This window comes from Azolla caroliniana, unplaced genomic scaffold (genome assembly GCF_043228905.1).
Source record: "Azolla caroliniana isolate FFs.n. ecotype wild unplaced genomic scaffold, voAzoCaro1.0.p SCAF_14, whole genome shotgun sequence".
NCBI lineage: Eukaryota > Viridiplantae > Streptophyta > Polypodiopsida > Salviniales > Salviniaceae > Azolla > Azolla caroliniana.
This window is the reverse complement of record NW_028230449.1, coordinates 16,625,243-16,697,331: the sequence shown is the minus strand read 5'-3', so window position 1 is coordinate 16,697,331 and position 72,089 is coordinate 16,625,243. Positions and strand designations below refer to the sequence as shown.

At 48.5% G+C, this 72,089-nt stretch overlaps 2 protein-coding genes across 2 annotated transcripts; both read left to right on the top strand.

The window, feature by feature from the left end:
* The first annotated feature begins 60,211 nt into the window (after positions 1-60,211).
* On the top strand, positions 60,212-60,814 carry LOC147855641 (uncharacterized). The gene has a single exon (XM_087330095.1). The coding sequence runs from the start codon at positions 60,212-60,214 to the stop codon at positions 60,812-60,814; it is 603 nt and encodes a 200-aa protein (XP_087186221.1).
* Positions 60,815-66,636: 5,822 nt separating this feature from the next.
* LOC147855640 (uncharacterized) lies at positions 66,637-67,308 on the top strand. Its single transcript, XM_087330094.1, has one exon. The coding sequence runs from the start codon at positions 66,637-66,639 to the stop codon at positions 67,306-67,308; it is 672 nt and encodes a 223-aa protein (XP_087186220.1).
* The last annotated feature ends 4,781 nt before the right edge of the window (positions 67,309-72,089 follow it).

Sequence of the window (72,089 nt, the reverse complement as noted above, 5' to 3'; positions counted from 1 at the left end):
GAATCCGGCAAGACGCTGTCGTGAAGATCTGTCACTATGGTTCATGCTATCGCACCATGTGGTTCATGCTATTGCACCACACGCATCTAAAGGGTTCTTTTCCTTTAGGGCCCCGACGATTCATGTTGGCTAGAGTGAAGATCCGTCACTATGCGCTGATCGTGAGGCGGAACCGCCGGGGTTCTGGACCAGAAGGATTTAGAGTCAATACAAGCTTTGGCGAGAAAGTACTTAAGATAGATTGGGAAAGAGAGAAGTTGAGATTACACGATCAATTTGATAACGAATTTCTTCCTCTTAATTTTCATAAAAAAAACCGTGTTTTTTCTCCTCCCCCTTCCCTCTTTTATAGATGCTCTCATGCATATGATGCATGTGAGGGTACAAGACATGCATAAATTGCATGTTTTCCATTTGGCGCTTAAGTATTACATGTGGTGCATGATAACCATGTCACTCATTTTAGCTCTCATGTATGAGAATTTACATGTAAAAGTACAATGATAGAAATATAATTTCAACTAAATAGCATGGCTTAATGGTAATCCAATTGACTCCTAACTTGGAGGTGCAAGGTTCGAATCTTTACTTGCCCTCCTTGTATATGTAAATATGTATATATATTTATATATTTATTTATCTAGTCGTCGGACGCCGGTTCGCCGGTTGCCGTCGCCGGATGCCGTCGGTTACCGGTGCCTTGCTAGATGCCGTCGCCGGATTGCCGTCGGTTACCGGTGCCTCGCCGGATTGCCACCGGATCACCGGCTCCATCGCCGGTCCGGTTTTGGTTGGCCAAAACCTTTTACGAGTAGCTAGCCCACCTCCACTCTTAGTTCAAGTTACCTTGAACTCTCTATGCTCCACACATAGACAGAAAGATAATATCTTTTGCTCCACCTTATATATGATGAGAGTTGTATTTGTCGTGCCTATGTGGGATATCTCACAATTTTCTCTTTTCCTTTCACAAACTTTATACCCTCATATCTTGACATTTAGTTGTCTGTTTCTCGTGTAATAAAGTGCATTCGAAACCTCTATCATTTTGTACTTAGATATTAAATCTATTTAAAATGTTATCTTCACAATTATTGTACTATGTGATTCATACTCGATTTCGTACGTTTTATGGGATTCTCACACTATTGCCGAAAATCTTCACGACAATGCCTCTCTTCCGGAATATCCCTCATCAACATCTCCGCCCGGTAGGATGCCAAATAACTCGTGGCATCCTTTCCACTGAACCGGCCGATCTTACTAACGATCGCCTCAATAGCCCTGGCAAGGGCGCCGGTGCCCTCGCGCGCGCTCACTATCCGGTCCACGACCGAAGCCATGGCCTCTACAAGATCCGACCCCCTCATCTTCTGCTCCTTTGCCGCTTGTTTCACGTCGGGTTCACCAAATATGTCGCATTACTACACGCGCGCGTGGAGAAACGAGGCGGGACCACCGGGGTCTTGAACCGAAGAGCAGGTGATAGGAGGGGAAAGAGAAAGAGAGAGACGATCGGTTACTTATGAGCAAAGAAACACAGGGACACAGCCCGTCAACGCAGAAAACACGAATGGACAGAGAAACAGAGAGACAAGAATGTTTGTATATTAACAGATGACACCCAAAACAATAGAGCACGCGAGCGGTTACAACCGAACAGGCCGGCGAACAGATGTCGATGCCTATTCGTCTGCGCATGAAAGGGGGTAGGATGGAGGTGCTGCCGGAAGCAGACGGGCGTTCCTCGAAGTAGCGCGAGCCTCCCGAAAACCTGCACAGAAGAGCAATAGAGAACAAACAAAGGAGAAGCGTTCGGTTACGATCCGACAACACTTCGTCCTCCTCAATGCGCGATCCCTTTCTCCCCGCGTCTCCCTCTCTTATATAGCTTCAAGAAGGGAGCCGTTTTTCTCATTAACTTCCTACCTACCGAATCTAACTACCTACGATCTACCTTTGTACCCAATCCTCTATTATATACATTAAAGGGCGCACACGCGTGAAGAGCCGGTTCGCGCGTGCTATACACCGATTGCGCTAAGGGACGGTTTTCTTCACGACAGCGGTCAAGTAGATACTCGGGTACTTGAAAGGCACCTCAAGTATGTGCCTCCAGTTTGGTTCTAGTAAGCCCAACTTGACAGATTCACCGATTCGGATATGTCGGCTAATGCGGATACCAATTGGTCTACATTCGGATATGTCATGACTTATGCAGGGGGAGCTGTATCATGGCAATCGAGGCTACAGAAGACGGTTGCGTTGTCAACCACGAAGGCAGAGTACATGGCAGCGGTGGAAGCCGGCAAGGAGATAATCTGGATGAAGGACTTCATTGGAGAGCTAGGGATCCAAGAGGAGGAATATCGGCTCTACTGCGACAGTCAAAGTGTCATCCACCTTGCAAAGAACACGGCCTACCATTCCCGGATGAAACATATCCAGCGGAGGTAACACTGGATCCGGGAGAGAGTAGAAGATCAAGAGTTCGTGCTGATGAAGATCCACACGGAGGAGAACAGGTCAGATATGCAGACCAAGTTGTTGATGACCGACAAGCTGGACGCTTGCCGAAAGCGGATCAGGCTGACAAGACATCCCATGCCGAAGTGGAGTGGGAGATTGTTGGGAAATCGGTCCCTCCGGATGGGATTCGGTTATGAATGAAGAGATCCGGAAACCGGATCGGATCATCGGATGGACCCGATGAGAACCGGAAGTGAAGATATATTTACATAAATATGTTTTGAGTAAGCCTATTGAGGCTATATTTGTAAATAGACCTAACTTCATATAAGTATAAATATGACTTAGGGCAAGCACTTTAGAGGTGAGTTGTTGTTGTATGGTTGTTGCCATATTGATGTATGTGTATAACCGTTGTATAGAGTGAGTGACAAAGAGAGCGAGAGAGAAGATATAGAGCTCGAGGTCATTGCCTCTGAGGCTCTGATTGTACCTTTCTCCCATAGTGATAGTTGGAGTTTGTGGGCTCCCGTGGTTTTTCCCATTTAGCGTTTTCCACGTAAACATCCTGTGTACTTTCTCTTGGTGTACGAGCACTCACTCTACTTCCCATTTCTGTGTTTCATTCCCATTTCTGTGTTTCATTCCCATTTCTGTGATTCAAGACTCGGTTGTGGCCAAGCAATATTTTACACTATTCTTATCAGATCCCCAATCGATGGCTCCGACTTGATAGGCCATAATGATCAGTCCTGCGTTTTTCTTAGACATATTGTAGGGGTTGGCGTGGACACAAGCTAACTCCAAGAGGATGTGGGCCAGGTTCCCAAAAAACTCGTTGGGTCCTCCATGGGTGCAGTGGGCTTTAGCTGAGACGAATACTCGTTGAAATGCTGCTCCAAGATGTGCTTGGGCGGTGTGTCGATGACGTGCTCGACCCCTTGCTGTAAACGAAGCGCCGAGCGAATCATGTTGTTCGTAATGGTTTCGGGGTGTAGTTTCTTTGCTATGGCCTGCGCTTCGGGGTGAGGAGCTGTGTCGAGAACATTGAGATAATGTCCTAGGCCGTGCCTAGTGAGCCAAGTGCAGAGCTCCTGTGATATGTCGATCGGCATGTTGGATTCAGAAGAGTAAGAGAGTGCGCTGGATGGAGATGGAGAGTGAGAAAGAGCTTGGTTGTGGAGAGGGTGTGAGTGAGAGAGAGTTTGAGCAGGAGAAGCGAGACCTTGATTGTTTCCGTGGCTACACCGTTCTCGATTACGCAAGCCTCCTCGTTCGATTTTTCAGGCAACCGTGTCCCGAAACTTCCACCCACTCTCGAAGTGACGCTCATTGCTCTGTAGTCCCCGACATTATCGCTCGCTCTGCACCCACTCCCGTGTCACCATTGTATGCTCCTCCGGCCTCCACATAGGTCCCGTCCTCCGTGCGTATGGAGGCGTCTTCCTCCCCGTCCTCCGATCCTCTCGAACCCGACTCCATAATAAACCCCTCTTCGGCTTCGACCTTTTTCTTCAAGATCTTCGGCTTCTAGATCAAACTCCTCCGAACCATTACACGTTGAGCTCTCTTCTGGCGGTAGTGCGTAGTCACTGTGGCCGACCACTTCTCATCATGTTGCCGACATACCCACTCCACCTCGGTCCAATCCTAGGTGAGGTTGTGTGCTCCATAATCATCTTCGAGATTGAATAGAATATCCATCTTTTCCTCCCGATGGACCGACTTAAAAAATAAAAGGACTTTGTTCGCCCCCGCCCCCGCCGATCTCCAATCCCGCTCCGAGAGTTGAGCAAAACGATGCTCGAACTCTTGGAATGCTTCCATTGCGCTTTGATGGGCCTTCACGGATGCTACCCATCGATCTAACTCATGCCGACCTTGCCCCTCCGGTTTCTCATGCCCGTATGCCTCCATTAGAGCTCCCTTCTTCGTCCTCCCTTGCCGCCCTTTTACGTCGGGTTCACCAAATATGTCGCGGAAATCCGCGTGTGCGTGTCGGAAATGGTGGGAGCACGAGGGTCTTGGACTCAGGAGTAAGAGAAGGGAGAGAAGCTTGGGATTTCAACCAAGAAGGACGAGAAAGATTAAGACTCGAGAGATTAAGATCTAAACAAGACAAGATACATCAAACAATTACATTATGGAAAGCACTACACCAATTACAACCCTGGCCGTGTAGGCCGAACATAAGCACCACTAGACGAAACCCTAAAAACCGAAATCCTAGAACTGAAACCCTAAAACAAAATAGGGTTGAGAAATACTAAAAAAAACCCTAACGGTCTACCCCAAAATGACAAAATGGCGGTCCCCTCAAAATTGACCCCTCACTCCCTTTTTGTCACGGACACACCAAACGCGGACAAGGACGGAGCACAAATGATGGGAGTATGAGCGACGGATGAACTTGGAGCTAGATGTGACAAGGCTAGGAACTCTAGATGTTGTGAGCGACGTGGGCATGAACACAGAAATAGATGTCAAGGAGACAAAGATAAGGCGAAGCGAGAATACTAGATTGATGTATCAATGACTGGTGTTGAATCCCTTGGAAGGGACCAAGGATGTCACAAGTATTTATACAATTTTCGAGATTGAATATCGCTAGAATATACTCGAGAAATATCTTGAGAATATACCCGTTTAGAATATATCACAGAATAATTCTAGAATATACTAACAACTAGAATATTCTCGAATGTAGTATACACAACACTCTACAACATATACAAGTTCACAATCGAATATGGATAGGTCACAAGAGTTTCCATATGCCTAAGAAAACACAATGTATTGTGTGTGTTAAAAGCCAAAGGTTCGAGTCTAGAATGTGACATTATCTCCCCTCTTATGCCGCCTTGCCAAGCTGGTCCTTGGCTTAAGGGGATACTGTTGATGAAAATCTTAAACGACCTCCAAAGTATTTTGTAAATCCTAGACAAGGAGTAACGCTTCCAGAAGACGAGGTATTGAACAACAATGGGCATGACGAACCATGTGCGGTCCTCGCCCAGGACTAGAACACGAATACCAACAGGTGTAAGTGACCATGTGCGGTCCTCACGGGGAGCACGAACACCAACAGGCATGAGTGACCATGTGCGGTCCTCGTCGGGAACTGGAACACGAATACCAACGGGGCGTGAGTGACCATGTGTGGTCCTCACGGGGAACATGAACACCAATGGGCATGAGAGACCATGTCGGTCCTCGCCGAGAGTTGGAACACGAACACCAACGGGTGTGAGCGACCATGCGGCTCTCACCAAGAACTGGAACACGAATGGACGTGAGCGACCATGTGTGGCCCTCATTGGGAACTGGATCATGAGCGACCATGTGCGGTTCTCATCGAAAACACGAACAGACATGAGCGACCATGCAACCCTCACCGAGAACTGGAACACGAACGGACGTGAGTGACCATGCGGCCCTCACTGAGAACTGAACATTAACGGATGTGAGCGACCATGCGGCCCTCACCGAGAATTGAACACGAATGGACGTGAGCAACCATGTGGCCCTCACCGATGTCATGTCAAAGCACACTGCGTATAAGAGCTGGGCGTGTATGGGTGGAACTGCTGGAGTTCTGAACCAGGAGAGTGGAAATAAGAAGATGGAAGAGAAGAGTGGGAAGTCGAGCCGGAAGTATTTTAATAGTCACGAGTGGTTTGCAACCCTACCCGTGAAAAGAAAAAACCTTATATCGTTCCACCTACGTAACCAAATATAGTGCGGAAACACAGATTGGAAAGCTCTTTGATTGCTAGAGAGCTTTCCAATGAGCTATAGAACGTTGAAAACAGACGTCAGAATTAAGAATTATAAGGAAAATACCATACAACACTACTCAAACGTAGACGAAGAAGAAATGCCAAAATAGGAAATTCACTATTTCTTCGAGAGAAAAACCCTTTACAGAATAGGACTCTTTGATTATTCCCCCCCTCCATGACAATAATCCTCCCCACTTATACTAAATCTATGTCATTACATGTAGGCCACGTGGCACACATCTAGAGAAGCTTGTGCATGTGCGCGATATAAAGCATGTGGGTCATGTGGCACACATGTAGAGAAACTTTGCATGTGCGTTATATGGTGCACATGAAATACATTACATGGTTTTGACTACACAACATTTGTTCCAAAATAATGCAAATAAATCCCTAAGAACAATAATACCAAAGAACTTTTGACACTAGAATGTAAATAAACTCCAATGAGTTGAATCAGGTGGATCTCCAAGGAGTGTTGGGTCACCGAACCAAGTCGAGATGCGTGGTTGTAGTTGAGGCAAGTGTGGAATCGCGGTGGTACCAATCGGTCGTATCCCTTTACGACATGCACCCCCTCCTAACATGCACATCCTCCAGTATGTGCCAAGTGGAGAAAATTCAACCAAAGTCTTCTTTCCTTTTATTTGAACATTTGATGTGCATGTGCGCGATATAAAGCATGTGGGTCATGTGGCACACATGTAGAGAAACTTTGCATGTGCGTTATATGGTGCACATGAAATACATTACATGGTTTTGACTACACAACATTTGTTCCAAAATAATGCAAATAAATCCCTAAGAACAATAATACCAAAGAACTTTTGACACTAGAATGTAAATAAACTCCAATGAGTTGAATCAGGTGGATCTCCAAGGAGTGTTGGGTCACCGAACCAAGTCGAGATGCGTGGTTGTAGTTGAGGCAAGTGTGGAATCGCGGTGGTACCAATCGGTCGTATCCCTTTACGACATGCACCCCCTCCTAACATGCACATCCTCCAGTATGTGCCAAGTGGAGAAAATTCAACCAAAGTTTTCTTTCCTTTTATTTGAACATTTGATACATGCCAATCATCTTCATTCAATTCCAGAATCGACATGAGAGACATCTTCTCCCCTTCAAACTTCTTGTTTACTTTCACTTCTAGACGAGTATCATGTGATGAAACTATCATTACCGCTTCTGATTGGAGACTTGTAGTTGCCATGTCATGGACCACCTCTTCTTCAACATCTTCTTCCCAATTCGAATTAGCTTCCACAGATCGTTCATCCTGCAAAATGTCAAGAACAAGAGAGGCTCTTTGTTTAAAGAGTTTAATTCATTTACCAGAAATCGGAATTCAATGTTCCATTTTGTCGGACTTCTACCATTCGATACGACCCAAACCATCAATGAGAGAATTTTCGAATAGATTTGTGTTGATGCTCAAGGCTACTATCAAACACCAAAACCCAATCTCCTTTTTCAATGGGAATATTCCGAACTCGATGTCTCTTGTCAAATCAATCCTTATTCTTCAATTAAACTTCTTGTTGTTTCCTGGCAGCTTTAGCTATATCCTCCGGCCTATTCTCTAATTGCCAAATTCGAATAGCCAACAAATATTCACATTCCATCTGATCTTCCCAACGTAAAACTCCCCAAGTGGGAATCATCCGCTCCGTAGGCATAATAGGCTTCTAACCAAAATGTAGTTTCGATGGCATAAATCCCGTAACAGAGTTGTGAGTGCATCTATAAGCCTAGAGAGCATAAGGAAGCATGCCAGGCCACATAGAAATTCGGCCATCACATGCTTTGACCAAAACTTTCACAATTGGACCATGGCCCCTTTCCACTTTACCATTTCCCTCCGGATTATATGCAGTAGTCAAAGTCAATCGGATCCTGAATCTTTGGAAGAACATTCGAGCCTCATCTGAATCAAGCTCCCCTCGATTTGTTACAATCTGCCCAACATTGCCATATCTACAAGTTACATCCTCTAGTAAAAACTTTAGAACGGCTGATGCAGACTTGTTTTAGAGAGGTTTTCCTTCCACCTGGTTGGACAAATGCTCTCGAGCAAGAACCAAGTATTTCATTTGATTTCGACGAGAGGGCATATGAACTATATCCACCATCCACTTATAATGCAACATAGGTGAGTACGTTGGATGTAGCTCATCTCTCACCCTATAATCAGAATACATTTGACATTCAATGCATGATTCCACATACCTTTGGATATCTGCATACATTCCCTTCCACCAATATTGATCCATAATCTTCGAAAATGTGTTGACAAATCCTTTATGTCCCGCCCAATGACTATCATGAAAATCGGAAATAATCTTATCTTTTTGAACCTATAAACCGATAGCTCGAGTTGGAGGATCCTTAACTTTCTTTGTAAGTCTCCAAAGATATCCATCCTTCAAGAGAAACCTATAAGCCTTCTTCCTGAATAGCCAAAAATCCTTTGGTGTCCAATCAGGGCTTCCTTCTTGTGCTTGTAGGAATTTCCCGATTTGCAATAGCTCTCCTTCATATTCCTCCTCTCTAAATTCAGGCACCTGAAAACCAATCTCATTACAAAAGAATTCATTATCAAAATCATCCTCTTCCTACAGAGAAGATGGCTCTAGAATAGTCCGTGCTCGGGACAACATATCAGCCATAACATTGGTTTTTCCTGTAATGTGTCGGATCTCTGGGTTAAATGTTTTAATATAGGCAATCCATCTCAGCATGGATATATCTGTAGAAGAGCATCTTGAAATCATTCCAAGGATTGGCAGACAATCCGTATGTCGTGTTGCTACGCGCGTGCGTGGAGAACGAGGTGGGACCACGGGGGCCTCGGACCGAGGAATAGCCGAGTGAGGGGAGGGGAAGGGACTTGACTATGTAATTCTCAAGCGCTCAGACCCACGGAATCACAGGAATTGCAACCAACTACAGAACGCGAGATGGAGACAGAATGAATGCTTATGTATATATAAATCAAGGTGCTACAACCGGCAAGCCGGTGAGTGATAGGCTCCGTCGCCTGCACACACACACGCGCACACACACATAGAACGCGAGATGGAGACTCTGTCGGTAGCACTCGGGCGTCCCGCGGAGCAGAGTCAACCTCCCAAAACCTGCACAGAACAATTAAAGGGGCGATGGAGGAGAGGAGAAGGGCTTGATCCCAGTCCAGCAGCACTTCGTCCTCTGCTAAAACGCGATATCATTTCCATACCTCTCCCTCTCTTTTATAGCCTAAGGAGAGAGGCCATTACCATCTGTCACATCATGTTTATTCCCTGTCCTTTCGGACAGGGATACGCCTGATTCTCTCCCTACTGAATGCGTGCTACTTAGGATTTCGCCTCAGGTGACTTGTACCTACCTACGTATTATACAACAAAACTTGTGCCCACGTGTAAGGGCCGGTTTACGCACGTTATACTCGGTTTCCGCGTAGGGACGGTTTTCTCCACGACATCCGCTCCCACCTAACCGCGCATCCATCGGTATGCGCCAAAATGAGACTCTTGCCGGAGAAGACTGGCCCACGCTTAGCCCCGCCACTGGTACCGCCATCCTTACCCCGTTGAGCTCCACGAGATGGTAGGTCCCATTGTCGTTGGCGCTTGTCACCACATAAGGCCCGAACCACCTCCTTGCAAACTTCTGGATTGCCCGGTGCTGGTTGTCGAGGTTGCTGTCATACACTAGAACCCAATCGCCTTCCTCGATCTTCTTCGGTCTTAGTCGGTGAGTCCGGTCGAACCGTTCTTTGTTCTTTACCCTTGCCACCCGTAGCTTCTCCGCGGCTTGGTCTACGTCCTCCAGTCTTCGCTCCAGTTGCCGAATCCGTGCTGCTAACAGCTCCTCCTGGCTCATCTCGTTGTTCCAACCCACCGTGGCCCACGAGGAGATTGTCTGCTCCGTTGGCATGATCGGCTTCTGCCCGTACATTAGCTCTGCCGGCATGAACCCGGTTATCGAACTATGCATAGTTCGGTCTGCCCACAACGCGTAGGGTAGGAGCCGCGGCCAGTTCCCGACTTGGCCTCCACATGCCCGTACTAACGCTTTGGCGATCGACCTGTGTCTACGCTCCACCTTCTCGTTGGCCTCCGGATTGTACGCCATGGTGAGCGAGAGTTTAATTCCTAGTTGTCCAAACAGCTCTTCCGCCTCTTGCACGTCCAATTCCTCACAGTCGGCCACGATCTTCCCTACGCACCAGTACCAACATACCACTTCTTCGATCAGAAATCGGCACACGGCCGCGGTCTTTTTGCTCTGCAACGCTCGACCTTCCACCTGGTTTGTCAGGTCCTACCGAGCCAACACCAGAACCGCATCTGCCTTACCCCCATCGACATCGTCACCAGATACACCATCCACTTGAAGTAGACGGTCGGAGGGTAGGTCGGGTGGAGCTCATCCGGATGTCAGACTATGGAGTGCACCTAACAACTTTCGCAAGTCATCACGAACCGATGCACGTCCCACTATAGTCCCGGCCACCAGTACTTCCCCTTTAGCTTCTCGAAAGTGGCCCACGTCCCGCGGTGTCTGGCCCAGGGACTCTTGTGGTATGCTGTCAGCAATTCTTCCTGCTCTTTTTTCCTCGCCACCACCCGGAGCGGGATGTCGTTTCTCTTCTTCGGGTGCTTCCATATGTTCCCGTCCCGTAGGAAGAATCGATACGCTTTCTTCCGAATCCGGTTGGCCTCTTCCTTCGTCCACGCCGCATCCGATGTCATTGCCTTCAGGAAGTCGCCGATCTAGAGCCACTCCTCGTCATACTTGCTTTCGTCGAATTCATTAAGCGCCGGAGTGCTCCCCTTTCTCGTTGTTACATAAGCAGCCTCGAAGAAGTCCACGCTGACTTCCTCGTCCTCCGAAACCATGCCCACCTCGTCATCGAACCTCGCCCTCGAAAGCATGTCGGCCATAGCATTGTCCTTTCCGGAAATGTGTCGTATTTCCGGATTTAGGGACTTGATGTACGCTATCCACTTGAGCATTGCCAGGTCTGGCGTTGCGTATCCAGAAACCATGCCGAGAATCGGCAGGCAGTACGTCTCGATTATCACCTCGGTCCCGATTAGGTAGTATTTATCGACCTTGACCGCCGAAACGATACCCCCAGAGTTCGCGTTTAACCTGGGTGTAACTTCGCTGTCGCTCACTGAAGACCTTCATGCCGAACCGGATGGGGAACCTTACGCCATCGTCATCCTCTTGGTTGATCACCCACCCGATCCCAGTCAGACTTGTGTCCACGGTCACGTAGATCGGGACCTCCTTGCTGTAAACCGCTTTTCGGAGAGCTGGTGCCGCAGCAAGCGCCTCCTTCATCCTTCAGACCGACTCCGTGTGCTCCGTCCTCCACTGAACCTACGCCCTTTCTTCAATAGCCTGTAGAGCGGCTCCATGACATGCGCATAGTGCGGAATCCAGATGTGGTAGAATGCGCACGTCCCCAAGAATCTACGGACCTCCGTAACCAACCCGCAGTCGTCCTTCATCGCGGAGATGGCTTCTACCTTTGCCGGGGACAGTTTCCGGCCATAGGGCCCACACAGGTGTTCGACTACTAGGATCTCCGGCTGTCCGAAGGCTGATTTTTCTCGGGAGAAGGTGAGCCGCGCGCTCTCGAGTCTTTGTAGCACCTTCTCGCAGTCACGGATGTGATCCGTCACGAACCTCCGGCGACCGTCGGGCCTGACAGACTCATCCTTGTCCTCCACCGGACATCCTTTGATTGGTATGTCATCCAGAAACAGCATGGTGATGTCCGGGATGCAGACCCTCAACACCTTGTTCATCGCATTCACCATGTGCACCACCGAGTTCGTTGCTCCTTGCGACAGGGTACACATTCGAACTAGGCCGAGAGGAGTCCGCATCGTCGTGACATCCCTACTCTCTACAGCTAGTTGGAATTGATCGTACCCTGAGTACAGATCCCTGACCGAGTAGATTGACCTCCCTGCAAAGGCCTCCGCGAACTCATCGATGGTCAATACGATACTTGTGTTTCGAATGGTCATCTTGTTGACCGGCTGCAGGTCCTGTATGAAGCGTAGTGTGTCGTTCTTCTTTAGCACGGTAAACCACCGATTCGAATATGGGGCACTCGACGGTTCGAGGATGCCCATCTTGATAGGAATACGGTTCCCTAAGCTATGCTCGGCCACAACCGAGACGTCGGATCAATCACAGAAAACAGGGATGTGGTGAGATGTATCTACACACGAAATAGTAAAGAAGAGAGTGCATTGGATGTTAACGTGGAAAACCCAAATCAGGGAAAAACCACGGCAGCCCTCAGATTGCAAAATATCACTATATCAAGATTACAACAATGGGGCATAGAGGCAACGACCTCTTGCTCCCTCGCTTCGCCACCAGGCGGTTACAACAGAGGCAACAACCTCTTCCTCTCTCTCTCTTCTCTGTACGCAGTTGTGCTCTGAATTATCGCCACAACGATAATAACACAACCAATTCTACACATCTATCTATTAAGTTTGCCCTAGGTCATATTTATACTAATATGACTTTTGGGCTATTTACAAATATAGCCCCGGTGGGCTCTATGGAACATATTTATATATATGTCCCTTCCATCTGATGAGAGGTTTTCACTAGGCCTACAACATCCGGTTCTCACCGGGTCTTCCGTTGCCGGGTACTCCTCATATGGTTCTCACCGGGTCTTCCGTTGCTCATCAACACTCTTCTTCTCACTTCTCATCCGGAGGGACCTGTGTCCTAACAAACTCCCCCTTCACTCCGGCATGGGATGTCTTACTAGTCCGATCCGCTTCCGACATGCATCCAGCTTGTCGGGTATCAGTACTTTGGTCAGCATATCTAACCTGTTCTCGGCCATGTGGATCTTCGTCAGCACGAGCTCTTGATCTTCTACTCGCTCTCGTATCCAGTGATACCTACACTGGATGTGCTTCGTCGTGGAATGGTACGCTGCGTTCTTAGCAAGGTGGATGGCACTTTGACTGTCGCAATAGAGCCGGTATTCATCTTGCCGGATACCGAGCTCTCCGATGAAGTCCTTCATCCATAGTATTTCCTTTCCGGCTTCCACAGATGCCATGTACTCCGTCTCCGTGGTTGACAATGCAACTGTCTTCTGTAGCCTCGACTGCCACGAAACAGCTCCCCCTGCATATGTCATTACATACCCGGATGTAGACCGGCTGGTATCCACATCAGCCGACATATCCAAATCGGTAAAACTGTCAAGTTGAGGCTTACCAGAGCCGAATTGGAGGCACATATTCGAAGTGCCCTTCAAGTACCGGAGTATCCATTTGACCGCGTTCCAGTGCTCCTTGCCGGGATTGCTCATAAATAGGCTCGCCACTCCAACTGCGTATCCAATATCCGGTCGAGTACACACCATTGCGTACATTAAGCTCCCGACGGCAGAGGCATATGGAACCTTCATCATATCCGCCTTCTCTGCTTTCGTCTTCGGGCTTTGCTTACCGAATAGTCTGCAGTTTGCCGAGAGTGTCCATTTTACTGCGTTCCAGTGCTCCTTGCCGGGATTGCTCATAAATAGGCTCGCCACTCCGACTACGTATCCAATATCCGGTCAAGTACACACCATTGCGTACATTAAGGTCCCGATGGCAGAGGCATATGGAACCTTCATCATATCCGCCTTCTCTGCTTTCTTCTTCGGGCTTTGCTTACCGGATAGTCTGTAGTTTGTCGGGAGTGTCGATCCGACCGGTTTCGCTTCTAACATGTTGAACCGCTAAAGCACCTTTGTCACGTTGTCACGTTGTTATGCGCGTGCGTGTAGAAGGGGCGGGACCACGGGGGTCTTGAACCAAGGAGCGAGAGAGAGAGAGAGATTTGTAGATACGCTGAGCGAGAAGGAGAGATATAGAACGTAATACTTGATTTCAATAACAAGAGATTACAATAACAAGAGAATACGACTCTGACAGTTACAACCGAGAAGGCGGCGATGGACCTGACCCGGGGATTCTACTCACACACACAGACACCACTCGCTCGACTCCTAGAAACAAAACAAAGGGGGAGAGACTCTGCTGGAAGCACACGGGCTGTCCACGAAGCAGAGGAAGCGAGCTCCCGACCCACAGAGACCGACGGCCGGAGGAGGAGAAGAGAGAGCTCGGCCCTCAGATCTGCACTAGCATTTCGTCCTCCCTAGCCCGCGATCCGTGTTCCTTCCTTCTCTCCCTCCTTAAATAGTTCCCCCAAAGGGGTGCCCCTTTTCCTCACCCAAACTGCTTTATTCCCTGTCCCTGTCGACAGAGATATGCACAAAATCCCTTAATAAATGTGCACTACCTAGTATTTACACCAGTCGCCCTAATGTACAATATATCAATCCTCGCGTCCACCTGTGTAAGAGCCGGTTCATGTGCCTTTTTCTTCGATTCCGCCTATGGCCGGTTTGCTTCACTACATCCACCCCCACCAAACCGCGCATCCACCGGCATGCGCCAGAGACAGGTAGACACCAAAGGAAACCGGCTTCACTCGTCGTTCTCTGATTCTCCGCCGGACCCAAACTGATCGTCGTCGTTACTCTCGCTCGCCGGCTCCGGCTCGTCTTTGAACCGCTTCTTGAACTCTTTGATCCGCTTCCCGGCCACCGGCACCGCTAACCGTGCACCGTCGAGTTCCGCGAGGTGGTACTTGCCGTTGTCGTTCGCGTTCATCATCGTGTAGGGCCCGAACCATCTCCTAACAAACTTTCGCATCGCCTTGTGCTGATTGTCGAGGCTGCTGTCGTATACCAAGACCCAGTCGCCTTCCTCGATCTTCTTTGGTCGCAACCGGTGCGTCCGGTTGAACCGGGTCTTGTTCCGCTCCCTTGCCGCTCGCAGCTTTTCCTTCGCCTGTATCACATCCTCCGGCCTCCGCTCGAGTTGCCGAATCCGCGCTGCCAGCAACTCCTCCCGGCTCATTTCGTCCTTCCAATCTACCGCCACCCATGAAGAAACTGTCCGTTCCACCGCCATGATCGGCTTCTGTCCGTACATCAACTCTGCCGGCATAAACCCTGTCACCGAACTGTGCGTACTTCGGTCCGCCCATACTGCGTAAGGAAGAAGTCGCAGCCAATTCCCGACCTTCCCTCCGCATGCACGCACCAATGCCTTTACGATCGGCCCGTGCCCACGTTCCACCTTTCCGTTCACCTCCGGATTGTACGCCGTAGTGAGGGAGAGTTTGACGCCTAGCCGGTCGAACAGCTCCTCAGCTTCTCGCGCATCCAGCTCTCCTCGGTCCGCCACAATCCTCCTGACGCACCCGTACCGACACACTACTTCTTCAATCAGGAACCGGCATACCGCCGCGGTTGTCTTGCTTTGCAGTGCACGGCCTCCCACCTGGTTCGTTAAGTCTTCCCGTGCAAGCACCAGGTATCACATCTGTCCTACCCCCATTGGCATCATCACCAAGTTCACCATCCACTTGAAATGGACCGTAGGCGGGTAGGTCGGGTGTAGCTCGTCCCGGTGTCGGACTACGGAGTGCATCTGATAGCTTTCGCAAGTCGTTATGAACCGATGCACGTCCTGGTACAACCCCAACCACCATTACGTCTCCTTCAGCTTCTCGAACGTGGCCCACGTTCCGCAGTGTCCGGCCCAGGGGCTCTCGTGAAATGCCGCCAGTAGTTTCCCCTTTTCTTCTTTCTTTGCCACTACTCGGAGTGGTGTTGCCTTTTAGGAACACGGTCCGTGGTCAGTCCTTCGACCTAGACCCCAAGCTGGGTGTGGAACAATGAACAGGGTTTAAGCGTAATGCGTAAGGGGAGAACCTCTGTAATTCCTCCGTGTATAAGGGAAGACGGCTACAACCGAATCCCTATCACAGGTTACACTTACGTACTACTACGCTTAAGTATCCGAGACACCGCCACTGAATTAGCCGCAATTATACACAGAAACTTAGAGAAGATAGAATTCTATTATCAGGCGTTCTTTACATTTCAAAAATTACACGCACCTCCATAAGAGGTTTTCTGCCATTTATATATGCAGGGTCTAATTAGCCGTTCACGCTTCCTGCGTGAACCGTTACATGCGTTATGCTCTTATATAGTTTCTTATTCCTACGCTTTTGGCCGTCGGTTACTATTCCGGCGGACAACACTTGGCAGGCCTGTGGGACAGTGCCTTTGCACGTCGTACCCATCCCGTTAATCTTCTTCCAAAATGGCCCGGATGTTCGGCTCTATTGTGGTGTCCTCGTCCGGAGTTGATGTAGGGCCCGTAGGTGCATCGTGGTGCGGCTCCTCTGCTTGGTCAGCCTTGTTTCTCCCGAAGTCGCCTTCGTCGTGTGCGGGTGGTCCTGGTACAGTGGGCTCTTCTTGAGTTAGTGGGCTGGGTTCCGCCATTGGCGTGCTTGCAGTCGGCTGCAACTCAGCCTCTATTGTTACGTCCTTCGCGGTGTTGGCCGTTTTTGTGTGTCCCTGGGTGTGGGGCGGGGATTCCGCCTGGTCCTCACTATTTTCCGCGTGTTCTGAAGATGGTGTGGGCTGGTGCGGCTGGACCTCTTGTTGGGTAATGGTTTCGCTATCTGGTCCTGTGGGGAACTCCGCTCGTTGGTCCCCGCTACTCTCCTCCGTTGTCATCTCTGGTGATCGGGCCTGAGGTTCCTCTTCTTCGGGTGTGACCGGAATTGGTGTCATGCTGGGTTCCTCGTTTGTGCGCATGTTGCCGGCTTGTGTGATTTGGTGAAATAGCTCCTCCTGACTTTCACCAAAATCATCTAAGAGTTGTGCGAGTTCTTTGGAGTGTTGGTCTACTAGCGCACGATAGTCTTGCGCTAGGTCCTCCCATATGGCCGCAATGCTCTCCTCGTTTAGCTTATAAAACCCTCGGTCGTCTTTCCGCCGGTTCTCCCAGTCCGCACGATACGCGTGCAATTCCGCTGCTTGGGTTGCCCACGCCATCCATCCTTTGTCCAGCGCCGTTTTCAATTGCGCTATGAACCTTTCCCGGTTTGTTTGGAGAAGGATGCGCACGTTATCCGTGATGGCCTGGCAGCGGTTACGTGCGTCTTCCATCGACTTCTGGAGATTTGCGATTTCCTGCTGTTTAACGGTTGTCGCTTCCTCATACGTGGCCTTCAGGCCCTCCCATAGCTGGGATTCCTTTGCATGATGTTCTTCTAATTTTCCCATTTCATTGTGTAGGCGGATTTCGAGTTGATGCCTTCTGTCTTGTTCGACCACCAACTGCTCATCGAACCATACCTTCTTTTTTCTAATAAGGCCCGAAGTCCCGCTATTGCCGCCTCTAATTTCTTCGCGTCCTCTCGTAATTGGGCGTAGTCGTCTTTTGTCCGGACATGCTGAGCTACCTCCGTATCTCCTTTTCTCTATCGGAGGATTGGCGTAGTTCTGCTCGAAGACGGTCAATTTCGGATTCCACTAGCTGCACAACCCTTTTTGCTTTTGAGGAGATGGCGGTTTGAGCCTCGATTTCTTCTTTTAGAGCGTCGATGACGTGGTTCGGTGGCAGGGTTGCGTGTTGCGCCGTAGTCGCGTGAGCTTCCAACTCCGTGATGCGTGCGTTGGCCTTTTGTAGTTCGGCTTCAGTCAGTTTAACCTTCTTCCAGACACTCTTATTTTTTATGGCCATCTCCTTGGCGCCCGTGCTGACCTTTGCCAGTTCCCGATGGACTTCGACTAGGGCCGTGTTTAAGGGTGGTATCTCCATCCCTACTCGTCGTACCCCGACGTTCCTCTGTCTGCCGACCCTGGCTAGCCGATCCTCATCATCGCTCTCCGTTGTTTGTGTTAGGGCGCGCTCGATCATCTGACGTTCCGCATGCTCCTCGGCCATTCGTTGGGCGGCTTTGACCTGTTGTGTTGCTAGGAACTCCATGAGCTCAAAAGAGGTACCGAACTGCAAGAGGGCGCTGAATTCGTGGGCCGTATCCGGGATATCCGGATATGCCAAAACCTCGCTTTCTGCCATCAATACGGCTTTCCCTCGTTGGGACTGAGTCGTAATAATCGGCCATTGCTCCCGGATGATTTCGACGGTGGCATTTGGTTCTGCTGCTGCGGAGCTTGAGCCTTCGGTCGGTGCCTCTAAAGCCGTGGGGGCGTCTTTTACCAACCCCTGCCCATCTTTCCTATCCAATCTGCGCCGTTTTGGTCTAGGGCTTTCCCACCGTGTTTCGGTGTCTGGTCCTGGGGCTGCTTCCATGGGGCGTCTCGGTTGTTCCTCCTGCGTCGCCCGTGTGTCCGGCTGGTCGGTAGGAGGTGTTGTCCTTGGGTCTGGCTGGGCCGGTTGGGGTTCCTCCTCCCACTCTAGGGCCGCTAACTCCGCTAACCTGCATTTCGCAGATCGGGGCGGGGCCGTGGGTTGGCTGGGCTGCGGTGCTGGCAGGCCTCGGGGTGGAAACAGTACTGTAAGGTATTGTTGGATGATTGGCCTGAGCTTTTTGCCTGCTTGGTACGCATGCAAGCCTTCTCGTAACGCCGACCTTGTGATTACCCCCCAGTTGACTGCACGCCCTTCAAAGGTGTCGATAATGATGCCCGCCTTCTGCTTAGGCATCCCGTATGCGTTGACATGGACGCAACCGACTTCCAGTAGGAACTTGGCAACTTCACGGAAGAAGGGATCCGGAATTTTTTTTGTTCTATAGGTCTTGGCGGAGGATGAATATGGTCCAAAATACCGTTGCAGCGCCTCTGTAGGAGGTATTTCGAAATGTCTTTCACCTAGTGAGGATAGGTCCAACTTCTTCCGAATGGAAGAGTTGGTGACCATGTCTATGTTAAGCTTCCTGGCGATGTTCATGGCGTCCGGGTGCATAGGTGCTTCTGCAACCCGGATGTAGCCATCCAGGCATTTCTCTACGAGCCATCGGCGTAGGGCAGTAGAGTGTTGGCCGGTCAAAAGAGCAAGGACAAGTGGGAAGGCGGATCGGATAATAGGAAGTAAGATTAGAATTATTATTCGGAGGGACGGATTCGGTACAGTTGTACTGATCCGGATCCGAACCGATTCGGATGTCAGTTGCCTAAGCGCACCGATTGTAACCTTGCCGGATGCCTATAAAAGGATCCGATGATTTGTAAAGTGTTTTGACGGAAGTAATACAATACTAATCATTGTGTATTTATCTGTATCTCGTATTGTTTGCCGTCCGTGCTTAATTATAATTATCTTATGCGTGTAACCTAGCATCCAATCCTTACCACCCCTTTGGAGAAGTGTCGGGTAGACACCTGTGTTGAGGCTAGTCCGGCCAGACAGACAACACTATTTTGGCGACCACGATTCCTGCAAAGTGCAGAGGACAACCGGGGGATGGATGTCTAGACCAAACGACGACCACATCATCGAACGAGGGAGACGATACACCGAATGCGAGCAACGACGGGAAGCCCTGCAGCAAGCCGTCGACGAGATCCGGCGGGATCGGTCATTCTCCAAAACTCTTCGGAGAGTCGCAGAAGAAGCACTACAGTTCCGGGTTCTGCAAATCCCCGACGAAGGCAGTAGCATAACAAGCCTGCAAGAGGCGGAAACGATACTGCAGACGCTCGGCGCGGGCGACGGGGACTCGGAAGCATTCGCAACACTTGAGGCGGAGTCGGAAAGCGACGGAAGCGTTGCATCCCGGTATAAAAGCAGCCACGACACACCAAACGACCGGGAGGACGAGGGGTCGGAAGACTCAGTAACACCGGCGCCAGAGGAAGAAATAACCCTGGAATTCGGTGACCGGCAACCGCCGAGGAAGGCTGACCAGATACCGACAACAACCGCGAGGGAACCGAAGGAGCGGATACCGACAACACCCGCGGAGGAACCAACGGACCGGACACCGGCAACACCCGCGGAGGAACCAAAGGTTCTCACACCAACGCCAACAGCGAATAGGGAACAGGAGAGTCAATTGGACGACACGATGCCGTACCCATACCCAAAGTACCGGGATGAGGCCGACGTGGAGGCACACGTGTACGCATTCCTCCAAACATGGGAAGCCAACCATATCTCCCAAAGACTGACGGAACCCGAAGCCGAACGATCCAAAATCGCCGAATTCGGCATAACCTTAGAAGAACCGGCGGCCCAATGGCACACAAAGCACTTACCAGGCACCTTTGCCACATTCGATGCCTTGAAGGCTAGATTCCTCAAGTTTTTTCACAGACAATTTGAGCAAAGGGAATTGGTCGGGCAGTTCTACACCACCCGGCAGGAAGAAAACGAGACTATGCCACAATTCATCATTCGGTTCCAGACCCTGCACAGCCAACTGACAAGAGCACCACCCGAAGACGAAGCCAAAGCAGTCTTTCTGGCTGCACTGAAAGAGCCACTTCGAACAATGTGCGGAGTCCTTGATTTCCAAACCAGCACAATGGACCAAGTTATTGATCAGGTTTTAGAAATGGACAAGACTAGCCCCTTCTTGTCGATGGGGATGTTACACCGGGCACTCCCAAAAGAGGAAGACCTGAGGTTCCGCCAGGCCTTACAATGTACAACATGCCTAAATTCGGGGCACTCAACAGTAGACTGCACCCTGCGGACACAATGTGTGATCTGCAACTCTCGAGCCCATACAACGGACCGATGCGAATACAACCTGTTAAATCGGCAGGCAGCACCGGTTCGACACATAGAACTGCGCAATCAGAACCCGGACGAGGATCGATTCCAGAGAGACGACCGCTACCAACGCGAACGCGGTAACAGATACGCTGATAGAAGACGCGACAACTATGACTGAGAGAAGAGACGCAGAGATAGCTACCCCCGGGACCGGTATGACAGAGACGAATCCCCGGAAGACGACAAACGCGGAGAAGAGAGGCGACAAGGATACGCTGATAAAAGACGCGACAACTATGACCGAGAGGAGAGACGCAAAGAAAGCTACCCCTGGGACCGGTACGACCGAGACGGAGCCCCGGAATAAGACCGACGCGGAGGAGAGAGGCGACAAGGGAACCGAAATTTCCGACGGAATCAGAAGCGTGGATTTTTCCGAAGAGAGGAACGTCGGGAGGCAGCAAGGAATGACAACCCGGTATCCGTACCGGATAACCGAAAAACCGAAGACGACCGCCGGAGCATACCCACCCTCCAAACCGGGGACAAAGGAGAAACGAGCAACAGTCACAAGGTGTACTGTTATTACTGCCGCAAGGAAGGCCACTATAGTAACCAATGCCCAAGCAAAAGCTATGACAAGCAGCCGGAAGTCAACATGGTTACAGCCGAAATAACAGAAGTACAGCAGGTCACAACCCGGTCAAAGGGAAAGACCGCCGAGTGGGAGGCCCAGGAGGCAATCAGAAAACAAGCGACACAATGGATCAAGGAGGCCAATGAACAGAATGCGGCAGAAGTAAGAGACCAAAATATGCCAAAAGACGAAGAAATCATACAGCCAGGAGAAAACCCGACGTGGCAAGCGCTACAGGACTGTCAAATCGTGCTGCCGTTAGCACGACTACTACAGTTAGTGCCACGATTTACGGCAGATCTACAGGTATCCGTCAGCAAACCGAAGCCGACGCCAGCACCGGCATTCTTCTCCAACCCGGAGGAAGGACCAGCGGTGGTCGATACAAGTAGCTCGGCGATCACGACAATCGTGAAAGGAAAGGAAATTGCTGGAACGATTATTGACGGAGGCTCCGGGGTAAATGTCATCAGCCAACAGACATGCAACGACCTGGGCATCCGGGAATGGGAACCATGCCCCTTCTGGTTACGCATGGCGGATACTAGCTCAGTCCGACCGACCGGGCTTATCCGGGATTTGGAAATCACGATCGGAGGCCACGTATTCCGGATATCGGCCGTGGTGCTGCAGCTGAATGTACAAGGCGCGTACCCCCTACTGCTAGGACGACCATGGCTACGAACGGCGCATATCAAGCAGAACTCGCAAAAGAACATGATCACATTCCGGCGAGGGAAAACAAAGGTACGAGTAACGACGCAACCACGGGTGATCACCAGTAAGGAAGCAACTCCATTGTATGCGGAAAGCATTAACATGTTGGAGGGATTACCGGACGAGGAAGTCGAGCGGTACCTCGAGGAACACCCACGAATCGTCCCACTATTTGAGGTGGATATCACGGCGGCAGTAGAACCGTACATTACGACGCCGGAAGAACCGGACCAAGCGGCGATCCGGGAACTACGACAAGCGCAGGAATCCCTAGAGAGGGAAATGACGATATCCCAGAGGGTAAAAGCATCCCAACTCGAGGAGGTGGACCTCGGCACAGCAGACAAGCCCCGACCGGTAAATGTTGCAAAGGAATTGCCGAAGGAAGAAAAGAAGGCAACATTATGGTAGCATTGTTAACAGACTTCAAGGATGTGTTCGCGTGGTCGTACGAAGACATGCGAGGGCTGGACCCCCAGCTCTATCAGCACCAAATTCACCTAAGTATGGACGCGAAACCGATTGCTCAACGCAGGTACCGGATGAATCCGAATTATGCGGCAAAGGTGAAGGAGGAAATTGATAAGCTCCTCCGGGTCGGATTTATCCGACCGGTCAAGCAGGCAACCTGGCTGAGTCCGATAGTGGTAGTCCCGAAAAAGAACGGAAAAATCCGGGTATGCGTGGACTACCGAAAACTAAATGCCGCAACAGTGACCGATGCGTTTCCACTACCATTTACGGATGGGGTGTTAGATGCGGTAGCCGGCCACGAAGTTTACAGCTTCCTGGATGGATTTAGCGGCTACAACCAAATACGAATGAACCCGGCCGACCAAGAGAAGACAGCGTTCGTGACGGAATGGGGAGTGTTCGTCGCGGTCGTAATGATGTTCGGACTAAAGACGGCTCCAGCGACCTTTCAAAGGATAATAATGGAAATTTTCGGGGAATATATCCCTGGTTTTATGCAGGTCTTCCTTGACGATTTCGCGGTCTACAGCCGGCACGGAGAGCATCTCGATCACCTCCGACTGTGCTTGGAGAAGTGCCGCAAGTACCGATTGAGCCTGAATCCGGCCAAGTGCGTCTTTGGAGTGGCAAGCGGCAACTTGTTAGGGCACGTGGTGAGTAAGGAAGGAATCGCGGTAGATCCGGATAAAGTCAAGGCGATTCTCGATGCACCAACACCAAGTAACGCAAAGGCTTTAAGCCGGTTCCTAGGCCAAATAAGGTGGCATAGCCGGATGATACGGCACCTCGCGGACTTCGCTACACCGTTACATACCGCCATAGATAGGGTACCCTTCCTATGGGCAGAGACGGAGGAGGAAGCCTACAAAGCGTTGAAGGTCATGCTGTCGCAAGCTCCGGTGGTGCAACCGCCGGATTGGAGTAAAAGCTTTCACGTCTTCGTCGACGCGTCGGACGTAGCAATCGGCAGCGTTCTGATGCAACTCACAGAGCCGAAATGGTACCGACCGGTGTACTACGCAAGCCGGAAACTCTCAAAAGCCGAACGGAATTACTCTACGACGGAACGCGAGGCATTGGGAATGGTGTACAGTGTCACAAAGTACAGGCACTATCTGCTCGGAAGGAAGTTTTCCTTCCATGTCGACCATTCGGCACTACTCTACCTGGTCTCGAAGGCATCCCTGACGGGAAAAATTGCACGGTGGACACTGCTACTACAGGAATTTGAATTCGACATTTTCCACCGACCCGGGGCGCAGCATGCGGTAGCGGACTATCTAAGCAGACTTGAATCCGGAGAAGCAGGTGACGGCGTCCAGGATGAGTTTCCCGACGCCGAATTGTTCCGGATCACGACGAAACCGGCAACGGATACAACGGTAGCCGACGAAGACACATGGCTAACTGAGATGCACCAGTTCCTGAGCACCGGAGTTCCCCTGGATAACATGGACCGCGATGAAAGGAAAAGGGTAGCAGTAAGAAGTAGACATTTCTGCTTGGTTGGAGACACCCTCTATCACAAGGGGGCAGATGGCATCTGGAGGCGAGCAGTGCGGAGCGATGAGAAGGATCTAATCCTCAGGGAAGCCCACTGTGGAATTGCCGGCGGGCATTATGCCGGCGACGCAACTGCTCGGAAAATATGGCAGAGCGGACTGTGGTGGCCGACCACCCTAAAAGATGCCGTGAAGTATAGCAGAGAATGCGATTTGTGTCAACGACTGGGCCAACCCACAGAGCAGGCCCGGATGCCACACCACCCGGTCTTGCCCTTAGAACCGTTTCAAAAGTGGGGGTTGGATTTTGTCGGTCCCTTCAAACCACCGGCAATGCGAACCGGAAATCGGTATGTCATAGTGGCGACCGACTATTGCACCAAATGGGTAGAAGCAAAGGCCTTACGGGACAACACGGCCGCGTCCACGGCAAAGTTTCTGTACGAATGCATATGGTGCCGGTATGGATGCCCGATCGAGCTTATAAGTGACCAAGGAGGACATTTTCTCGGGCAGGTAGTAGAAAGCCTGACGTCATTTTACGCGGTGGTACATAAAAAGAGTACACCCTACTACCCTCAAGCCAATGGACTAGCGGAATCAACGAACAAAACTCTGCAGAACATCCTACGAAAAATCGTCAACGAGAACCGGACCGACTGGGATACGAAATTGCAAAGCGCGCTATGGGCGTACCGAACAATGTACAAAACCAGCATCCGGACAACCCCGTTCCGACTAGCATTCGGGTTAGAAGCGGTCATGCCGGTAGAGTTCCAGATCCCCAGCTTACGGATTCAGGTAAAGGAGCGCTTAAGTGAGGACGAGTCTGAACGAATCCGACTGGCAACGTTGTTGGAATTAGAGGAAAACCGAATAGCCAGCTTACTACAACTCGAACTGGAGCAAAGGAGGAGAAAAGCCTTTGTGGACCGACACCGGCGTGGCAATGAAAAGGAGTTCGAAGTCGGGAAACCGGTGCTACTATTCCAGACAAGGATGGGGAACATGCCGGGAAAGTTGCGGTTTCGATGGACCGGACCGTTCTAGATCACCAAGGAGTACAATGGGTCGTATCAGCTCGGCACGTTGTCTGGAGATGTCATCGGCAAGTGGGCAAATGGATTTCGGTTAAAGCCGTATAAAGGAAATATGCCAGCCAACCCGTTCAAGCGAAACCCGGAAATCCGGCAAGAGGAAGAACCGACACCGACAGACGCTGCTGAAGACATTCGGACCGAGGAAGAACCGACACCGATACTGACGAGGACCATCCCGAAAAACCGACAGAAGGATCCGGTATCCGCACGAACCGACCCGAACAAAGCAGGGGGGACCAGCAAATGACGTGGTCCAGGCAAAAGAAAAAAAAAAAAAAAAATGACGTGGGCATAATCGACGCGAATCATCGTAATGATGGGGAGATCACAAGAGGTGGGAGCGCCACCATGCAACGAAGAGGCGCCATGCATTAAAGAAGGACGTGTGCGGAGTTGCTATTTAAAGCAGGGAACGTGGGCACTCACACGCGGCAAACAAGAAAGGACATACTAATTATGGCGGGAGAGGAACATGCGCGGGAAACGAAAAAGGACGGCTCGAGGCACAACCCACTATATAAGACACAGGCCTGCGAAGGGCTCACGTTTTACGAATTTTCCTACATACAGGCGCAGAAGCACAGAAGAGCGACCCGACGCACAGAGCACACACAGCGCGATCCCGAACACCAGGCAGCAGACGAAGAATTCGAAGCAATGGTACTGTCGGAAGAGGCACGCCAATGGATGAGGGAGAACGGGTTAAAAGGCTTGCTGCGGAAAAGAAAAGAAAAGAGGTGGAACTAACAACCGGTACTCCCCATCACACAAAAGAAAAGAGGTCGGCAGGAGACGATGCCGAAAAAGGTCACAAAGCGCCGACAGATCTTGGAGAAACACACCCCCGGATGGACCCCGCAAGAAGCAGAACAACAGGGGGAAGGACCATCCCGACAGCAACAGGAACCGGCCACAAAGGCAAAACCGGCAGGTAAAGGCAAAGGGAAAGCGGCTGAGGAGGAACCGGTAGCGCGCAAACCAATCCATATAACGCTGCGACGGCCGGAACCGGAACCAGAGGTTTCTAGACAAAAGGTCCGTCTGGTACCCGCACCGGAGGAGGAAACTGAAACAGAAGACTCATCCGAACCACTGGTAAGACTCTCAGCAAGACAAGGTCGGGAGAAACGGGCGAAAGGACCGGCTCCACCAGTGGACAGAACTCAGTAGAGGGCGCAAGGACCATCTCCAGTAGCCGAGGAGGAAATAGCACCGGAACCTGTACCTAGGGAAGCAGCACCGACACCGGTTGGGCCGGACTTCAGAAAACCGGTCATCCCAGAGAAGAAGAAGGAACGAGCGCCGGAGGTGGAGCCAGAGAAGAGGCCGGAAAATCAGCCGGGCTTAAGTGAGCAAGGCCACCCCAAAATCGGAAGAACAAAGCCACAATGGCTGAGATGGCTTTCGGAGCAGTTATCGGGAGTAGCGGACCAGTTAGAGAAAGAAGAAACGTGTCGGCAACAGCTGACGCATACAACAACGCAGGAGTTGGTCGCACTCCGAACACAGATCGAGGAAATGCAAGGGGAGCTATTGCAGGCAAGGGAAGGAATTCAACAAGCACAAGCTGTCACCGAGCCGGTCGGGACAACAAGGAAGCAACCAGAACCGGAACCGGAACCGGTAGCCTTGCAAACCGGCCCTGAGACCGAAAAAATAATAGAAACCTTACGAGAGGAGTTACAAGCTCAGGAGGCATTAAGGGAAAGAGAAAGGGAGCAGCGGAAAGCGGTGGAGGATGACAGACGAAAATTGGAAGAAGGCCTCCGGAAAGGTCGAGCCACTAATGACCGACTGCAAGAAGAAAAAGAGAAGCTGCAGAAGGAGAAGGACCGACTACGTCGACATGCCGAACAAGAGATAGAACGACTGCAGGAAGAACTCCGACAACAGAAGGACCGGGACGATCGGTTAAGAGCTCAGGCAACCCGACGCCTGAAGCAGAAGATGGAGGACTTCGACCGTCTCTACAGAGATCACATGCAGGCCGAGTCGGACAACAAAAAACGAGCAGCAGACTACGACCGGCAAATAGAGAAGCTGAAAGAGCAGCTCAAAGAGACCCGATTAGACCTGGCTAAGGCGATGGATGAGGTCAGTGCCAACAAGGAAGCATTGTCGGCGGAAATAGCCCAAGCAACGGAGAGAAGGAAGGAATTAGAGGCGCTAAGGCGGGAAAAGCTGGACCTGACCAAGATCAGGAATGAAGAAAAGGAAAAATCGACCTTCACGATCAGCAAACTGCAGAGTACCTATGAAAAGCAGAAAGCAGATTACGAGGCCCAGGCTCAGATAATGGCTGACATTATAAAACGGGCAAGGAAGGAAAAGCAGGAAGCTTATGCGCATGCTAAGGCAGGAGTTGACCGGATCAAGCTCATCATGTCAGGATGGAGTACCCGAGCTCAGGCAAGTATCAACGAAAGTACGGAAAAGCTATGGAAGGAGTGGTCACAACAGGCAGCCGAGCTGCAGACACTCCGAGCGGATGCCGAGAATCGGAAGAAGACCGGCGACAGGTTCTACAAGATGGATGAAGAAAGTATCGTCACCATTCGGGAGGAATTGTCGGAGGATTTCTACACTTTAGCAGAAGAACACCTCAAAGAAATCCGAGGGTTGGTAGAGAGGTTGGATGACGGGCAGCTCGCAACTCAGTTGGAGTTGGAGAGATACGAGCAGGACCGGGTACGACAGGAAGCTAAGGGAAGAACGACGCCAACCACTATTGGTGAGGGAACGCGACCAGATGAAGATGAACCAACCGACACCGAACAACCCCGACAAGGAATACCTGAAGACGAACTTGAAGAAGAGCAGGAGCGGACCGATGCCGGAGAAGAAGAAGAGCAGGAGCGGACCAATGCCGGAGAAGAAGAAGAGCTGAGACCAGAAGACACCAGAGCAGAGGAAGGAGGCATATCAAGTCGACCAGTCGAGACCGGAGAAAGCGACACTGGTAACAGAACAGAGCCAGGAATGGAGGGAGAACAGGAAGAACCCGGACGAAGCGGTGAGGAAGCACCGGCACCATGGAATCAAGCAGAGCCGGAGCAGAAAATTTTTACGGAACAGCCTACCCAACAGGAGGTCGGAGACCAGGCAGGCAAGGAACAGGAACAGGAGGAAGAAGCACCACTTGACACTATCGAGCAAAGTGTGCTCAACATTTTGGAGGAAGACTGAGGCCGGGTGTGGATTCGAAGTGCAAGGCACTTTCCCACGGGCGTGCCATGTGTTGGCCGGTCCAAAGAGCAAGGACAAGTGGGAAGGCGGATCGGATAATAGGAAGTAAGAGTAGAATTATTATTCGGAGGGACGGATTCGGTATAGTTGTACCGATCCGGATCCGAACCGATTCGGATGTCGGTTGCCTAAGCGCACCGATTGTAACCTTGCTGGATGCCTATAAAAGGATCCGATGATTTGTAAAGTGTTTTGACGGAAGTAATACAATAGTAATCATTGTGTATTTATCTGTATCTCGTATTGTTTGCCGTCCGTGCTTAATTATAATTATCTTATGCGTGTAACCTAGCATCCAATCCTTACCACCCCTTTGGAGAAGTGTCGGGTAGACACCTGTGTTGAGGCTAGTCCGGCCAGACAGACAACATAGAGATGAAAATCGGCATCGCCAGAGTAGGTTCGTGGGGGGGAGACGGGAGGTTGTGGTGGGTTGGAGCTCTGAGATAGGATGGGGAAGAAGGTGAGGAGGACGAGCGATGGGAGCGCTGATAGCTAGAAGATGGGTTTTTGCTTTGTGTAGAAGATCTTTTGTTTCCTTCTTTTTGTGTCTTAGGGTTCATTGGGCGGTGAGCCATCGTGGTGCCACGTGTTCTTGAACTAGGAGTTTGTGCATGCCTTTAGTCATTTTAATAGTCGCTATCTTCTCTTTCTTTTCTTTTTTTCTTTTTTTTCGTAACGGTTATTTACAACCTATTTTTACATTATAGTACAAATGGGCCTATCCATTTTACGTTGCAGGTTCTCCGGCTTTGTCCCGTTCGGCGGTGAATGGGTTAGGTGGCGTAGGGCCCAAGTAAGGTTTGAGCCATTCACTTTTTGCCGTACTATTTCTCTAGCCAGCGTTCCTAGTTGGAACGTGCCCTGTTCCGCTCCAATTATCCAGTATGGGCCAGTCCAACGCAAATGTAACTTCCCTGGCATGTGGCCCATGCGCGTTTGAAAAACTAGCACCGCTCGGCCCACGACGAACTCCTTTTCCCGTGCGCTCCGATGTCGATCGACAAACGCTTTACGTCGTCATTGTTCCTGTTCCAACACAGCCATGCTGTGGACGCGTTTTTCCCCTAGTTCGAGGAGTTGATAGATCCGTTCCTCCTCCGACTTGGCTTCTGATAATCGGTTCCGTACTTGAATGCGCAAACTAGGTACCCGAAATTCGACTGGCATCACAGCCTCTAGTCCAAACGCTAGCCGGAACGGTGTTGACTGTATGCTTGTTTTGTAACTAGTTCTATACACCCATAACGCACTCTGGAGATTGGTATCCCAGTCCGTCCTATTTTCATTGACGGTTTTCTTCAAAATGGTATGTAATGTTTTGTTCGTGGATTCCGCTAATCCACTCGCCTGCGGGTAATATGGCATGCTCTTCTTGTGGACTATTGCGTAATGTTGTGTCAGTTCCCGAACCACCATATTGAGGAAGTGGCTCCCTTGGTCACTGATGAGCTCAATCGGATAGCCGAACCGGCACCATATGTGCTCGTAAAGAAATTTGGTTGTGACGGCTGCCGTATTTTCACGTAGTGCCTTTGCTTCTACCCATTTGGTGCAGTAATCCGTGGCTACCAATATGTATTTGTTGCCCGTACGAGACGCTGCTGGTGTGAAGGGCCTTACAAAATCCAATCCCCACTTTTGGAAGGGGTCTAGCGGTAATACGGGCTGGTGTGGCATCCTTGCGTCCTCTGCGGGCTGACCCATCCGCTGGCACAAATTACACTTTCTACAATACTCGGATGCGTTGTCGTGCCTTTCGGCTCCGGATCGTTGCGTGAGTCGGGTGGGAACCGCCGAGGTTTTGGACTAGGAGAAAGAAGAATATGAGATGAGGCTAGTAATGAATAGATTATTAGAAAGAGAGATAGAAATTTCGTGAATCCCACGAGTGTATTGTATTCGATTAATCAATATTTAGATAAGAATATGTATTTAGATTGAAAGAAATATATAAGAAACTTGTGAATCCCACAAGTATAGATTATATTATTTTCGGTTGGTGTTTTCGGAAATATATCCAATTTCCAAATATTTCACACACCTATTACATTGTGCTCCCCATCCTTATGTAGTGATGGGAGAGACTAAGCATAGCTACATGTTTTTTTTTTCTAATATGTTCATGCACACTAAATGTGCATGTGATGCTTTTCTAATCCTTGCTTTTATTTGCTAAATATAGTGCTCATGCACGCTAGATGTGCATGAGTCACTTTTTAGTCGCTTGCGTTTTTCTATAAAATATTCACGCACTCTAAAAATACATGATTTACCTTTTAATAAAGGTAGGCGCAAATAAAGCACTTATAGTTATTAAATCTATTTATAGAACACTAAAGATAAGGTAGTATAATGGTAAAGTTGAGGTTTGGCTACGTGGAGGTACAGGGTTTGAATCCTGCCCTATGCACGTGATAAATATCTTGATATTCTTATTTTATTTATTTATATGTAATTAAATCAGTTATATTATTTTTACTTTTTCACGTAGTGTACGAAATACACTACGACACTCGCCCCCTCCGAACCCGCACATCCTCCGGTATGTGCCGAAGTTGCCGATGCTCGTTGTCTCCCCTTCATCCTCCGTTTGTCCCGCTATGTCAACTTTGTCTCTCCATTTTGAGTAGACCCATTCTTTCCACCCGAACCATTGTCGCCATCCGATCCACCATATTCTTTGTTCATTCGTGGTAGTGTCTTTTACTGGGCTCTTTCTTGTCTTCATCAACCTTGACTTTTTTCCGGATCGCTCTCGTCCGATCGGCTTTCGGCTAGGTCGGCTTCCATCCATATTCGCGTTCGGCCAAGTCAGACTCGGTCGATCGGTTTTGACCGATTCGACCCCTTTTCGGGTCGGCTTTCTTTCGGGTCGTCTTTTGGCCGAATCCTCATTCGCCCGGTTCGGCTTTCGTTTGTGTCGTCTTTCGGCCGAATTCTCTTCCTTTCGGTTCGGCTTTCTTTCGGATCGGAATCCCGTCCGGATCACCTTCCATCCTAATTGGCTTCCGACTTTACCTTTCTTGCCGCCACCTCCCGTCTCTCCGGTCTCACGTTGCTTCTCAGACACAACCGCCGAAGTCTCTAGGATTAGTGGGCAGGAATCCTCGGTATTATCATCCTCCATTGTTTCACCCATAGCCATATTCTCGGCTATCTCTCCGTCGTATGCATCGACTTCGACCTTTGTTTTCTCTCCGCCACCTTCCGTCTCTTCGGTCTCACGTTGCCTTTCGATCGCAACCGCCGGAGTCTCTGGAATCAGTGGTGGGGAAGTCTCGATATGGCCATCCATCGTTGATTCGTCCATAGCCACCTTCGATTCGATGTCATCTTTCGTGGCTACCTCCTTAATCACATCCGCTTCACACTCTTTATCTGCATCAATTATGCAAACATCTATTATGCTTACCCCTTTTTGACCCGATGTCTCGGGCACTTGTATCCCGAAATTTCCTTCTACACTTGAATTATCGGCCTTATCCTTCGCCATCGTTCTTTCACAAGACGAGTGGGTGTCTTGTTCCACTCTTTCTCCCGTGGTACCATCATGTTGTATTTCGGCCTTCATATTGGCTTCATCGTTTTTCCTCAATCGACCATCCTTCATGGGCCATGTCGTTGTTGACGAGATTCTCAGCTTCCTTTCATCATGTCTTCGGCATACCCTTTCGACTTTGGCCCAATCCTCGGTAAGGCCGTTCGCACCGTCATCATCTTCGAGTTCGATCCCAATGTCCATCCTTTCTTTCCGATCGATCGATCTTACGAACATTAAGACTTTATCTCCTCCCACCAATCTTCGTTCCCGCTCCGAGAGTCGAGCAAAACGATGCTCGAACTCTAGGAACGCTTGCGTTGCACTTCGGTGAGTCTTCTCCGACGCCACCCATTCGTCGAATTCTCGTCGATCTCGTCCCGTCCATCTCTCATAGTCATATGCCTCCCGTAAAGCTTCTTCAAAGGACTCCCATGTCGAGTTTTGTTGTTGTATCTTGTGGATTCTCTCTTGTAGTTCATCCGTGGCCACCCGATTGAAGGATGTCACTTGCAATCCTTCCGGTATCCCACATCGTATCATCTCCGCCTTGTAGTCACGTAGATAGCGTGACACATCGTTTCCGTTGAATTGTCCGTTTCGTTGTACGAGCCGCTTTACTGCCCCCGTGATCTCCGACATCACTCGTTGTTCTTGTAGCATCCGCTCGAACATCATCATCATCGTTATGCTCATTGCCTCTTGTTGATTCTCCATCTCCTTGCCACCCGCCTTCACGTCGGGTTCACCAACTGTGTCGTGCCTTTCGGCTCCGGATCGTTGCGTGAGTCGGGTGGGAACCGCCGAGGTTTTGGACTAGGAGAAAGAAGAATATGAGATGAGGCTAGTAATGAATAGATTATTAGAAAGAGAGATAGAAATTTCGTGAATCCCACGAGTGTATTGTATTCGATTAATCAATATTTAGATAAGAATATGTATTTAGATTGAAAGAAATATATAAGAAACTTGTGAATCCCACAAGTATAGATTATATTATTTTCGGTTGGTGTTTTCGGAAATATATCCAATTTCCAAATATTTCACACACCTATTACATTGTGCTCCCCATCCTTTTGTAGTGATGGGAGAGACTAAGCATAGCTACATGTTTTTTTTTTCTAATATGTTCATGCACACTAAATGTGCATGTGATGCTTTTCTAATCCTTGCTTTTATTTGCTAAATATAGTGCTCATGCACGCTAGATGTGCATGAGTCACTTTTTAGTCGCTTGCGTTTTTCTATAAAATATTCACGCACTCTAAAAATACATGATTTACCTTTTAATAAAGGTAGGCGCAAATAAAGCACTTATAGTTATTAAATCTATTTATAGAACACTAAAGATAAGGTAGTATAATGGTAAAGTTGAGGTTTGGCTACGTGGAGGTACAGGGTTTGAATCCTGCCCTATGCACGTGATAAATATCTTGATATTCTTATTTTATTTATTTATATGTAATTAAATCAGTTATATTATTTTTACTTTTTCACGTAGTGTACGAAATACACTACGACAGCGTCCTTCTACGTTGTTGACCACCATAAGCCCGCCTGCCATACTTTGCGGGCTGTCACGTTGCCCGCATAATGGCCGTCGGCCCTGCCGCAGTGTGCCTCCCGTAAAACTACTTCCTTCTCATCCTGACGGACTCCACGTCGCCAAATGCCGTCACTTCCTTTGTGATATAAATTTCCTTCGACAAGGCAAAAGTGACGGCTTCAGACGGCTAGTCATTTCTTCTCGTCCGTGCGTAATTGTGGTGGAGGCAGTCCTGTAGTTAAAAAGTATGTCATTTCCATAAGCCATTGGTCCGGAAAGGTGGATTCCATTTTTTCTGCAAGTGTCGCTACTCGCCAGATGTCGGCGTCCGGAAAATCGTCGTCATCTTTCTGTACTATTTCTCCATTCTCAAGTCTGCTCAAAAAATCCTCCACTGCGTGTTGCATCCATGGTCGGTGCTGAATTACGAACTCGAATTCCTGGAGCAGCAGCATCCACCGCGCCAATTTCCCTGTCAGGGCTTGTTTCTCCACCAAATACAATAATGCCGAATGATCCACGTGGAACGTGAATTTCCTTCCTAATAAATAATGTTGCAATTTATTGATGCTATAGATCATCCCTAGCGCCTCCCGCTCTATTGTGGAATAGTTACGCTCTGTTGTTGACAATTTACGACTTGCGTAGTATACTGGCCTGTACCAGTTTGGTTCGGTGAGTTGCATTAGCGCGCTTCCTATTGCTATGTCCGAGGCGTCGACGAACACGTGGAATGGCTTCGCCCAAATTGGAGGTTGTACGACGGGGGCCTGTGTGAGCATTATCTTAAGTGCCTCATAGGCCTTATCCTCTGTTGCAATCCATTGGAAAGGAGTCCGATGTACGGTAGCGTGTAGTGGCATGGCGAAGTCCGCCAAATACCATATCATCCGACTATGCTACCATATTTGTCCCAAAAATCGGCTAAGTGATTTGGCATTTGTTGGAGTTTTATCTTGCGTAATAGCGGAGATCTTGTTTGGGTCGACCGCTATTCCTTCTTTGTTGACAATGTGGCCTAGGAGAGTCCCGTTGGTCATGCCGAAGGCACATTTCACGGGATTCAGGCTTAAGCGTGCGGTGCGGCAACGTTCTAGGCACAGACATAAGTGCGAAAAATGGTCTTTTGTTTGCCGATATACCGCAAAATCGTCTAGAAAGACTTGCATGAACGCTGGAATGTATTCCCCAAAGATCTCCGTAATCGTTCGTTGAAATGTTGCCGGAGCTGTCTTTAGCCCGAACATCATGACGACCGCCACATATACTCCCCAGTCCGTTGTCGAGGTATTCCTCGCGGGTGCGTGGAATGAGGCGGAACCTCGGGGGTCTTGTACCAAAGAGCGAGAGAGGAATGGGAAGAACCCTCTACGTGCGAGCGTAGATCCACAGGGACATGGCCCTTCGACACAAAGACGCAAGTGGGACAGCGACACAGGAAGACACGAATGTATGTATGTATTAACAAGACCAACAACAAGAACACGAAGACAACAAACACGAAGCCGGCTACAACCGAACAGGCCGGCGGACAGATGCCGATACCTGTTCGTAAACGCACAGAAAGACAGGAACAGGTTGGAGGTGCTGCCGGAAGCACTCGGGCTTTCCTCAGAGCAGCACGAGCCTCCCGAAACCTGCACAGGAGAAAGCTATGGAGTCTGCGAACCAGAGAGAGAGAGAGAAGCCTTCGCGCCCAATCCGACAACACTTCGTCCTCGACTCTCCGCGATCCCTTTACTCTCCTCGTCTCCCTCCTTTTATAGACAAGGAAGGAGCCGTTTCCCCTTTACTCCCTACCTACCGAATCTACCTAGGATTTCCTTAAGGCGCACGTGCATGAAGAGTCGGTTTCTACGCTCCAGTACACCGATTCCACTCGTGGACGGTTTTCTTCACGACACCGTGACAAACGCCGTCTTCTCCTGGTCCTCGGGGTGCATGCATACTTGGTTATAGCCACTGAAGCCATCTAAGAAACTGTACATCTCATGGCCTGCGACGGCGTCTAGCACGCTATCGGTGAAGGGTAAGGGAAATGCGTTCGTAATGGTTACGGCGTTTAATTTTCGGTAATCTACGCATACCCGTATTTTGCCGTTTTTCTTTGGGACAACCACTATCGAGCTTAGCCATGTCGCTTGTTTAACTGGTCGTATGAACCCCGCCCTCAGCAGCTTGTCAATTTCTTCTTTCATGCGGGTCGGTAATTGCGGTTCATGCGGTAGCGGCGCTGCTAGACAGGTTTCGCATCAGTTGCTAAATTGATCTTATGTTGGTATAACTTGGGATCTAACCCCTTCATGTCCTCGTGAACCCAAGCGAACACATCTTTATATTCCGTGAGTAGTGCGATCATTGTGATTCTCTGGTCCGGCCTTAATTCCTTTGCTATGGAGAGGAACCGGGGCTCCGATTCCGTACCCACATTCACTTCGTCGAGAGCGGAAGCGGTGACTCGTCGTGAAATCTCCATTTCCCTTTCGAATGCCACCCGTGCTCTGCTGAGTTCCAATATGGACTCTGGGTTTGGTTTGGTATATTCTGCCGCAGTTGCGGCGACATCTATTTCGAAGAGCGGAATAATCCGAGGATGTTCGTCAAGGTACGCTTTCAATTCGGCATCCTCCACCCCAGCCAACATATTTATGTCTTCCGCGTATAACGGTGTTATACCCTTAGGTTGTGGCATGTTGCCTTCCGTAGGTACGCGAACCTTGGTGCGTCCATGCCGGAAACTGATACACTCGTGTTGCCAGCTCTACTTGATATTTGTTGTCCGAAGCCATGGTCTGCCCATAAGCACTAGGTACGCTCCTAGGGCATCCAAAGCGAGGACGACCGCCGAGATGTCGAAGCAGTGTCCTCCCACGATGATGACTATTTTGCGAATTAACCCCAACGGTCGCACTGAGCCGGTATGTGCCATGCGGAGCTAGAATGGACACGCATCCCATTCGGAAATGCCTAATTGTTCGCAAGTTTTCGCGCTAATCACATTGACGCCTGAGCCGTCGTCGATTATGCATCCAGGAACTTCCTGTCCGTGCAATATCACTGTAATAGCCGGGTTGTGTTGATCCACCACCAGTGGTCCATCGCTGACGTCTATCAAGTTTGTGGCAACGCTCGCCCCGGGCATGCCTGCCACCTGTGCTTCCATGGTCTGGCGGAAACGTGGAACTAGCTGTAGCAGTTTTTCCATAGTTAACGTGATTTCACAGCCTGCTAACACTTGCTGAATGGGGTCCGGCCCCGGTCTTTCGTTCTCTATTCTCTCCATTGTGTTCGCGGACTCTTGCCGCATACGTTCCGTATTGGTCGTGTTTGCTTTTTCCACCCAGGCTTGGGCTTGTCGTCGTACCTCGTCCTACGCAGCCCAATCCGCCGTTTTTGTTTGCTGGCGTGTTGTGACTTGTTGCACCTCCGCCGTAATCGTATTGACGGCGGGCCCCTTTCCCTTGCGTGTTGGGCATTGCGTGGCATAGTGTCCGGGTTGCTCACAAATAAAACAATGGATGCTTGATTCTCCCTTCTCAGCCCTAGGTGTTGCGTGCCGCTCTCCGGGCGCTACTTGCTCTTCGCGGTCCGGCCTCGTTTGTCGGAACGTACGCGGTGGCTACTGTTGGTCCCGTCGTTGTTCCTGGTGCCGCTCATCCCCCGAGCTTTCGTCATAATGCCGGTGATCCCTATATTCCCGAGGCTTACCCTGATAGCCATTGAAGCTGCCCCGTTTGTTTGTCGGGCGTTGATGTTCGTATCGTCGTCCCCCTTTGGCGTAACTCGGATGTCCACGATAATCCTCGTCCTCTGGGTGTCCTCCTTGGACTCGTTGTGATTCCGGTGATTCCGGTTGTACCAGTCCTCCCGCGGGTTGCAATCATTATACCGGGGTCGGTCTTCTTGCCTCCTTTGTTCCGCCCGGTGCGGTTGACGCTGTATATCCATTCTATGGACCGAGGGAGTGGCTCTGTTTAACATATTGTACTCGCATTGGTCAACTGTGTGAACCTTCAAGTGGCAGATTGGGCAGTGGATTCGCATATTGCACTCTACCGTGGAATGCCCCGAGTTCAAGCAAATCGTGCCATGGATTGCTTGACGAAATTGGCGTTCCTCATCCTGAGGTAACGCTTGTCGTAAGGATGACATCGAAAACCTCTCCTCCTCGTCATCCAACTCGAGTTGTAACGCTCGTTCAATCACCATATCCACCGTTTCCCCTTTTACGCTATTGTTGTTGAGCGTTGCCTGGATAGGCTGGCGTAACGCTGCTAGAAATGTCTCCCGAGCCTCCTCCTCCGCGGGGCTTCATTCCAGTTTCTGTCGTAAATTTTGGAAACGTAAGCTAAAGTCTGCTATCGTCTCGATCGGTAGCTGCTTAATTGTATAAAACTGCCCGAGAATCTCGCATTGTGGAACCCTCCGATGGAAGAATCGCAAGAAAGCGGACTGGAACTGATCGAAGGTTGTTATGGCTGGTAAGTCCATCTATGAATGCCGGAACGCCGCACGCCCATCTAATGTTAATCCGAACTCTGTCATTTTCGACTGGTGTGCCACCGTCTCGAAGAGATTCTGCGCCATGTGGTTCGCATTCCAAACATTCAAGAACATGCGAATATGAGTTGCGGCGTCGGTTTCGCCGTTAAAACGGGGGTGGGCAAAGGCCATAGTGAGAGCTACGGCGGATCGGAAAAGGTCACAGGGTGGCTGCGGTGAGCGTGGTCCCCGTGTCTCGTCGAGGTATTTGGGGAGCAAAGAATCCCCTTTGCAGTCCCGGCAGGTAGTACTGAGGTCGTTGATGCGCGGCTTTTGCCTAGCGCGTTCTTTTGCCTAGCGTGTGACAGACCTTGTGATTGGCCGGTCTTGTCTTGTTGGTTCTCTGGGTCGTCTGCGGCTAAACATCCATTCGTTGTTGCTCGTCTGTGAGGAAACACAGATCACCAAGCGTGCCAAAAGTGTTGCCTTTTAGGAACACGGTCCGTGGTCAGTCCTTCGACCTAGACCCCAAGGTGGGTGTGGAACAACAAACAGGGTTTAAGCGTAATGCGTAAGGGGAGAACCTCTGTAATTCCTCCGCGTATAAGGGAAGACGGCTACAACTGAATCCCTATCACAGGTTACACTTATGTACTACTACGCTTAAGTATTCGAGACACCGACACTGAATTAGCCGCAGTTATACACAGAAACTCAGAGAAGATAGAATTCTATTATCAGGCGTTCTTTACATTTCAAAAATTACACGCACCTCCATAAGAGGTTTTCTATCCTTTATATATGCAGGGTCTAATTAGCCGTTCACGCTTCCTGCGTGAACCGTTACATGCGTTATGCTCTTATATAGTTTCTTATTCCTACGCTTTTGGCCGTCGGTTACTATTCCGACGGAGAACAAGTGGGATGCCGCTTCTCTTCTTTGGGTGCCTCCATATGCACCCGTCCTACAGGAAGAATCGGTACGCCTTCTTCCGTACCCGGCTCGCTTCCTTTCTCGCCCATGCTGCGTTCGGCATCATCATCTGTAGGAACCTCCTGATTTGGAGCCACTCCCTGTCGTACTTGCTTTCGTCAAATTCGTTAAGCGCTGGAGTGTTCCTTTTCCTCGTCGTTACGATAGCCGACTCGAAGAAATCCTTGCCGACTTCTTCGTCGTTGAACCTTGCCCTTGAAAGCATGTCGGCCATGGCGTTGTCCTTTCCGGAGATGTGCCATAGGCACTTAATGTATGCTATCCACCGGAACATTGCTAGGTCCGGCGTCATGAAATTCGGAAACCATGCCGAGTATCGGCAGGCAGTCCGTCTCGATGATCACCTCCATCTCGATCAGATAATCCTTGTCGGCCCGGACTGCCGAAATGACACCCCAAAGCTCGCGCTTAACTTGGGTGTATCCTCGTTGCCGCTCGCTCAATACCTTCGCCCCGAACCGGATCGGGAATCGTACGCCGTCCTTGTCCTCCTGACTAATTACCCACCCGATCCCGGTCCGCCTGGTGTCCACCGTCACACAGATGGGAACATCCTTGCCGTAAACCGCTTTACGGAGAGCCGGCGCCATCGTAAGCGCCTCCTTTAGTCTCCATACCGACTCCGTGTGCTCCGTCCTCCACTCAAAGCTACACCCTTTTTTCAATAGTCCGTAGAGGGGTTCCGCGACATGTGCATAGTGCGGGATCCAGATGTGGTAGAACGTGCATGCTCCCAAGAATCTGCGGACCTCTGTGACCGAATTGCAGTCGTGTTTCATCGCGGAGATGGCTTCCACCTTGGCCGAAGACGGTTTCCAACCGTATGGTCCACATAGGTGCCCGACGACCATGATCTCTGATTGCCCGAAGGCCGGCTTTTCCCCGGAGAAGGTGAGCCTCGTGCATTCTAGTCTCTGCAGCACCTTCTCGCAGTCATCGATGTGGGACGCCACGAAATTCCGACATCCGTCTGGCTCGATTGCCTCGTCCTTTTTCTCCACCGGGCATCCCCTGATCGGGATGTCGTCTAAGAATGGCATGGTGATGTCCGGGATACAATCCCGGAGCACATTGTTCATCGCGTTCACCATGTGAGCCACTGAGTTCGTCCCTCCTTGTGGCAGGGACACATCCGCACTAGGCCGAGAGGAGTCCGCATCGTCGTAATGTCTCTGCTCTCCACGGCTAGTTGGAACTGATCGTACCCCGAGTACAGATCACCGACAGAATAGATCGACCTTCCAGCGAAGGCCTCCGCGAACTCCTCTATGGTCGGTCTGATTCCTGCATTACAGATGGTCACCTTGTTGACCGGTTGCATGTCCTGAATGAAGCGCAGCGTGCCGTTCTTCTTCGGCACCGTAAACCACCGATTCGAATATGGGACACTCGACGGTTCGAGGATGCCCATCTCCACCTTTTGCTTCAGGAGCTCCATCAACTTCAGGATGTGAGCTCTCGGCACCGGAATCAGCTTGAGATTCCACGGTACATGCGGTACCGTGAAGATCACCATCAGTTCGACAATTGTCGGGTCTACGCACCCGATCTCCTCCGGTGAGAATGCGAAAGGCTTCCCGTGCCTCCCGAGCATTCTCCGAAACCGGTCCTCTTCCGCCGGCAGTAGAAAGCCGCCCCCACCGACCTTGAGCTCCCGTAGCGTTATGTCGGTGAACCGGTGCCCTTTGCCAGCCGGATTTCGTAAACTTGGGTCCGACGCGACCCCTTTTATCCGCTCCTCGCTGCCCTCCGACAAGGGTGTTGCGATTGGCCTCACTTTCCAGTCCACAGTCTTGTACTTTGTATCCACGCGGGCCGTCCGATCCGACCCGATCCTTTCCCCGAAGTCCGCGATGACTTCGTACGTTCCCATTGACCCTACCGGAACGGTCCGGTCTTCTCTAAGGTCTTCACCGATCACCTTTCGCAGTTCGCCCAAGGTGTCGTCAAAAGAGACCACCTCCACGGCGTCGCTGATGTCTTCGTCGGGGAAGAGGACTCTGCATCCGCTGAGCCGCTCCTCCGCTCGCTTCCTCTCTCGGCCGCTGACGCCGGTTATAGTACAACCTCCGTTGTCGGAGAACCAAAATTTCCTACCTACGGTACAAGTTTGCTTCCGTACTTTACATTTGTGGGGTTCTTCCCGGGTGTCCGGACTATCGCGACCCCACGCCTCGATAGCCCTCTCTAAAAATCCCCTCGGGTTTCGCCGCCGAGGGCCTCGTGGTTACGCTCGTGGTTTGGTCGCACCGTTAGGAACTGGACCAAGTGACGCTCGTCCTGGCTCTTGACTCTTGCATAGGCTAAACCGTTGTCCAACACCTTGGTCTCCATCTGTGCCGCCGTGATGTATGGCTCTCCTAGTATAACCGGATGTGAGGACGTCTCCTGCACGAAGAAGTGTTGGTCGATCTCGACGTCGCCAATTTTCACCCGTACGTTCGGACAGGCCCCATGTAGTTCTTCCGTGGCGCGCGTCGCCGCCCGTATCTTCCAGCCGTGCTTGGTGTTGATCGGCCATTTACCCTTCTTGTAGAAATCCATAGACATCAGGTTGATTTCGGACCCATGGTCTACCAACACCACCACCGGTTCCAGGACATTGCCGATCCATACAAGGGTTTCCGTAGTTGCCTTGGCCCAATGCGGCTTTGTGTAGTGGCTTCCCGCCAACTCGTCTTCTAGGGCTTCGTCTTCCAAGTGCGTGGTCCGCACATCCACCGGCTTCTCCAGTTCTGGCTCCATCGAGAGCCTCTTCCGCTTCACCAAGTCTACGATAGAGTCATGGAACTCCCTCTTGGCGATTCCCAGCACCTCCCGCAACGACAACTCCACTTTACTATCGAGGATCCGCTCTTCAAGGACCTTCCGTAGGTCCGTTGCTCTCTCGATTTCGGTGCTCAACCGAAACCCCACCTGCTTCTTCCCATCCGGCACGCATGGGTTGTCGGCACCGGCTGGTTTCGGTCCGAACCGGGTCTCGTACCTCTGCGGGGGACCGACCCCTCCGGCCTTTCCTGCCCGTTTGTCTTCCACCAGAACCTCGTAGTTTTGGCAAGCGGCTTCTACGAAGCCCGTCTTCTCTTCTGTTCCGCGCGGTCTGCCTCTTCCTTCTTCAGCCGAACTCCGGAGAGGCCTTCTAGCACTAGCGGCCAGAATCCAGAGTCCTTCGCCTTTCGGGTCTCATCACCCCCGACCCAAATTCCCGCCAACACTGAGTAGTTAACAGCTTCGACGTGCCGTGCCGTGGCCTCTTCCATCAACCTCTTCATTCCGTCACGCCCCGTATTCAGTTCTAGGGCTCTCCAGGTCTCGCTCGCGTGCACCCGCCCGTTCCAGAGGTACACCACATTGGTCCTGAGCGTGTCGGCGAAATCCGCGCAATCCTTCCGAATGTGACCGATCCCGTCACACCACATGCACCGCTGCCCAGCCGGCAGCCTCCGGTCGCGAGGTTGTTCGCCGTTGTCTCTTTGGGCCTGTGCGATCCAGAGGTCACGCACCATTTGTGTCAGCTCCTCCAGATGGGCCTCTGACCACGTCGTTCGATGCCGACCCCGACTCCGGCTAGATTCGGGTCTCTTCCTTCCTACCGGCCGGCACTGATACCGACTCCTCGAGCCTCCACCCCGGGACCGGCCCCGACCCCGACGAGCTTCCGTCGCTCCAATCGCGCCATTTGTCGAAACGGCTGCAGACCCGTTTTACCACGGCCCAGTCTGTCGTGAGGCCTTCGTCCGTTTCCAATAGGGGACCCACCTTTTCCCTCTCGAGCGTGTCCACCGACTTGACAAACAGTAGTGCTCGACTTGTTTCGAGCACCGTCCGGTCCAACGTCGACAGCCGCGCGAACCGTTTTTCGAACTCTTGGAGGAGCACCAACGTGTTCCTCCCCTTTCTGGGGCTTTCCACCCACGTCATGAAGTCCCGCCTTGACAACCGAAGCGAGTCGTCAAACCTGTACTTCTCGAGGAGCTGCAGCTCGAACTCCTCCCAAGTCTGGCATCCGGCCAACACCTCGAGCACCTCCGCGTGGATGCCCGGCGTCACCACCCAAGGGAATCCGGACAGCCGCATGTCCACCGGGATATCCCTCATGATCATTTCGGCCCGATAAGACTCCAAATAACTTGTGGCGTCTTTCCCTTCGAAACGGCCTATAGAGCCGACGATCGATTCAATGGCTCTGTCGAGGGTGTTAGTAGACAGGTCCCTCCGGATGGGAAGGGGGAGAAGAACAGTGCCGACGAACAAACTCGGCCGAGGCCGATAGGCCTCAGCCGAAACGGTATGAACCGAATAGGGAGAACCCGACTTCGGAGAGTCGGATGGTGTAGGCCCGGTATGAACCGGATGAGGAGAACCCGACTTCGGAGAGTCGGATGGTGTAGGCCCGGTATGAACCGGATAAGGAGTACCCGACTGCGGAGAGCCGGATGGAGCCCATCGAGGCTACAGTTGTAAATAGCCGAAAAGTCATATTAATATAAATATGACTTAGGGCAAACTTTTGGTTACTGTTGTCATTCTAGTTGTCATTCCTTCTTGTTGGTGCAAGAAGAAATCAGAGCGCGTAACTATACAGAGAGAGAGAGAGAGAGAGAGACGAGGTCGTTGCCTCTGTTGTAACCGCCGCCTGTGGCGAAGATCTGAGAACACGAGGTCGTTGCCTCAGTGATCTCACTGTTGTATATTTCTGCATAGTGACAGTTTGCAGCTTGTGGGCTGCCGTGGTTTTTCCCCTATAGAGGGGTTTTCCACGTATACCTCCCGTGTACCATTTCTCTTCTTCTTCTCTTCCTTTTGTGTCGCGTTTCATTACCTGTTTTCTGTGTATGAAAAGAATCTCGGTTGTGGCCGAGCGTCGAACATAAGGAATGTCGAGTTACCAACAGAGGGTACCCGTCCCCTCACGAGTGCTCACCAGCCGGTCGATGGCCACCGCCATTGCCTCTGCTAGCTCCGATCCCCTCATCTTTCGACTCCTTTGCCGCCCCGTTCACGTTGGGTTCACCAAATATGTCGCTATGTTACACTGTCGTGTGGGTTTTCACACATGATATGAAAACTAGTAAAATAACTATTTACGATTAGCTTAATATATTGATATGGAAAGATAGATGTGTTAAAGAGCTTCATAGCGTATTTTACTACGCATAAAACAGATAAACAAGTATCAAGTTATGTGAGTGTGAAGTTTGAAGAAAAGAAAAGAAAAGAAAAGACAAAATTGTGAGCTATCCCACATAGATAGGACAACATTGGAACCCAGAATATATAAGGGAAACCAAAACATATTCGTTCTATCAATGTGTGGAGCATAGGATGTTCAAGGTGACTTGGGCTACAATATGTCGTGTGCATGCTTCGGGTGTACGCGCGTTTAAATGGCCGCGTGGACGTTTTCGGAAGTACGCGCGCATGGACGTCTTCGGATGTATGCACGTGTGCAAGTTTCGGGTGGACGCGTATGTGCGGCGTGGACGCGTGTGTGCGCACGCGCGCATGCGTGGATGCGTACACTACGGCGCGGACAAGACTTTTGTGCGCGGATGCGTATACAATGCGGGTTGGATGCGCGCGCGCGCGTGGATGCGTACACTACGGCGCAGTCGGGACGTGCGCATGCGTGGATGCGTACACTACTACGTGGTCGAGACTTTTGCACGCTGACGCATCTACAGTTTGGTTGCGACGCACATACGGATTGCGCACGGGCTAAACTTTATGGATGATTGTGTCATTTGGCCGAATTATACGGACAATCGCATGCAACCAAAAGCCAAGGCCATGCAACTAAAAGTAAAAAGGCATGCATCTGAAAATGGAAGCATGCGACTAAAAGCAGAGGCCATGCAACTAAAAATAGAGGCCATCCGACTAAAAGTGGGCATGAAAAGTAACATTGGGGAGGAGGATCAATGAGGAGCTCGAGATATGTCCCATTTTTTTTCCCTCCTAGTTTTTTTTTCTTCTTCTTTTTTCCCCTTCTTTCTTCTTCCCTCTCCGATTCGAGAAGAAAATTATCTCACATATTGATATCAAACTCTTAGTTTTGTGGACTTGAGCTTTCTTGTAAAAGATTATCTCTGGGATTCATATCGGACCACTCCTTGCATGGTTGTTGGCTCCTTTCTTTGGAAACAAATCTCTCATTTCCATACCCAACCCATTGTAACACAATTCTGAAATTATAAAGAATTGATTTTCTTTTGCAATAAATGAATGATTTGTCTCTCCCTCTTGTCTCATGCTTAAAACTTGCTTGTGTTGTTCATGTTGCTCTAAATCCTTCTAGTCCAAAACTGCAGCGGTTCTGTCTCACGATCTGCACATAATGACGGATTTTCACGACATAATTAAGTGGTGAACCCAACGTGAAAGAGGCGGTAGGAAGGATATCAAGTGCAACTCAAGGTGAGGAATTAACGAAAGGTATGGTGTCCATAGTGGAATACATGCTGAAGGTGAGAGATCGAGAAGCTTTAATCGACAAAGTTGTTGATCGTACGGTCGAGATAGCTGGACAATTTGGTGGCAAGAACATCACGGATCTTCTTATTACCTATCGGAACGAGATGCAACAAAGGGATGTCAACGATCTCAAACAAATTTCTAGCTTCAAACGTGTGGTGGAACCATAGATCCGCGTGCGCATCATGGAGATCCAAAGTGAGCATGCAACTTGGGTAGAGTTCGAAAAGGCGCTTCTCGCCGAATACATGCTTGAAGACGCATCGCGGATGACTCGACATACGCTAATGTCTTGGATCGAGAAGAAAGGGAAGAATATGTGTGCGTCTGGAGTATATGCCGAATTCGACTAGAAGTATAACCAACTTCCGAGTGTTGATCAACGAGTTCTCGATGGAGATAAAGTCCTACTATTCCTGAAGGCAGTGGATGCCAAAGATCGGTGTGAATTGGGTAACTTTTTGGAGGATGAAACACAACCAAATGGCTTGGTGGCGGACTGGGCGGCGGTGAAGAAGGCTTGTAGCCATCTTGATAAGCGTCGACAATGGCAAGAGGAAACTTATATGGAGAATCCACAATCGTGGAGGAGAAATGCACCTGTGACGATTGAGTCTAACAAGCCGATCAACAATTTCGACAAGAAAGCGATGGAGGAATCTATAATCGAAGAGCTCTCCAAGAAGTTTGAAGCGGTATCGTTGGCCAACTTAGGTCGACGTGGACCAAAGGGAAAAGAAGCATATAGATGTGTGTGGTGCGACAGCTTCGAGCACTCACGAAGGGAGTGCACTGACTTCCAAGACGCGATTCGCAAGAATGTCGTCTATTTGGACGGTGTCGTGAAGAATTTCGGCTAGAGGTGGAAACCGGGAAACATTGTCTACATCGGCGGGGTGCAGCGTGTGTACGCACCCATGTACATTTGGTGTGAATATCGAGGGCGCCTTTATGGCGCCGAAGAGTAGTCAAGTCGGGGCAGACGATCCCATGTAAGTCGGGATTTGTCCCACGTTGTAACGCATCCCTTTCCTTGTTCTATAAAAGGAAGGGAACGCCCTTTGTAAAAGGCTTGCCCATTTTGCATTAGAGGGTATACCGTTAGGTTTAGAGTTAGGTTCTTCTTCTTCTCCTTCTGCATGTTTGCTTAGGGTTTTCTTTGGTTCGGCCTCCCGTGCAAGACCCCGCTCGGCACGACGAGCTGAGAGCTCCCCGACGGCGGCTTGACAGCAGACGACTACTGTAACCTATCTCAGTCCGGCTCGACGCCGGGAATGTATTCTTCCTTTTATATATATATATATATATATATATATATATATATATATATATATTTGTTTGTGTATATTCGCGTCGTTGTTGGCGTCGGGTGCTTACCCTCTCCTGCGTTTCTGTACATAAGGCGTGAGTCGAGTTGGGCTGTGTGTGCGTGCGTGTGTGTGTGCGCGTGAGTCGGTGTTAAGCATGCTCTCTCTCTCTCTCTCCCTTCGGTTGCTTCCGGTGTGTTTCTGGGATGCCCCAGGAACAGTGAAGCACGACTTCCTACGCTCCATCACTCTCTAGTCCAAGACCCCCGTGGTCCCGCCTTTCTCCACGCACGCGCGTAACAACGCGACATCTTTGGTGAACCCGACGTGAAAGGCGGCAAGGGAGGATGGAGTCGGAAGACGACGACCTTGCGGAGATGGTGGCCGATGTGGTGTTGGAGTCGGCACGAGTGGTGATGAGGCGAGAAGCAGCGCAACAAGCGGTTGAGCGAGTGGTCGAAAGAGTCGGCCGTTTCAACGGGGACAATGTCCCATCGTACCTGGAAGCCTACAACGCGGAAATGGAGGAGCGTGGCGTAGACGAGGCGTTGAGGCTGGAGTTCTTCCGTCGGGTCGTAGCTGTCCGGATGCATGCGGAAGTAAAGGAGCTCCGTGAGGCTCATAGTTCATGGGAGGCCTTCGAAGAGGCGCTCTTGAAGGCATACGGAGGACGGCGAAAGAGCCGGGGACGACACGATTTCGACCAGTGGGTAGCAACGACAAAAACCCACCGGGGTGCAACGAAGGCGTTCCTAGAGTTCGAGCGACGGCTTGCTCGGCTCCCGGAGCGAGAACAAGGTTTGGTGGGGGCGGACAAAGTCGTTTTGTTCGTCAGGTCGATCGACCGAGCGGAACGGGAATCCATCGGGATTGAGCTCGAAGACGATGATGGAGCGAATGGGCTTACGGAGGACTGGTCGAAGGTCGGAAGGGTGTGCCAACGGCTAGATGATGAGCGAGCCGAGAAGGCTAAGAGGAAGGGACGCGATGGCGTGCCATCACGGCGGGAAGAGGCCGAACGGCAAAGAGAGTCGGCAAAGGTCGGCGTTGGGGCCAGGATTGCGGAGGCGTACGCAGCTCTTAAAGCGATGCTCGAGGAAGAGGGAAGATCAAGGCCGGAAGCCGAGACCAAGGAGACGGACTTGCCCCACGCGACGGCGGAAGATCGGTACCACGGTACCACGGGAGAGGGTGCGGAACAAAACGCTCTCTCGACTTGCGGGGATAGAACGGCCAAGGACGAGGCCGAGATGCAGATCGCGAGACCGGATCATTGGGACCAATGGTTTCGGGTGTGTCAGCCCGAGGTCCCGGTCATTAGAGAAGCGAGCCCAGACAGGGCTTGCGCGATCGGTAAGAAGACGACCGCCGACCACGAAGAGTCGGTGGCTACAGACAAGGGCGTGAAACGGACGGGTGATTCTTTGTGTCTTCCCACACTTGCTCCCGAGACGATGGCGGTCGGGCCCGAGTGCCCACGTGAGTCCCAAGCGGAGGAAGGTGGCGGTGAAAGGGCGAGAATCACCGGCGAGACGATACGGGGAAGGAGCGGACGAAAGCCCACGGACCCGATTCCGGAGAACTCGGCAATTGGGCCCGTATGCCCATGTAAGACCGAGGAGATGGATGGCGGTTCCGAGGAGTCCTGGCACGATGCCAGCGAAGAAGGATGGCAGGCGGCCTACGAGAAGGCCGAGGACGGACACGGCACGAGGAGATCGGCATTCCGATACGGGTGGAGCGTGATCCGGTCGTGGGTCGTTCGATCGAGGCCGGACTCGGCATAAAGGTGCCGATATGGAAGGGGGTGCGGGACGAGCCGCCCTCTTTTACATGGGGAGAAAGACCGACCGGGCGAAGGTCGAGAGAAGGAAAGAGAATGAAAGTCGGTCCTATGGGATTCCTTACACTGATTCGGCTGCGGGCCCGAGTGCCGGTGTAAGTCCTACAAGAGAGATCGGTGGCGATAGGAGAACAGGACTCGGCAATCCGGAGAAGGACGAATGGACCTGAACAAGAAACGGACGGAGCGGACTCCCGGATGACCATTCCGGGAGGGAGGAAGAGAGCAAGCCTACGAAGAGGCCGAGGACACGGTACGTCGGTACCACGGGAGAGGGTGTGGAGTAAACCGCCCTCTCGGCATGCGGAAAAGGGCGACCCGGGACAGGGTCAAGAAGGCGACGAAGGTCTACGGAGGATCCTTCACACCGGTTCTAAAGACTTCGGCAGTCGGAAACGTGGTCGACGTAAGACCAAGATACTGACGATGGCGGCGAGGTGAAGAAGGCAAGGGCTACGGATAAGCGGTCTACGGAGGATCCTTCACGCCGGTTCTAGAGACTTCGGCAGTCGGCAACGTGGTCAACGTAAGACCAAGATACTGATGGTGGCGGCGAGGTGACGAAGGCAAGGGCTACGGATGGGCGGTCTACGTAGGATCCTTCACACCGGTTCTAGAGCCTTCGGCAGTCGGCAACGCGGTTGACGTAAGACCAAGATACTGATGGTGGCGGCGAGGTGACGAAGGCAAGGGCTACGGATGGGCGGTCTACGGAGGATCCTTCACACCGGTTCTAGAGACTTCGGCAGTCGGTGTGAAAGTGTTTTTAGAATTCAAGGTATTGAAGTCTACAAGAATATAAGGTATGGCGCGTTCACATCCGGAGGGCAAGATCACGAGCTAAGGTCTTGAGGATAAGTCAAACAAAAAGCAAGTCACGTGGAGAAAAGTAAAAGAAGAAAAAAGCGGGCACCAAAATACAGTCTTCAACGAACGCCCATAACTCATTCGTTTGGAAGCCAAATATAATGTGCAAATATGGGTTAGAAAGCTTATGACGAGGGCTATCCGCAGCTTTTTAAAACTCTAAATTTGGAGAATGGATGAGGGAGATATGACGATTAGAAGATCGTTGTGTCATAGCTAAGAATAGGAGATGGAACAGCTCTAAAAAAAGCGTGGAAAAGAAAGCAAGCGAAACTTATCTACTAGAGGAGAACTTCATATAAAGCAAGAAGAGTGAGGTGGTGAGGGAGAGCTTTTTTCTTGTGTTGTTTTTCTTGCCTATTCACGTAGTGTTGGTGGAGTTGTGATCAATTCATCCTTGTAGGCTTGAGTTTATGTATCTTCTTTCTCTTGTTTCTATGATCATCACTCCTTATTAATATATCTTTGTAGATTTGGGTTTCTATATCTTCCTTCTCTCTTTTCTATCATCATCTCTCTTTTCATTTTTGGCGCTCCAGGGAGGGTCGATCCTTTCCGTATAACGGGAGGAACGGTTGTCCACTAATTGATGGTTGTATCTACCGATTCATCATCAAACTAATGGCAAGATATGGAATTCGCGATGCGACAGATCTACGAAGAGAACTTTTCCAATTGCGTATGGTTTCACCAATGTGCTACCTCGAGTATGAGAAGACGTTTTTGGATATATGGTCCACTTGGATTGGACTTGTTGGAGGCGTTGAAGATGTATACTTCAAGATGGAAAGATTCAAAGCAGGGCTAGATCCATATTTTCAATATGAAGTGCATATGAAGTACCCAAGGTCTTTCCATGATTTGATTCGAGTATGTCAAAGTTATGATCAACAATTGAAGAAGTTGTTATTCGGTGAAGCATATGGAATATCGGCATCATATACCATAAATCCAAGCTATAATAATTGTGGATCGGTCATGAGCCAACAACCAGCCTACTTGCAATGTCCGATTCAACAGGTTCCCTCATATCATTATTCTAATTTTTGGAGTTATAATGATGTCTATGAAGGTGATTCCAGAGACAATGAAGAAGAGGTGATGAATGTGGAGTCCCCCCATCTAGTTCATGAGGACAACCATGATATAAAGAATGATGATGTGAAAGACGAATCTAAGGAGATTGTTATGAGAAGCGATGTTATGGATGGTGATGCCAATGTACATCATGTTGAGGACATTATTGATACAACAAGCGATATGGTGGTTGATGATGAATATGTGCGAGATGAAATGGAAGATATGACAAAAGAAGTTGTTGATGGTGAAGTACCCACAACGAAGTTGCAAGATGAAGAAGGTAACCTAGAAGTGATAGCTGGAGATTGGCTTTTGGAGATCAATGCGTGTAAGGAAGCATTGGTAAGTGCCAAGTTGCAGTGTATGAAGGTGTTCGTGCAAGATTTGTGTTTTGGATTTGCATTGAGTGGCAACAAAGTTATGTGGGCATCAACTCTTCAACAACAATTTGACCAAGAGCCAAGAGATTTACTTGTAATGCATGATTGGAGTATCATTAACTTATCACCATCAAAGGATCCACCACAACTAATCAAATGTATAAAGGAGAAGGAATCATCTATCGACATTGGCAAGCAAGAAGAGGAAAGCATAACAATTGATGAATATTCGTGGGATAGGGAAAACAAATCATTCCACATGGTGTCTAAGGAGGAAGAAGAAGTCATTGAAGAGAAAAGCATTATCACCTTGGAGAAGATGATTTCAAGCTACATCCAAGGAGAAGAGCATCTAAGGTTTAGTTCTTTTCTTTTTGAGTTTCCAAAATTACTCATAAATGTCTATTCACATATAAAAGGAGAAGGTTGCTTCAAAGACCTTATCAAATTGAAGGTACCAATTGCCCAAACTCTTCAAGAATCTAAGGTTGTGCAAAAGAAAGATCATAAAGCATTGTTACAAGAGAGTTTCATTTATCATATGGAGAATTTGAAGTTTGTCTCACTTATTGTGGTTGTTCCAAAGGAGAAAGACGTCAACTTCCAATCCTTGAATGATTCAACCAAACGAGATTTATTTTTGCTTCCTTTTCGAGATGAGATTCTAGATGAAATGGTCATACATAAAAAACAAGGTAATGTGGAGAATGTGGTGTGCCAAGAAGAAAGTCATGTTGATAAAGCAAAGATTGACATAATTCAAAATATGACAATTCTGACAAGTCTCGAAGCTTTGAAGGTATTTGTACAAAAGGTTCGCTCGCTCGAAAGATTTATTCATATGTTAACATGCTTACTTCTATCAAGAGTTATGTATCACATAGACCTACTTCTGTTTGGAAAGTTGATGAAGATATACTAATTGTTGTAACCTCTTTCTTTGTGTTGACAAGGAGAAAGATGGTGATGGCAATTGTCAATGTGTATGTGTGTGTGTTTAGAAGTGTGAGGTTTTTCCTATCGACTAGCGGGGGTTTTACTCACATAGTTTGTTTCTTTTCTATTTATTTTCTCCTTCTTTGTCTATAGCCATGAATAAGGCGAAGGAGAACCTTTAGTTTTATTAGTAGCTTAGGGTTCACTATAAATGGTTCACAAAAAAGCAAGGGGGAGGGCTAAATGTGAAAGTGTTTTTAGAATTCAAGGTATTGAAGTCTACAAGAATATAAGGTATGGTGCGTTCACATCCGGAGGGTAAGATCACGAGCTAAGGTCTTGAGGATAAGTCAAACAAAAAGCAAGTCACGTGGAGAAAAGTAAAAGAAGAAAAAAGCGGGCACCAAAATACAGTCTACAACGAACGCCCATAACTCATTCGTTTGGAAGACAAATATAATGTGCAAATATGGGTTAGAAAGCTTATGACGAGAGCTATCCGTAGCTTTTTAAAACTCTAAATTTGGAGCATGGATGAGGGAGATATGACGATTAGAAGATCGTTGTGTCATAGCTAAGAATAGGAGATGGAACAGCTCTAAAAAAAGCGTGGAAAAGAAAGCAAGCGAAACTTATCTACTAGAGGAGAACTTCATATAAAGCAAGAAGAGTGAGGTGGTGAGAGAGTTTTTTTCTTGTGGTGTTTTTCTTGCCTATTCATGTAGTGTGTTTTTCTAGTGATCAATTCATCTTTGTAGGCTTGAGTTTATGTATCTTCTTTCTCTTGTTTCTATGATCATCACTCCTTATTAATATATCTTTGTAGATTTGGGTTTCTATATCTTCCTTCTCTCTCTTTTCTATCATCATCTCTCTTTCCATTTTGGCGCTCCAGGGAGGGCTAAATGTGAAAGTGTTTTTAGAATTCAAGGTATTGAAGTCTACAAAAATATAAGGTATGGAGCATTCACATCCGGAGGGCAGGATCACGAGCTAAGGTCTTGAGGATAAGTCAAACAAAAAGCAATAAAGATGGAGAAAAGTAAAAAGAGAAAAAGCAAACCACCAAAACACAGTCAGAAACAAATGCTCATAACTCTCTCGTTTGACACCCAAATATTACGTGTAACTCTTTTCATAAAAAAATGAAAGGAGAGAAGATGATAGAAAAGAGAGAGAAGGAAGATATAGAAATCTAAATCTACAAAGATATATTAATAAGGAGTGATCATCATAGAAACAAGAGAAAGAAGATACATAAACTCAAGCCTACAAGGATCAATTGATCACTAGAAAAACGCACTACATGAATAGGCAAGAAAAACACCACAAGAAAAACCTCTCCCTTCACCACCTCACTCTTCTTGCTTTATATGAAGTTCTCCTCTAGTAGATAAGTTTCGCTTGCTTTCTTTTCCACGCTTTTTTTAGAGCTTTTCCATCTCCTATTCTTAGCTATGACACAACGATCTTCTAATCTCCATATCTCCCTCATCCATGCTCCAAATTTAGAGTTTTAAAAAGATACGGATAGCCCTCGTCATAAGCTTTCTAACCCATATTTATACATTATATTTGGCTTCCAAACGAATGAGTTATGAGCGTTCGTTGTAGACTGCATTTTGGTGCCCGTTTTTTTCTTCTTTTACTTTTCTCCACGTGACTTGCTTTTTGTTTGACTTATCCTCAAGACCTTAGCTCGTGTTCTTGGCCTTCGGGTGTGAATGCTCCATACCTTATATTTTTGTAGACTTCAATACCTTGAATTCTAAAAACACTTTCACATTTAGCCCTCCCCCTTGCTTTTTGGTGAACCATTTATGGTGAACCCTAAGCTACTAATAAAACTAAAGGTTCTCCTTCGCCTTATTCATGGCTATAGACAAAGAAGGAGAAAATAAATAGAAAAGAAACAAACTATGTGAGTAAAACCCCTGCTAGTCGATAGGAAAAACCTCACACTTCTAAACACACACACATACACATTGACAATTGCCATCACCATCTTTCTCCTTGTCAACACAAAGAAAGAGGTTACAACAATTAGTATACCTTCATCAACTTTCCAAACAGAAGTAGGTCTATGTGATACATAACTCTTGATAGAAGTAAGCATGTTAACATATGAATAAATCTTTCGAGCGAGCGAACCTTTCGTACAAATACCTTCAAAGCTTCGAGACTTGTCAGAATTGTCATATTTTGAATTACGTCGATCTTTGCTTCATCAACATGACTTTCTTCTTGGCACACCACATTCTTCACATTACCTTGTTTTGTATGTATGACCATTTCATCTAGAATCTCATCTCGAAAAGGAAGCAAAAATAAATCTCGTTTGGTTGAATCATTCAAGGGTTGGAAGTTGACGTCTTTCTCCTTAGATTCTTGAAGAGTTTGGGCAATTGGTACCTTCAATTTGATAAGGTCTTTGAAGCAACCTTCTCCTTTTATATGTGAATAGACATTTATGAGTAATTTTGGAAACTCGAAAAGAAAAGAACTAAACCTTAGATGCTCTTCTCCTTGGATGTAGCTTGAAATCATCTTCTCCAAGGTGATAATGCTTTTCTCTTCAATGACTTCTTCTTCCTCCTTAGACACCATGTGGAATGATTTGTTTTCCCTATCCCACGAAGATTCATCAATTGTTATGCTTTCCTCTTCTTGATTGCCATTGTCGATAGATGATTCCTTCTCCTTTATACATTTGATTAGTTGTGGTGGATCCTTTGATGGTGATAAGTTCATGATACTCCAATCATGCATTGCAAGTAATTCTCTTTGCTCTTGATCAAATTGTTGTTGAAGAGTTGATGCCCACATAACTTTGTTGCTACTCAATGCAAATCCAAAACATAAATCATGCACGAACACCTTCATACACTGCAACTTGGCACTTACCAATGCTTCCTTACACGCATTGATCTCCAAAAGCCAATCTCCAGCTATCACTTCTAGGTTACCTTCTTCATCTTGCAACTTCGTTGTGGGTACTTCACCATCAACAACTTCTTTTGTCATATCTTCCATTTCATCTCGCACATATTCATCATCAACCACCATATCGCTTGTTGTATCAATAATGTCCTCAACATGATGTACATTGGCATCACCATCCATAACATCGCTTCTCATAACAATCTCCTTAGATTCGTCTTTCACATCATCATTCTTTATATCATGGTTGTCCTCATGAACTAGATGGGGGGACTCCACATTCATCACCTCTTCTTCATTGTCTCTGGAATCACCTTCATAGACATCATTATAACTCCAAAAATTAGAATAATGATATGAGGGAACCTGTTGAATCGGACATTGCAAGTAGGCTGGTTGTTGGCTCATGACCGATCCACAATTATTATAGCTTGGATTTATGGTATATGACGCCGATACTCCATATGCTTCACCGAATAACAACTTCTTCAATTGTTGATCATAACTTTGACATACTCGAAGCAAATCATGGAAAGACCTTGGGTACTTTATATGCACTTCATATTGAAAATATGGATCTAGCCCTGCTTTGAATCTTTCCATCTTGAAGTATACATCTTCAACGCCTCCAACAAGTCCAATCCAAGTGGACCATATATCCAAAAACGTCTTCTCATACTCGAGGTAGCACATTGGTGAAACCATACGCAATTGGAAAATTTCTCTTCGTAGATCTGTCGCATCGCGAACTCCATATCTTGCCATTAGTTTGATGATGAATCGGTAGATCCAACCATCAATTAGTGGACAACCGTTCCTCCCGTTATACAGAAAGGATCGACCCTCCCTGGAGCGCCAAAAATGAAAGGAGAGAAGATGATAGAAAAGAGAGAGAAGGAAGATATAGAAACCCAAATCTACAAAGATATATTAATAAGGAGTGATGATCATAGAAACAAGAGAAAGAAGATACATAAACTCAAGCCTACAAAGATGAATTGATCACTAGAAAAACACACTACATGAATAGGCAAGAAAAACACCACAAGAAAAAAACTCTCTTTTCACCACCTCACTCTCCTTGCTTTATATGAAGTTCTCCTCTAGTAGATAAGTTTCGCTTGCTTTCTTTTCCACGCTTTTTTTAGAGCTTTTCCATCTCCTATTCTTAGCTATGACACAACGATCTTCTAATCGTCATATCTCCCTCATCCATGCTCCAAATATAGAGTTTTAAAAAGATACGGATAGCCCTCGTCATAAGCTTTCTAACCCATATTTATACATTATATTTGGCTTCCAAACGAATGAGTTATGAGCGTTCGTTGTAGACTGCATTTTGGTGCCCGCTTTTTTCTTCTTTTACTTTTCTCCACGTGACTTGCTTTTTGTTTGACTTATCCTCAAGACCTTAGCTCGTGTTCTTGGCCTTCGGGTGTGAATGCTCCATACCTTATATTTTTGTAGACTTCAATACCTTGAATTCTAAAAACACTTTCACATTTAGTCGGCAACGCGGTCGACGTAAGACCAAGATAGTGACGGTGGCGGCGAGGTGACGTAGGCAAGGGCTACGGATGGGCGGTCTACGGAGGATCCTTCACACCGGTTCTAGAGACTTCGGCAGTCGGCAACGCGGTCGACGTAAGACCAAGATACTACGGTGGCGGCGAGGTGACGAAGATAATGGGCGTAAGGAAGTCTGGTCCTACGGGATCCCCACACTTAACCAGAGACTCCGGCAGTTTGGCCAACGTGGCAACATGAGACTGGGAGAGAAGGTTGGTGGCGGCGGGAAACGGAACCCGACTAGGCGGAAGACACGAGGAGAGTCCGGGAGGGACTCAAACAAAAGACACCCGAATTTCGGCAAGCATAGAAACGGAGTCCGGTCCTATGGGACCCTCACACCGATCCGGAGACTCCGGCAATTCGGCCAACGTGGCAACGTGAGACCGAGGGAGAAGGACGGTGGCGGCAGGGAACGGGACCCGACAACACGAGGATTCGAAAGGAGCCAGTAGGGGCAAACATGGGGAGGTGTGTCAGGCCGGAAAGGCACACCTGGAACAGAACAAGGGTCTTGCAAATGGCCATCGCGGGCCGGATCGAAGCGTGACTATGGGACGGTGTTCGGCGCGGGCGGGGCCGAACGAAGGAAGCGAAAGACGACACAAGAGAGGTGTCGGGAACGAGGTGACAAGTGCCTAGTGGACTACACAGGGTCGGAATCAGGGGATGGCAAGAGAGGGCCGAGGAGGATCCTCCACACTCACTTCGTAGATCTCGATAGCTCCGTCGAAGTAACGAAGACTGACACGGCAAGCCAGGATGACAAGCTGGTGGGGGCAAGGGGACAACGGCAAGCTGAAGACTCAGGACCTGCTGCAGCAGTACGAAGACGGGAAGGACCAAGCGGGCTGGCATGGGGTGTTCCTCGGATGCAAAGGACATCGGTATGCGAGTGAGCGGCGATGTACGATCAGGCCGGAAAGAGATCTTCCACGCTATTCCGGAGACCATGGTGGTCCGTGCCGACGCGGCGATGTAAGACCATGGAGAAGGGAGGTGACGGCGGAAGGGCGAAGGCAACGTGAAACACCATCGGGACATCACGATTGGACAACGGAGGCCAAGCGGGCCGCTACGGGCATGCCTCAAGCGGAGGACATCGGGCATACGGCGGGAAGCGGGGCGTTCATACGTCCGAACCAGGGCCAACAGAAGTACGTGTACTACGGAGATCACGGCAGAGGACCCATTAACAGGTCGAACGAGCCTACAAGGAGGCGAGCGCGAAGGAAGACTTGAAGCTGACGGATCAAACCGGCAGCGAGCCGAGATGCGGATCACGGGAGACCGGTTTCTCACCGGCCGAAATCTCTCACCCTTCAACTAGACTTGGCACGTACTGGTGGACGTGCAGTTAGGTGGGGGCGGATGTCGTGAAGAATTTCAGCCAGAGGTGGAAACCGGGAAACATTGTTTACATCGGCGGGGTGCAGCGTGTGTACGCACCCATGTACATTTGGTGTGAATATCGAGGGCGCCTTTATGGCGCCGAAGAGTAGTCAAGTCGGGGCAGACGATCCCATGTAAGTCGGGATTTGTCCCACGTTGTAACACATCCCTTTCCTTGTTCTATAAAAGGAAGGCAACGCCCTTTGTAAAAGGCTTGCCCATTTTGCATTAGAGGGTATACCGTTAGGTTTAGAGTTAGGTTCTTCTTCTTCTCCTTCTGCGTGTTTGCTTAGGGTTTGCTTTGGTTCGGCCTCCTGTGCAAGACCCCGCTCGGCGCGACGAGCTGAGAGCTCCCCGACGGCGGCTTGACAGCAGACGACTACTGTAACCTATCTCAGTCCGGCTCGACGCCGGGAATGTATTCTTCCTTTTATATATATATATATATATATTTGTTTGTGTATATTCGCGTCGTTGTTGGCGTCGGGTGCTTACCCTCTCCTGCGTTTCTGTACATAAGGCGTGAGTCGAGTTGGGCTGTGTGTGCGTGCGTGTGTGTGTGCGTGTGAGTCGGTGTTAAGCATGCTCTCTCTCTCTCTCTCCCTTCGGTTGCTTCCGGTGTGTTTCTGGGATGCCCCAGGAACAGTGAAGCACGACTTCCTACGCTCCATCACTCTCTAGTCCAAGACCCCCGTGGTCCCGCCTTTCTCCACGCACGCGCGTAACAACCCGACAACGGCAACATCATTCACTTGAGCGAGACCCGAAAGCCGCTACGAGTGAACTTCGGAAGAGGCGGGCTGAAAAAGATCGTGGAAGAGGAAGATGCAAGACATGTGGAAGCCATGCACTACGCCGCATCGGCGGGAATACGAGTCGGGAGAGAGAATCTAAAGACGATCAAGCCGGGAGTTGGGTTTTGGCCAACAGTATTCGAGTGTGAAAAGAAAGGAAAAATAGATTTGGAGGATCTCAAACATGTTGATCGGAATGTGCGACGAGTAACCGGATGGTCGGATCCAGTCGACGATAACACAAGCTTTGCGGAGTTTGTGTGCGACAACTATGAGGCTCTTGTCGAAGAGAAGAGGAAAAGAACCAGTGAAGAAGATGGCACATCAAAGCGTCATAATACAAGGAATGCAGGGAAAGAAGGACAAGCCCAACCTATGCCACGAAAAGAGATAGGAGAAACAAGCATGAAGCCCGGTGGATCGAGCCAACCTTCTCGGATGGAAGTCGATGAATCTGTGAAGAAAGGAAAGGAACGAGTGGCACCGACTTACAAGCTAAGGTCGGACATAGAACAAACAACCAACTTGCGGAAGGTCCTTGAGGAGAAGGTTTTAGACAGTCATGTCGACCTTACTTTGAGAGAGCTACTTGGGATCGCTAAGAAGGAGCTCCACGATACTATCGTGGACTTGATTAAGCGAAAACGGCAACAATCGGATGAAGAAGAGATGAAAACAAGTGCCATAACCATGGCAAGATCCGAAGAGGAGGAGGAAGAAGAAGTGATGGCGGACAGCCATTACTCTCGGCCTCATTGGGCAAGAGCGACAACGGAGACGCCGGTGAAGATTGGAGAGAAGAAGGAGACCGTGGTAGCCTTGATTGACCATGGTTCGGAGATCAACCTCATGTCGACCGAATTCTACAAGAAAGGAAGATGGCCGATCAACACAAACCACGGATGGAAGATACGAGCGGCAACGAAGGCCACAGAAGACCTGTATGGAGCTTTCCCCAATGTTAAAGTCACGATCGGAGATGTGGAGATGGATCAACACTTCTTCGTGCAAGACTCGGCTTCACATCCCGTCATCCTAGGACAACCATATATCACATCGTCTCGGATGGAGACTAAGGTGTTCGATAACGGAGCGGCCTTCGCGCGAGTCAAGAGCCTTGACAATCAAAGATCTGTTCAATTCCTTACGGTGCGGGCTAATCACGAAAGGAACCGAGATAGCCTCGGAGGCGAATCCTCGGATTCTTAGAGCGGACTATTGAAGTGTGGGGCACAAATAGTCCGAGCAATCATAAGTCCCCACAAGGAAGCGAAATAAGTGGATCGCAAGGAGAAGCAACATGTGTGACACCTAGTGGCGCATGTAAACTAACAGTGCTCAACAAGAAGGACAAGCGTAAGATACAAGACTTCGAGAAGATGCTGAAAGAAGAAAGCATAATCGAAGAAGAAGAATTCGTGTCTCATATTCTAGAGGAAGCCTCATTTAACGACACCATTGGTGAAATTGAGGAAGTCGAGGACTTGAGCTACCCTCACGATCAAAATGTGATTTCGGTTAACTTCGTCAACATGTACGCTATCATCGATGAATATCATCGAGGCATCTTGATGGAGGAAGCTGAAGTCAACACAAAATATAAAACGGTGGATAAGAAGATCAAGCCAGTTGTTGTTCCGCTACCGGAAGATAGCTGGCAGAAGATGAAAGAAGTTGCCAATGATCCGAGCTTAAGGGATCCAAAGGCAATAGGTCATGTCTTCACCAAAAAGACGAAAGGAAAGCTACAAGTTGGAAGGGAAGATTTCCTCCTCCCCGAAGAGGAGAGAATGTTCCGCGGAATGCTTGAGAGACATGGGAAAGCCTTTGCCTTCTCTCCACAAGAGATCGGATGTGCCGACCCGAAGATGATAGAATCGATGGTGATTTTTACGGTGCCACATGTACCTTGGAACCTCAAGCCGATACCGGTTCCAAGAGCTCACATTCCAAAGTTGATTGAGCTTCTAAAGGAAAAGGTTAGGATGGGAATTCTTGAGCCATCCAATGCTCCCTACTCTAATAGATGGTTTACGGTGCCGAAGAAGAACGGGTCCTTACGCTTTATACAAGATCTCCAACCCGTCAACAAGGTGACGATCCGAAATGCCGGAATTGGTCCAAGCGTGGATTAATTTGCCGAAGCCTTCGTGGGAAGATCAATCTATTCCATTGGAGATCTCTACTCAGGCTATGATCAATTTCAATTGGCCGTCGATAGTAGAGACATAACGACAATGAGGACGCCGATCGGGTTGGTAAGGATGTGCACCTTACCCCAAGGTGCAACAAATTCTGTAGCCCACATGGTGAATGCCATGAATAAAGTGTTTAGGGATTGCATCCCCGATATCACAATGCCCTTCTTAGATGACATTCCAATCAAAGGATGCTTGATGGAAGAGAAAGATGAATCGAAAGATGAAGATGGTTGTCGAAGATTCGTCATCGATCATATAAAGGATAGCGAGAAGGTGTTGCAAAAGCTTGAGGATGCGAATCTCACGCTTTCGGGAGAGAAGTCTACATTCGGTCAACCAGAAATATTGGTAGTAGGACACTTATGTGGGTCTTATGGCCGGAAACCATCTCCATCCAAGGTGAACACTATTCAAGAGATGAAAGAAGAATGTGTGTCTCAAACGGAGGTGCGTAGATTCTTGGGAGCATGTGCATTCTACCACATATGGATTCCACATTATGCCCATGTCGCTGAACCATTGTATGGACTATTAAAGAGAAGGAAGAAGTTCGAATGGGAAGATGAGCATACTGATAGGGTGTATAAGATAATAGATAGTTATACACTATATGAGGGCTTGACCAAACCGACTAGATGGAGTTGAAAATCATAATATATTATATAGCTCTAGGTAATTATGATTAGAGAGTATAACTCAAGAAACTAAGAAAAAAGATAGAGAAAGCGAGCAAGAAATAAGAATGTTCTGATATTCCAACATCAAGAGAATACAAAGGAGACAAACTCCACATTGAACTAAAACCAAAGACCTTCCTCTTCTAAGACACTTCCTCTTCCACAAAGACACTTCTTCCTAACACTCCTCATCCACTCTTTGGCCTTCACTCTTCCCCCACTCTTCGCCCCCTTCTCACTCATATTACTTCTTCTTTTATAACCTTCCTCTTCTTATCCACGTTCATGCTATTTTTAGAAGCTTTTTATCTCCCTATTTTTAGCTATGACACATCAACCTTCTAATCGTCATATCTCCCTCATCCGAAATCCAAATTAAGCGATTTAAAAAGCTATAGAAAGCTCTTTTTACAAGCTTTCTAATCCATATTTAAACGTGATATTTGGATAAACAACGAGGGAGTTATGACCATTCTATTTTTACTGTTTTTTATAGTCTGCGTTTTCTCTTTTTACTTTTCTCTTGGTCTCGTACTTTTACTTTTGACTTCTTCCCTAAGGTCTTAGTTCGTGTTCTTATCCTCAAAAGGTGAATTATCTATACTTTATATTCTCCTAATGTTCAATGGCTTAGATTCTAAAAACACTTTCACATTTAGCCCTCCCCCTTGTTAGAGGCTAAGCCATTTATGGCGAAGCACTTATTGGCAGTACTTAACAAACAAAAGCTCTCTCGCCAATCTCTTGGCTATAGACAATGAGAGAGATATAATAAAAAGAAACAAACTATGTGAGTAAAACCCCCGCTAGTCGGTAGGAAAAACCTCACACTCCTAGACACACCCACACACACATTGACAATTCCATCATCATCTTTCTCCTTGTCAACACAAAGAAAGAGGTTACCACAATCATTATGTCTTCGTTAACGCTCCAAAGACTAGTAGGGCCATGGGATACATCACTCTTGATAGCAGTAAGCATGTCAACATATAAATGAATCTTTCGAGCGAGCGCACCTTTTGCACAAATACTTTCAAAGCTTCAAGACTTGTCGGAATTGTCATCTTTGTAATTATGTTAATCTTTGAATCATCCACATGAAATCCTTTTTGGCACAACATATTGTCCACACTACCTTGTTTTGTATAAACAACCATTTTATCGACAATCTCATCTCGAGAAGGAAGTGAAAATTCATCTCGTTTGGTCGAATCATTCAAGGCTTTGAAATTGATCTCATTCTTCTTTGGAACCAAAACTATAGGTGACACACACCTCAAATCTTCCATCTTATAATTGGAACTTTCTTGTAACCATGCGTTGAACTCTTGCATAAATTCTTCCTTTTGTTCAACACTCAATTGCCGAAGCTTTGGGGAAATTGATACACTTTCCTTCAAGTTGATGTGGTATTTGTTGCAAGCTTCTCCTCTTATTCCAAAACACTTGATGAACACATCCTCCACTATGCTTGTGCAATGCACCACTCCACTATCTACTACAACCACCCTTGTTGAAGATGACCTACTAATAGGAATTCCTACTTTGTTTACTACAAATTCAGAAATCAAGCTTACCCTAGCACCACTATCACCCAAGGCATCTTTGATGTGAACCCCTTTGATGGAGACAGGGATGATTGGACGTATGTCCTTTCGATCTTCTACTCGCATGATCCCCACGTAATGCACGGTCTTTTGACTTTGGCAAATACTCACAAGCCTCCCCCACTCATTTTGTAATGTGGATGATAATTGGAGAAGTTGCGGCCATGTTATCCTTGGTCCACTCGATATCAATTCATGCTTCCGATTGAAAGATTCTACACCTTCTCCCATAGGAATATCCTCCATCTTTATCTTCCTTCTAGAGTGTCTCCTTCTCAATTTGTCCTCTTTCTCATTCTCCTTAGACTTCTTCTTTTGTCTTGAGTCACTAGATTCTCCTTCAACTTCTTTCTCCTTTTGCGAGGCTCTTGTCCTTTTCACAAGAGCTACTTCACAAGCACTATCACTATCATCAATAAAATTAAGAAGATTCACATTATGAGGAATTGTAGGAACCTGAGTCATTGGAAGTGTTATGGATTCGCCTCCTTCGACTCCATTGTTGATAAGTCGTTGTCCATTCCGTTGCACTTCATACATGTCTCTTTCCATACCTCTTTGTTGTCGATGAGGACATCTTGTTGAGTGTCCCTCCTCTTGACAAGAATAACAAATTACACCTTGATGCCCTCTAGAGCCACCACCATCGGGAATAGTGTTGCGAATTGCTTGGGATTGTTGCAAGTGGGCCATCACTTCATCAAAGCGCCGATTCACCAACGCCATTGTATCTTGTTCACTCTTCACTTGTTCCACTTCTTGAGATATACTTGTTGGGTTTATTGTTGTGGTGGTATACACATTTGGAAACACTTGTCCACCATGCACAATTGAAGATAAGGCTTGAAAGTTGGCACGAGGCATCAAATTTGCACCCAAAGCCGTCATTTGGGGATCCCCCATGGAACTCATCATCTTCACTTGTCGATCATAATCTTGACAAACTTGGAGAAGAGCTTGAAAAGTCGTTGGATCCTTCAAGCTTGCCTCCAAACGGAAATGCATATCAAGGCCCACCTTAAATTGTTCTATCTTAAACCACTCGTCTTCGGTGCCACCACGAAGACGAATCCACGTCGTCCACAATTCTTGGAAATTTCGTTCATACTCTAAAAAACCAAAAGGTGATTCCATCTTTAGTTGAAAAAGCTCCTCCCTTACCTCAGTTGCACTTTTCCATTGAATATATCTTGTACGAAATTGATGCACCAATAATTGATATTCTCCTTGTTCATTTTGCGGAAGAGAGTCATACCAATCTCGAGCACGACCATAGAATGTAGCTACCAACAAGGGCAACTTTTCATTGTCGGTGATGCGTCCAATAGATATGGCATGATGCTCAAAGCATGCCAAAAAGGCACCAGCATCTTGTGTTCTTTCACCCGAAAATGCAAATTGCATAGCTAAGTTAATGTAATATAGTAACACAATTAAATGATAACTTCTCTTCCTATACGGAAAGGATCGACCCTCCCTGGAGCGCCAAAAATGATAGGGTGTATAAGATAATATATAGTTATACACTATATGAGGGCTTGATCAAACCGATTAGATGGAGTTGAAAATCATAATATATTATATAGCTCTAGGTAATTATGATTAGAGAGTATAACTCGAGAAACTAAGAAAAAAGATAGAGAAAACGAGCAAGAAATAAGAATATTCTGATATTCCAACATCAAGAGAATACAAAGGAGACAAACTCCACATTGAACTAAAACCAAAGACCTTCCTCTTCTAAGACACTTCCTCTTCCACAAAGACACTTCTTCCTAACACTCCTCATCCACTCTTTGGCCTTCACTCTTCCCCCACTCTTCGCCCCCTTCTCACTCATATTACTTCTTCTTTTATAACCTTCCTCTTCTTATCCACGTTCATGCTATTTTTAGAAGCTTTTTATCTCCCTATTTTTAGCTATGACACATCAACCTTCTAATCGTCATATCTCCCTCATCCGAAATCCAAATTAAGCGATTTAAAAAGCTATGGAAAGCTCTTTTTACAAGCTTTCTAATCCATATTTAAACGTGATATTTGGATAAACAACGAGGGAGTTATGACCATTCTATTTTTACTGTTTTTTATAGTCTGCGTTTTCTCTTTTTACTTTTCTCTTGGTCTCGTACTTTTACTTTTGACTTCTTCCCTAAGGTCTTAGTTCGTGTTCTTATCCTCAAAAGGTGAATTATCTATACTTTATATTCTCCTAATGTTCAATGGCTTAGATTCTAAAAACACTTTCACACATACCTACACGATTCGAAAGCTAAAGAAACTATTATTGGAAGCTCCAGCACTGCGCAAAGCCGACTACACCGATGGTACCCCGATATATGTGACGGTGGATACGAGCCCAACCGGAATTGGATGGGTGATAAACCAAGAAGACAAAGAAAAGAATCGGTATGCAATCTGATTTGGTGCGAAGGTGTTAACCGAAAGACAAAGGAAGTATGCTCAAGTAAAGAGAGAGCTATGGGGAATAGTATCCGCGGTTAAAACCGACCGTGACTACCTTATAGGAACAGAGGTCATAATCGAAACCGATTGTCTACCTATTCTCGGAATGATATCCGGTTGTGCTACACCGGATATTGCTATGCTGCGATGGATTGCCTATATCAAGTCCCTCAACCCCGAGATTCGGCATATAAATGGAAAGCATAATGTGGTGGCCGATATGTTGTCAAGGGCGAGGTATGAGGGTGAAGAAGATTTGCACTCTGACGAAGAGGATGTTGGCCTAAACTTCTTTATGGTTTCTTGTGCTCGGGTGCTAGCAGTGTTCAAAGTAGAAGATTATGAGGGTGAATTCATTGAAATTGGCAAATACTTAAGCTCTCTTACAAAAGATGAATCGTGGTCAAAGGAAGACTTCTACCGAATTAGGAAGAAGACCTACAAGTTCTTCCTCAAAGAAGGACATCTATGGAAGTTTCCGAAGAAAAAGAATGGAACTCCACTTCGAGTGGTGTGCAAGAAACAGGATCAACAAACACTAATTGTTGAATTTCATGATAGTGTGTGGGCAGGTCATCGTGGAATATGGGCAACATTTGCAAAGCTCAAGGAGAAGTATTGGTGGCCGGGTGTTTACAAAGATGTAGCAAGCTATGTTGAAACATGTGAGCAATGCCAATTATACTCGAATATTCAACATAGGGATGAACTTCATCCGACATATCCATTATCAATGCACTATAAGTAGTTGGTAGACATAGTGGTTATGCCAATGGGATTGGGGCAATTGAAATATCTCGTGCTAGCAAGAGAGGATCTCACCAACCAAGTAGAAGGACGGGCGCTAAGGAATAAAACAACTTCGGCGGTTTGTAGGTTTCTCCTTGAAGATGTTATTAGTCGATACGGATGTGTCGGCAAAATAGTGGCCGATAGAGGAGAATTAGATGCGAATGAAGCTAAAGAGTTCTTTTCAAGAATAGGCATCAAATTATCGCTCACCATGGCATACAACCCGGACGCAAATGGGAAGGTGGAACGAGGACATAGTCCAATTGTAAAAGCTCTAGCAAAGGCTTGCGACGACAAGATGGGAAATTGGCCACGATTACTACCTTATGCATTGTGGGCAGATAGAACTACACATAGCACGACTACGGGATATGTGCCCGCCGAACTCATATTAGGACAAAAACCAATAATGCCTATTGAGCAAAGTGTTGCTTCGTGGACGTCTTTGCCATGGGAAGAGGAAATGAGCAGGGAAGACTTGCTAGCCACGAGGATTCAACAATTAGAACGAAGGCCCGAAGATGTCGAGTTGGCAATAGAACGGTTGCGCCAAGCTCGATTGAAGAACAAGGAGAATTTTGATAGAAAGCATCGTCTTCGACAAAGAAAAATTGAAGAAGGAGATTGGGTTCTTGTCTATGATAGTAGTCTCGATAATCAATATAGCACTGCTCGAAAGTTCGCAAAACGATGGTTTGGCCCGTATATGGTCAAGAAAGTAGAAAGCAATGCAACCTATTTTTTAGCGGAGTTGGATGGAACTCGACTTGCTTTGCCGATAGCAGGGAAGAGGATCAAGATCTTTAAGAGAAGAGAAGCCCCAAATCTTGAGATCGAAGATCTAGATGATGTATCCTCGAACATCAAGGTTGAAGAAGAGTAATTAAGAAAGAGGAACCTCACCACAATTGGCATATACCGGTGGATGTGCAGGTTTGGTGGGGGTGAATGTAGGGTGGGTTTTCACACACGATATGAAAACTAGTAAAATAACTATTTACGATTAGCTTAATATATGGATATGGAAAGATAGATGTGTTAAAGAGCTTCATAGCGTATTTTACTACGCATAAAACGCATGGTTGTTTACGTACCCGTATTTAACGTTTAAATACGTATAGTACCTCATCATTGGTATAGTACGTACTATACCTCAATGTTATTCAATCAAATATCATGTACATTTGTCCAATACGGTATTTTACGTATTTATAAAAAAACAAGTATAATACGTATTTATAAAGAAAATGTAAGTAAAACCCTAACCAAAAGCAAAAGAAAAAAAATATTTTAGTGAAAAAGAAGCCAGAGGAAGGAAGGAAGAAGAATATAAGAGACAACGATGAAGAAGATGAAGAAGAAGAGAGAAAAGAAGACATGAACTTGTCATGAGTGTGATAATCGTAGAAGATAGAAGAAGAAGAAGAAGAAAACGAAGAAAAGAGAAACCTATCATGAGTGTGATAATTGTAAATGATTCCTCAATCTATGAAGGCATAATTGTAAATAATTACAATTTGAAGTAGAACATCGTGATGATACACACTTACACTGATTTATAGAATAAGGGAATGTCGACATCCATATTACTACAGGTATTTTAGGATGTGAAATGTTCAAATGTCTTATATGCATTTTAGGATGTAGAACTATTATTGTACATCACAAAATTGTGTAAACATAGATGTTTTTTACAATATTATAGATATTTTTTAGAAAGGTAAATAATTTTCAAATTCTAGAAGTATTTAACGTACTATACGTATTTTACGTATTTTATAAGTATTTAACATATTAAGAAAACGTATTTAACGTATTTTTAAATTGGGAGGTACTATACGGGTATTAATACGTTAAATACGTATGGTATCCGTATCGTACCTAAAGTACCTAACAACCTTGATAAAACGGATAAACAAGTATCAAGTTATGTGAGTGTGAAGTTTGAAGAAAAGAAAAGAAAAGACAAAATTGTGAGATATCTCACATAGATAGGACAACATTGGAACCCAGAATATATAAGGGAAACCAAAACATATTCATTCTATCGATGTGTGGAGCATAGGATGTTCAAGGTGACTTGGGCTACACTATGTGGTGTGCATGCTTCGGGCGTACGCGCGTCTCAATGGCCACGTGGACGTTTTCGGAAGTACGCGCGTGGACGTTTCGGACGGACGCGTATGTGCGGACGAGCATGCAGACGTGTGTGTGTGCACGCGCACATGCGTGGACGTACGCGTGGACATTTCGGACGGACGCGTATGTGTGGCGCGGACGCGTGTGTGCGCACGCAACCAAAAGCCAAGGCCATGCAACTAAAAGTAAAAAGGCATGCATCTAAAAATGGAAGCATGTGACTAAAAACAGAGGCCATGCAACTAAAAATAGAGGCCATCCGACTAAAAGTGGGCATGCAATGTAACATTGGGGAGGAGGATCAACAAGGAGCTCGAGATATGTCCCATTTTTTTCCCTCCTAGTTTTTTTTTCTTTTTCTTTTTCCCCTTCTTTCTTCTTCCCTCTCGAATTCGAGAAGAAAATTATCTCACATATTGATATCAAACTCTTAGCTTTGTGGACTTGAGCTTTCTTGTAAAAGATTATCTCTAGGATTTATATCGGACCACTCCTTGCATGGTTGTTGGCTCCTTTATTTGAAAACTAATCTCTCATTTCCATACCCAACCCATTGTAACACAATTCTGAAATTATAAAGAATTGATTTTCTTTTGCAATAAACGAATGATTTGTCTCTCCCTCTTGTCTCATGCTTAAAACTTGCTTGTGTTGTTCATGTTGCTCTAAATCTTTCTAGTCCAGAACCCCGGCGGTTCCGTCTCATGATCCGCACATAGTGATGGATTTTCACGACAACGCGCGTGCGTGTAGAAGGGGCGGGACCACGGGGGTCTTGAACCGAGGAGCGAGCGAGAGAGAGAGAGAGAGAGAGAGTGAGAGAGAGAGAGAGAGAGAGAGAGAGAGAGAGAGAGAGAGAGAGAGAGAGAGAGATTTGTAGATACGCGGAGCGAGAAGGAGAGATATAGAACGTAATACTTGATTTCAATAACAAGAGATTACAATAACAAGCGATGGACCCGACCCGGGGATTCTACTCACACACACAGACAACACTCGCTCGACTCCCAGAAACAAAACAAAGGGGGAGAGACTCTGCTGGAAGCACACGGGTTGTCCACGAAGCAGAGGCAGTGAGCTCCCGACCCACAAAGACCGACGGCCGAAGGAGGAGAAGAGAGAGCTTGGCCCTCAAATCTGCAGCGGCACTTCGTCCTCCCTAGCGCGTTGTCGAGGTATTCCTCGCGGATGCGTGGAATGAGGCGGGGCCTCGGGGGTCTTTTACCGAAGAGCAAGAGACAAAGGAGAAGGGAAGGGACCCACTACGTGTGGGCGTAGATTCACAGGGGCACGGCCCTTCGACACAAAGACGCGAGTGGGACACCGACGCAGCGAGACACGAATGTATGTATATATATATAATAACAAGGACAAACAACAAGAAGCACGAAGTCGGTTACAACCGAACAAGCCGGTGAACAGATGCCGATGCCTGTTCGTAAACGCTCAGAAAGAAAGGAGTAGGTTGGAGGTGTTGCCGGAAGCACTCGGGCATTCCTCAGAGCAGCGCGAGCCTCCCGAAAACCTGCACAGAAAGAAGCTACGGAGTTTGGAAGAGAGAGAAGCCTTCGCCCGACAACTCGACAACACTTCCCCCCCCCTCACCGCCTTCCTCGTCTCCCTCCTTTTATAGGCAAGGAAGGAGCCGTTTCCCATTAACTTCCTACCTACCGAATCTACCTACCTAGGATCTCCTATGTACCTAATTCTCTCTTATGTACAACATAAGGCGTACGTGCATGAAGAGCCGGTTCCTACCCTCCGGTGCACCGATTCCACTTGTGGACGGTTTTCTTCACGACATCCGCCCCCACCTAACCGCGCATCGACCAGCATGCGCCAAATTGAGTTGGGACGGAGAAAACCGGTCCAGCCTTCATTCCCCGCCCTTCGGTTCTTCCTCGGTTTCTGATCGTTCGTCGTCGCGGTCCAGGTTAACCGGATCCGGCTCGTCGTCGTGATGCTTCTTGAACGCTTTGATCTGCTTCCCAGCTACCGGTATCGCCATTCTCGTGCCGTCGAGTTCCGCCAGATGGTACGTCCCGTTGTAGTTCGCGCTTTGTACCACGTAAGACCCGAACCACCTTCTTGCGAACTTCCGTGTCGCTCGGTGCTGGTTGTCGAGGCTGCTGTCGTAGACTAGCACCCAGTCGCCTTCCTCGATCTTCTTTGGTCGGAGCCGGTGCGTCCGGTCGAACCGGGCTTTGTTCCTCGTCCTTGCCACCCGAAGCTTTCCCGCAGCCTGCTCCACGTCCTCCGGTCTTCGCTCGAGCTGTCGTATGCGCGCCGCCAACAGTTCCTCCCGGCTCATCTCGTCTCTCCAGTCCACGGTTGCCCATGAGGAGATCGTACGTTCCATCGGCATGATCGGCTTTTGCCCAAACATGAGCTCTGCCGGCATGAATCCGGTTACCGAACTGTGCGTAGTTCGGTCAGCCCACAACGCGTAAGGCAGCAGCCGCGGCCAGTTCCCGACTTGCCCTCCGCATGCCCGAACTAACGCCTTGACGATCAGTCCGTGTCCGTGCTCCACCTTCCCATTCGCCTCCGGATTGTACGCAGTGGTAAGCGAGAGCTTGACTCCTAGCCGGTCGAACAGCTCCTTGGCCTCTTCGGCGTCCAACTCCCAGCGATCAGCCACGATCTTCCCAACGCACCCGTACCGGCAAATCACGTCCTCGATCAGGAACCGACATACGGCCGCGGTCGTTTTGTTCTGAAGGGCTCGGCCTTCCACCTGGTTCGTCAGATCCTCCCGAGCCAGGACCAGATACCGCATCTGTCCTACTCCCATCGGCATCGTCACCAGATCTACCATCCATTTGAAGTGGATGGTCGGAGGGTACGTAGGGTGAAGCTCGTCCCGATGTCGGACTATGGCGTGCATCTGACAGCTCTCGTAAGTTGTCACGAACCGATGCACGTCCCAGTACAGTCCCGGCCACCAGTACTTCCCCTTTATCTTCTTGAACGTGGCCCACGTTCCACGGTGTCCAGCCCAAGGGCTGTCGTGGTAGGCCGTCAGCAGCTCCTCCTGTTCTTCCTTCATCGCCACCACCCGGAGCGGGACTCCGTTCCTCTTCTTCGGGTGCTTCCATAAGTATCCATCCCGGAGAAAGAATCAGTATGCTTTCTTCCGGATCCGGTAGGTCTCGTCCTTCGTCCATGACGCATCCGGCGTCATTGTCCTCAAGAAACCACCGATCCGTAGCCACTCGCCGTCGTACTTGCTCTCGTCGAAGCCGTTAAGTGCCCGAGTGCTCGTCCCACCAGTCGTCACGTACGCCGCCTCGAAGAAGTCCATGCTGACTTCTTCGTCCTCCGAAATCATGCCGCCCTCGTCATCAAACCTCGCCCTCGAAAGCATGTCAGCCATGGCGTTGTCCTTTCCGGAAATGTGTCATATTTCCGGGTCCAGGGACTTGATGTACGCTATCCACCTGAGCATCGCCAGGTCCGGTGTCGCGCATCCAGAAACCATGCCGAGAATTGGGAGGCAATCCGTCTCGATAATCACTTCTGTCC

Excerpts from the sequence above, each read along its gene's own strand:
- LOC147855641 (XM_087330095.1), top strand. The coding sequence starts at position 60,212 with ATGTACGCTATCATCGATGAATATCATCGAGGCATCTTGATGGAGGAA.
- LOC147855640 (XM_087330094.1), top strand. The coding sequence starts at position 66,637 with ATGGCATACAACCCGGACGCAAATGGGAAGGTGGAACGAGGACATAGT.